Raw genomic sequence first — 72,089 nt, 5'->3', positions numbered from 1 at the left:
ATCGTGAATAAGAAAAAACCTATAGTATACAATAAAGAAATTACGGCATATTACATCCACTGGGCATCAAAGTTCGCCACTATGATAAAGCACAAGCAGACAACAGATTACATACACTAGGCATCCAAGATCGCCACCAGTGCAAATAAACACGCCAACAAAATAATATACAAAACCGACAGCACTTCAATAGAGTCCAAGAAAGGTTAGCCCTGCGGGGAGCTGCAGCGCAAGCAGCTGAGCAAGATGATGAGACTACGCTTGTCCAACACTTATATCTTCCTTACTCTGAAAGATAAACAAGCAGGCAGATCACAGGTTTTGCACATAAAAGTATCAGTGCTGACAATTCATCACATTTCTTACTGACGAATAAAGTGACACAGTTTAAATTTGCACTAACACAATATGGTATTGTTCATGTCAAGACATGGCAGGAAATGACATTGTGAAGGAGTTGGCAGCTTCACGACACCACTGGATTACAGATCAAGAACTCATAAGTATCAATGGTTAGTGTGTTGTCAATTTATACCATTTCAGATTGGCAAATAAAGAGATGGTTTAAATAATAGTAGAATGATATGACATTTTCATAGTTAAGACATTGCAGAATATGACATTGTGCTATAGTGGGTAGGTTCACCACACCACTGGATTACAGATGAATAACAGAAGCATACATGCAGTGCAAAAGAAGATCACTTGCTCTGTATGGTTTAATTTACATGGTATGAAGAAGGAAATTGGTTGTACAACTGAAAACTTAAATTGAGAAAGGACGAACTTTTGTTTATGAACTACATATAATAAACTTTAAACAAGCAATTTGATGCAAACACCAAAAATAAACAGCTGTTGCAGTCATGCCTAACCAAATATATACAACAAAGTTTGAAGGCTTGAGATGGACAAACTTACATTATTGGTGAAGACAGGCTCTATAAAGGCCTTGTCCATGCTGATGGGGGGGGGCAATTCAAGAAGTTTACCACAGAATCTTCTTCAAAAGCATTGCCTTTATTCTACATTTTGTTAAGAGTAAATATAGATGTGATAATATACGAAAAAATGGAGAATATTTAAGATAAGATGAAGAGTGATGCTACATAACCAAGTACCTATAAATGTAAGTGCAGCGATGCAGGAAAAAGGTACAGGCAAGAGCAATGCACAGGTAAACTTCTTCAGTACCGACCTTATGGTAAGAGTAAATATATATCTGATGTGTAGAAAATGGAGGGCAAAGGAAAATAAGCTGCAGAGTGATGGTACATGAACAACTACCTGTCATTATAAGTACACTGATAAAGGACAGCATGTACTTACAAGAACAATGCAGAGCTAAAAAAACATTGGCATTGGATATATTCTACACTAATGTAACCATTCATGCAGATCAGATAATTTGGAGCGAACAATTGATAAGCAAGCTATCATGCATACTGCTGTCACATAATGAACCAGGTATGTATGCAAGTACAGTGATACAGGACAACATGTACTAACAAGAGCAAAGCAGCGGGCAGCATATTTGCGATATCCTGTCGTTCTTGTCAAACCGAAATTCTTCTTCGAGCAGATTTCCTGCAAAAAATATCCGTAAGGCACATGCGAAAAAGTAGAAGTTCAAATTGTCATGTGATTTCATAGACAGTACCTCATCCTGGGAACGAGACCAGTGCATAACAAGGTTTTTCCATTCAATGTCTTCTAAATTTAGCATAGGAGACTTCACCGGAAATTCGTTTATAGACTTACCATCAAAGTGTGATTTCCTCAGGTAACACCGATACTGCGGCAATGCTTCCTTGAAAAGCACAAGCAAGCTTTGCTCGTCATGACTATCCAGATTGACCCTCGCCTAGTTACAACAATGTAATGTAAATCATTGATGTGTTCAATCAGCAGAAAACAGGAAAATAATAGCCATGAATAATAGCACTTACACGTAAGCTGGACAGGAAGGTGTGAAAATGGTGTTTGTCTTCACAATAATCTTCCCATGATGGGAATATATGCACATAGTCCCTAACAACATTGAAATCATTGTCTTTTAAACTGGGAATAAATGGAATGGGGTTCCAATCTGCAGGAATTGGCCGTCTCTGCAGTTGGGATAGGTCTTCGGCCGGTGGACTTGCTGTACTTTTTGCTGGAGTGGGTTTTTTCTGTGGTACAACTGGTGCTATGGAAAATGAAATCGGTATACCTTTTGCTGGAGTGCAGGTCCTGTGAGGTGGGGCTAGTGGTGTGGCCAGCGAAGTATGGGTACAGTCTGCTGGAGTCGGTCCTATGTTTTGTGTCACTAGTTGTGCACCAATATAAGTGGGGTGTTGTCTGATTTCTTCGGCACCATCACGTTTTTCAAGGACTTTGCTGGTGCTCCTTCAGGTTCGATAATCACCCTCTTCCTTTTTGATGTTTGATGCACAAGAACAACATTTGAGTGGAAAAACATGGTATGATGACAGATGGAATATGTATTGATAATGGATGGGCATGGCATCTCGACATATATGATGAGTAAACTAAGCAGATGGCGGTGCAACAAAGTAGAAGAAATGCAAGACAACATATGCAAGATACCCGCAATCAATAAAACATTGCCAAATTAGAACAGGCACCTTGATGGGTGAACAGGACAGGCCATCTGCCTTTGACTCCTCGAGGTTAGAATAGTCATTAGGATGATATTCTGAACAAGAATCAACAGGTGGGGAGCGTACGAGTTTCATTGCTTCCAAAGTGGAACTCAATGCCTTGGTGCCAATTTTGTAAGTCATTGCACTGTTCCACAATATTCTTCTGATGCGCGGATTCTGATATTCATTGTAATTGCGTATAATATCTGAGAACCACGAAAACATAACTAGTTGTGAGATTATCTTTGTAATGCAGATGATATTCTAATATAGGGGCACCCTTGTAAACACTTGTGTGCTATCACTGGATTCTTATGAGAGAGCTCATGTGTGATGTAATATGGTGCGTGCATTTATATAATCTGGCACAAGTACACAAAAAATAGGCTCCAAAAGTAAGGATAGCTGGCAGATGATAGGTTCATAATATACTGTATAGAGAGTTTATTGCCAAACCTATGATAACAAGAGCACATAGCAACTAGGCAGGGTTGTTTGGTTCTAGGCCTAACCATGCCACACTTCTCCATACAATGTTGCCACACTTGCCTAAGGTTAGTTCTTCAAAATGAGAGCCACAATTTGGTAAGCATAAGGGAATCTTGCCACACTTTTTGTGTGTATGTGATGTGGGGCCCTATGGTGGCTTGCCTAAAGTGTGGCTTGAACCAAACATCCACCCAAGTTGGTCAAACTTGCCTAACCTTAGGTGTGGCAACCTTAGGCAAATTTAGTCTCAAACCAAACAACCCACGTACATAACAGGGGTACACCATAACCAGGATATATAAATCGGGAAAGTGGAACTGGCTGGAAATTACAGTGTTGTATTGCTGCTAGTAATTGAAAGCCTATCGATCACGTACAGGCCAGCTCTATCAACTGTTGACTGCAGATGTCCCTGCTCCCCTTCCTGACAAGGAACATACTGTGCTTCCCATACAGAACACCGCATGGGCCGCCGGCCGAACCACCGGCCCCACCGCCTGTGTTCCTCCGCCACCCCCGCCCCCGCCCCCACCCGCGTCGAGTTTTCTTCGTTCGACGAGGCCCCACCACCGCCCCCCACAACCACCGTCCCCACCCGAGCCCCATCGATCGCACCGGCGAACTCCGACGAGCTCTGAAAAATCAACTGACCCAATTTTGAAATTTAGTCTACTGTGATTTAACTAGTGTGGAATATAAAAGGGGAAAACCATAAGCATTGCGAGTATGGTGTTGAGCCTGCCATGGCGGATCTGAAGGTGCAAACCGGACAAAGGCAACTTCGCAACCAAGACAAGAAATCAGAGTAAAGCAGTGGCGATCAATTTTCTTGCTACGATAAATAAGTTGAGCAGATACGAAAGAGTACCGCCTCTGGTGCGGCGTCGTGTATGCATCTACTGAGAATTTGATGGTGCTGCGATAGCAATGGCTGTCGGCAGCGTGGAAGCAGATGTAGGAGGGTAGACAGTGGCGGCGGGGCACGGTGGACGAGACGGTCGTAGGAGCGGCGCCGACATGGTGGACGATGGCGGGAATGAACCGAGAGGACGTGATGCAAGGATCCCGGTCCGAAGCCGTGGATGAGAGAGGTGGACGGCGGCGTCGGGGTATCAGCTCCGGCATGGTGGAGGAGGACGGCGGTGGATGGGGTGGCGGACGGCGGCGGATGGAGGAGGGTGGGGTGGAGAGGGTGTTTTGGCGCCCACGGAGTACGAATGGGGAAAAGGGAGGTAGAGAGGAAGGGGAACCATGTATTCAGGGCGCGCTTGTCTCAAATGCAAGGAAATTTACAAACTTAGCCCCCGTTTCAAATTTCTACTACATCACAGCAACACTAGTCGGTTGGGGATAGGACGGTAATCTCGCATACACCGAATATTTGTCGACGAGAGTTTGTTTTTGGCGCCCACCGTGTATGAATATGAATTGGGGAGGGAGTCGATTTCGGCCAAGGACACACTATGTTTTGGTGCCCACCGTGTATGAATCCGGGTGAGAGGCGGTTACGTCATGTTTGGGTGAAATTACAAACCTACCCCTATTGAAACCTATAGAAATCCAGCATATAGGCTTTGCGTGGCAGGGATAGGCAATAGTGATTTCCATCTCGCAGATTTTGGTTTCGGGCGGTTACTGCGACTTTCCCGCTTCGTTCAAATTTTGCAGAGTGCATGTTTACCGTGCCAAATCAATTCGAATCCCGTTTGTATTCTATTTTTTTGGGCGGGATCCATTTTCAATTGGAATTACATTCTATATACATCATTTTTTTATATACTTTCAAAAGCACAACAAAGGATTCTGCTCCTTTATATGTATAATATGATTTACAAATACAACGATCTCGAAATCTTAAGGTTGAATTCAAAAAACTTTAACCAAATTATGTTCTACTAAAATGTATGGATCAGTAATATCTACATATTAAATAACATAGATGTGCGTGAATTCATATGAGTATGCATGTTTGATAGATCAATTTTGGTTCGAGTTACATGTATCATCATCTCGAATTCAAATATTTGAATCCATTTTTTGTTCACTCCTTTCATGCCCATCTCTCTCGCATGCATGCTCCTTCAGGTAGCTATCACTCTCTTTTCTCCAGCTCACCAGCACGCTCACCTCATGTTGCTCCTATCCTCGCAAACATGGTCTCTCAACGTCTCCCTTGAGAAGTGTCACACTCTCCCTATCATTATAAATTACACGGTTTTCATTATCTCTCACGTCTCTACTGTTCTCTGGTATCACTCGATACCTAAGCTTTCTTTTTCACCGCCAAACACATAATCTCCACTCATCTTTCTCTTTGTCTTTCTCTCTATGGGATTCTCTCACACACCCTATATGTCTCTACATATGACTCATACCACTAAAATTACTCTCTCTATCTCTCCTGTAGACACAACATTTGTTATAGGCTCCTTTTCGTCTCCATCCCAGACTGACATTATTCATTTGTTTACCGATCAGACAACCCCGACTACCGCCTCCTCTCTCTCTCTCACAGACACACACACACAACTCCTACCACTAAAATGTGAATGGAAAACGAGATTTTGTTATACCCAAACAAAAAAGTACTGGAGGGGGTGATTGCTCTGACATGGACGTGACCTCTCAGAGCGCAGGCATTGAACCGGCGCGCCGGCCAAGAGGGCCGCACTCGCTGCAGGCCCGGTTGAGCACGCCTCCTCGCCGCGTGCAACCAGCTTAAGACTGCCCCGCCTGCCTTCATTGAATCGGTGCATGTGCCGGCAACACGTCCTTCCGTGAGCCAGCAGGCATTTTAGAACACAAAAAATGACTAAAATATAATTAATTTACGCATGGTCTTTGACTTGTTGTGCTCGCACTGGTAGCAGGAACTAGTAGAGGATTTTCTTTATTTATAACTCTCCTCACATTTTTTTGGCTTTGAAGTGAATCATGGTTGTGGACATTATGTATGAATGTGCAGATATCTATGAACATGAGTTTGATGTGGAAGTTGAACTTGGAATGTCGGGCTTGTGCGTGAACTATACTGTGTCCAATGCTTCGTCTATTATTGTTTGGAAAGTAATTGCTGTTATTACATGACCCGAAAAAAACATTTTTTGCCACATCAATAGATGCACGGACATCACAACAGCCATGCTGACTGGATAAACATTTGAACCTAGCTATTATGAAGGAAATTTTGTATTGACAACAGTTTTAGATAGCAGGAGACGCCTAGCCTGCTCTGCCTCTGCTAGCTTATTTCTGGCTTCTTCCATCTCTTCTTTGGCTTGGGTGAAGAGAGCATCTGATTGCTCTTTTTGCTTCTTCAGGAACTCAGCTACATTCTCAAGGGCTGTTGCATGCTTTCTTTCAGCCTTTACTATTGCCACGAGGACACGAACAGCTGACGACTCCACCTGGCTTGTGTGTAATCCAGCATCATCTGGGAATTTGGACCTTGTGTCTAATCCAGCATCATTAGGGAACTGGCACCTTGTGTGTAATCCAGCCTCATTTTGGAAACATGATCTCGAGGTTGACCGTACTTCCCTCCTCGTAGGAACTGCATCCTGACATGAAGTTACTTCTTTTTTAGATCAATACTTAGAGCAACCTAGATCCATTTAGTAGAAGCCAGATAAAAAGAACTCGAAGAAGTGAATTCAAAAGGAAATAAATAAATAAAAATAGACTACAAGGTGAGAACACCCACTTCCTACATCAAGCTAAAAACGAAAGCATTAGGACGATTAAGACTCTTCTTATTACACATCGAAGAACACCGCGCTTAAGAGAAACAGAAACTACAACATATACACATCGAAGAACATGAGGCTACACGAAAGTAATTGAAAGGGTGTTACTTACCAAAGCTCGTTTTACAGGTTCGGTGCAGCTCCTCTTTAACTTGCCACGCTCCTTGAAGATGTCCCGAATATCCCGTGTTTGGTCTTCATTGCTCCTCTACATGTTCGCACTCGTGGTTTTAAAATCTCAACATGTCAAGAAAAATATACTACTAGTAATACTCGCGCATCTTGTGGGCAACATTAAAGCACTCGTCTGCCATGTTAGAGCATCTCCAACAAGATAAACTACTCATACAAATGCATCTTGATGCGTGCAACGCATGGGCATTTTGCTAGTTCTAAAAACCTTTCCATCATTTGCGGCACTACTGGTTGCAGATGAAAAACCTACCCAAGCACAGTGCGATATAGAGCGACACAAAATTACAAGCTGATATTCTGTTGGACAATGGAGGCTATAACCAATTACTTTTACGGGAACAATAGCACCCAGGAAATTTGAAGGGTAGGTATGAACAAAATTGGAACTGCACATGTACTGCTAAGTGATTCAATACACACATTACCAATCGAGGAGGAGAACGATGGTCGCGGCGGCCTCTGTGAGTCATGGTCGGCAACGGGAGTCAGTTCATTGTCCACGATGGTGGTACTTCTGCGCTTGGCGTCGGATTCCGGGAAGCAGATCCGAGACCGTGGAAGACGATGCCAGGGAAGAGGCTCTATGTACGAGGACGACGGTGGACCGGCTCCAGTGCGACGTACAAGGTCATCAATGAGGCAGATGCGTTGCGGTGGACGAGTGCGCCGATGTAAAGGGGAGGAGCACGAAGGCTGTGGTGCCGTGGAGAAGTCTATTTTGCGGTGGGGATAGAAATTGGAGAGTATTCAGGTGTACTACTCTGGGTGCCGGGGTGGGGTTGGCTGGGTAGGGTGAACCTGAAGTTACGAAAACAGCCCCCTACCAAGCATCATCTTTAGGCATGTTCCGAAGGCTATGATGGTAACTTCCCACTAGTCGAATCAGGGTCACGGGAGATTTTCTCGCCGACCTCAAAATTTTGTGACACTGTACTCCCCGTGTGGCATGTTGAGTGATTCGGCTAAGCAACTAGCAAGTAGTAGTAGTAAACTATGCATATTAGGTTTGACCGAAGTCAAACTTCCTAAAGTTTGACCAACTTTATAGAAAAATATAAACATTTACCATAACAAATATGTATGATGTGAAAGTACATTCAATAATGAATCTAATGTGTTTATTTGTTATTGTATATGTTAATATATTTTGTTATAAGCTTTTCTGAGAGTTTACAAAACTTGACTTTGACCAATGCTAATACGTGGACTTAAATAAAAACGGAGGGAGTACACATTTGTTTTCTTAGTTTGTAGTGAACTAATCATTTGTTGAAATTGTGAAATAAATATATTAGGCTATTGACTTCAAATGTAATGGTCTATACAATTCAATAGTTACAATCATTGTGGAATCCCAAGATGTATACAAGGTCTATAGTACTTCACAACATGCTCAAACTCACATAATCCTAGTCAAATGAGAATCTAAATGCATTTCATAGTTATTACTTTGTAGGATGCAACAAGAACAACCATAACTCTACATCAGCCATTATAGAAGCAACATTTTGACATATCCCAATGTGTGAATGAAATGTGCAGAGAGAGCTTTTGAAGATGGAGAAGATAGGGCGGGAAAGATTGTATGTATGTGGACGAGAGAGTACGACACAAACCTAACGAGATAGAGAGAGAGATAGAGAGAGAAAGAGAGAGGAAGAAGTTAGGTCTGTGTGAAAGATGCATACGTGTAATATACACGAGAAGCGTGTGCATCTGGATTCTGTATACGTGGAAGGAGAAGAGACAACATGTTTGATGAGAGAGCAGGAAAAACATGGACGAGAGAGGAAGGATCTCGTGGGTTGAGGGATTGACAATTTTGTGCGGGGGAGAGAGGGATTGGTAATTTTGTGCAAGAGAGAGAGAGGGTGGGGGGAGGAGCCAGTCAGCCGTCGTCACATCACCCTGCTTCCAAATGACCCCACATTCTCTAGCGCGGTGTGGTTGCCGTCTTCGATCTGCTCATTGCCCTCTTTGAAGATTGAGGTGTTGTGCGGGTTGGGGTGCAAAGAAGCACAAGCGAGAGTGGTCGCCGTATAACCTTGGATGGGGATGAATTTTGTGCTCGGGGGAGTGTGTGTGTGTGTGTGTGTTGTGCTGCGTGTGTGTGTGTGTGTCATATATTGAGAGCAAACAAACCTAAGGAGAGAAATGGGTATTCACGAAGAGATTGTGCGGGCCTTGAGGTGGGCAGGGGCCGGGTGAGGGTGTCAAAATGTGCGCGTTGATGCATGTGTTGCATGCGACCGTGCGAGGGACGGACGAATCGAGAGAGATGGTTGTTGTGTTACGGATGCTCCTCTCTCTGTCTCTCTCTCTCCCTCTCTCTCTCTCACACACACACACAAGTAAACTAGAAGATTGTTCTCTCATGTATACACAATGTAGCGGCATCTGTCTATGTCTCACTCATGCACAATCATTTGCACATTCACACCTCTCTATGTCTGTATCACACACACCGTCTCCACATTTCCCTTCTGCCACAACACACATATGGACACATACACACATTCTCTCTCAGTCACACACACAAAATCAGTATTAAAAAAACTAGGGCGCACCTAAAACGTCCAAATCCAAATAAACACGAACTGGAGCTAAATTCAAATATATGGAAATATTGCAGCGTCAAGAACTTCCACAGGAAAAAAAAGTTGAGTAATATTCGAGGATTGTTTTCACACACACAAAAGGTTTGGTGGATGTCCTTCGAGCGCGACACGGTGACGCATCGTTCGATCGACCGCGCGGCCGCGGTTCAGGCACTTGCACAGGATTCCGTATCGTGGCCGTGGTACTAAGGCTGGTCATAATGGGCAAGAACATAAGCTAGTAACTAATAAAAGCGCTGCCTAAGTCTAATGTTTACGTGTACTAGTACGGTTTTCTTTTAAGTTTGACCAACCTTATATATAAAACTAAAGTAAGCTCCCACACGTGCACTCATCAATATGCCGCTGCTGCCGTTGCGCATGCCGGCGCCCGCCTGCTCCAGCCAACAATTTCTCGCCCATCACCGCCGTGTCACCGCCATCCCTGTGCCATGAAGCCGAAGGCTCGCCCGCTCACGTCGTCAGCAGTCCCTCCTCGCAATGCCGCTGCGCTGCCAAGCACGCGAGCAGCTGGTGGAGCCGCGTCTATGCACTCAGCGTACAAAGAGGAGGACGAGCGCGTGCTCCAGCACACCGGCGAGGAGGAACTAGCATGTCATTGTCGTCTCCGCCCGCGCGGAGGAGGCACGCATGGTGGCTGTCGCGGCGGAAGCCGGTCGCGCACGCGTCGAGCCCACATACCGGGTGCAGACACGGAACCTACCTTCGAGACCTTGAATGCCATGTGGATCCTGCAATCTGAAGGAGCAATTTGGGTCAGTCGACTCATGTGAGCCGTTTGATGCAACATGGATGTCTAGAAGGGCTTCTTCCACCTCTTCTGTCGTCTTCTTCCTTCGCTCCGTCGAACTTCTTTCACAAACCGACTGACCCAAATTATACTACTAGTACGAACGTATTAAGTACAGTAGGAACACGATGATACGAGCAGTAGTACCAACTGCAAGAAGAATAGTAGTAAGACATAGTACTAGTACTACTGTACGTACTAAAGAGTTCAAATAACGAGAAAGAACATAAACATAGTTCTGCTGGGGCCTCAGCACAACACACCCTTGAAAATAAACTAACAAGCAACTAGTCCGCTTGACACTGCAGTAGAACCAGCATGGGCGACGGCACTGCCACCTACTTGGAGTCCGAGTCCACGTCCTCTACTTCGTCCTCGTCCCTCTTCCTCTTCATCTTCGTCGACGCTTCTTTGCTTGAACCGGACACTGGGCTCTGCTTCTTCATCCAACCCTTGTAGATATTTAAACAAAGGTAGGCATCCATTGTTGCGTACAGGATGTGATCTTCATCTAATGTCTTCGACTCCCATGCATGATGAAACTCGTGATGAGGTTTCTTCAGTTTAGCGTACGAAGGATCAATCACGGCTACTGCCAGGGTCAGCATTGAAGGTTGAGAGGAGGACACCAGGCTTGCCTTCTGGAGATCGAAGGGCTGGCCTACAACGAGACCTATCCGACACAGGACGTCACTGTCGTTCTTAAAGCCTACACTAACGAATTTCACTCTTTTGTCCTTGAGGAAGTTCTTAAAATCCTGGCACTCAACGTCGGCATGGCATATGTGGTAGACCAAGCAAACGTTATGTACGCAAACCTGGATCACAGCGGGCTTCTTCCTCTCTTCGTCCTTTAGATCCTTCTCTCATCCCAGGAATGTGGTGTACTCAACATCTAGCCCAGCGACCCACTCATCCGTTGAACTGTTGAACATGCGTAGGAAGCGAGCAAGCCATGCTTTCACCGTCTTAGATCCACGTGTGTAGATGACGATGAACTGATCGCTGGTGATGGCTCTAACCTGGTACTCAGCAACGACCATGGAGATTTCGGAGGCCATGGATTTTGGAGGAGGGTTAGGAGAAGTTGAACTGTTGTACCCCGCAAAAAAAATTGGGAGCGAACTAATGTGAAAGGACGGGACAACTGGGAGCGAACTATTGTTAGGTAGAAGACGGGGACGAGTAGGGTGTGCGAACAGCGTGGGGTTGCTGGCTTGCCCGGTGGATAAACGGCTGCAAGCCCCCAAAGAGTTCTCGAGAACTATGCGGGACCCACTAGATGTCATGTCTACTAGACCCATATCGTAGGCCTGACGGTATAGCTTCTGCCTGTTCGCACACCATGCCGGCGCGTGGATGTAACTTCACTTAATTCCATCAAACGTCGCGCCTCCCACGACCTTCGCCTCCCTCGCGCGGGCGCGCCCTTTGAGACTTCGACCGGCTATAAATGAGCAATTTTTTTGCCTTTTTTTAGACAAGCAATTTTTTTGCCTACTCCGCATGCATGATACTCCCTCTGGTCCTTTTTTACTCCCGTCAACCGTTTGCAAAGTGTTTGACCAAATTTATACTTTTTTGAACACCACCTTATATTAATTAACCAGCTACACCAGTACACTCATTCGATACAATATTCACCACACAGGGCGGTACGTTATTTACAAGAATACCATCTAATCTATTGTCAAAGCTATACTTAGCGATTAAGTGTGCCACCTTATTAGCCAAATGACTAATCTTTGACAATTGAAGATTGTTGATCAACTTCGAGATGCTCAACGCTTTCATCTTCAGGTCACGCATAATAGACTTGTCAACGCTTTGACAGGCATCAATGAAATCCCATGACCAAATTTATACTAAAAATATCAATATCTACAATACTCCCAAAACACTTAGGCGCGATGCATTAACTTCTACCTCGTTTCTTGTTTCTTGACATATCAACCAATAGGAGATGTGGGTGTGCATGCTTTTAATGACTTGAGACTACCAAAAACGACATGCAGTGGTTAGTTCATTGCATGCAATGCTATTAATTAGCAAATAAACATTAAGATCTCTCGTTTTCCCCTCCTCCTTGGTCACAGTGCACAATCTAAGATGACTTGCTCACCTAGACGGAGGGAGTACTGATTATAATGAGTACTCCCTCTTTGAGCACGGTTCGTAGTCATTCCACGCTCAGGCATTGAAGTTTGTAACTATTTTAGATTAGAATATAGTACTCCTCAGGTGCTAGTAGTAGAGCAGAGTCCTACGCTACTACTCTACTCAAGCAAGTTAGGGCATAGCATTGTAGGGAGTACCAGTATTGTGATCACTCAAGCAAGTTGTCAGGCATCGACATGACCCTACACTGCTGGTATGTGTCTCGTAAGTCAAGCAGCGTGCTGTAGTCATCATCACCTGTCCACTTCCCGCAACACATATTCGCTTCCCCATCTTTGTCCGCACATAATCTCGTCCAATCTTCCATCCCCGCTAAGGCGCCTCCCACCCTCGTCTGAAACCCAAGCACTAACAATGGCAGAACTGAGCAGCGTCCGCCGAAAGAGTAGCTGGAATTCGCTCCCCACAGAGGTAATCAAGCTCATTGTTTCGTGTGTGGACAATCTCAGTACCATGCCGCTCACCGCGTGCTCGTCGGGGCTGTACCGTTTACTCAAAGCCCTTAGGCCGGAGCTTTTTAAGCCAGCTCCTTGCTTGCTAATGCCGCCTGATCTTCAGAAACGGCATGTCATGCAGCATAACGATCGTAGGGGGGCGAGCATCAACCCCCTTGACTGCGATCCGATCCCCGTCAGCCTCAACTACATTAACGGTATGTACTGGGTCGACATGAACACGTCTTGGATGGTGCTCGTCGACGGTCGTGGCAGCTGGATGCTCGTGGAGGTCTACACCCGGCGATTGATCCCCCTTCCTTCGATTAACACTACACTGCTTTGGCACCGCGGCCCAGAATACTCGGCATCTTACAGTAACCAACATGATACCAAGTTTGATTTGCTCAAGGTTGTAATCTGCCAAGTGCCCACAAGATCTGTGAATTATAAAGAATTCAGGCTAATTGCGTTCTTCAACCGCGGTCTCGCCTATCTGACAGGTCACTACGGTAAGTGGATAAATCTGCACGTCCATCGCAGGATCATACATCCTCCATGGTTCTCTAATGCCATTGAACACAAGGGCTTCATTTATGCTGTCGACTCCTTCTATGGCTGGACGTATTGCTGACCTACTCCAGTCATAGCTACAAATGGCTGTTACATCAGTATGTTACTTTCCTATGATATCATGATGGCTTGCTTATATTACTGTCAACATTTGCTGAAAAAATATTCATGCTCATAACATGCTATTCTTAAGATTGACCAAACCAAGAGCCCTTTTTTATTTGACTCCAACTTGATATGATGTTGTAGGCCGCCTGGTGTCCCTACCCTTCCTAATCCCAGAACCTTTCAAAGAAAAGTGGCATGGCAGTTGCAGGTGGTTCCTGGCTTGATCAGATGATGGTGAAAGATTGATGATCATTCGCATGTACCGGACGCGTTGTTTCGCGGAATACAATCACAGTCACTGCAAGGTCTTTGAGCAGGATCCCAGCTTCTCTGGGCCTTCAGGAATTTTTGACTGGAGGCTGGTAAGTAGCCTTGGTACACGCTCTCTGTTTTTCGGGCTGAATTATCCGATTAACCAGGAGATAACCGACGGCAAGGATCATGAGGCAGTGCGGTTTCGTTCATCAGGCAAAACTGTGTGTACACAACGTACCATGCGTCTCTGCATGCACCATACCCTGATATGTGCCGCCACGCTCTGCAGCCCGAAGTAGGAGAGAGGGTCGCAAGTATCAGACTTCGACCTGCTGGCTGGAGTTTCCCCCGTCAGGCACCCATCTGGTTCAAGCCGTCAGCCAATCTCCACAGCTTAATAAGTAGTAACGTCTAAATGAGCCAGTTAGTTAGATGTGTACACTTGGTGTAGTAGGATCTTTATTTAGTTTGATGCATACACTTGTTCTTTTTTGGTAGCCCTTTTGTAATGATGACTGATGTTTGGTTTGGAAGAGAGAGTTGTGTCTTCACTCTTCTGGCCTGCTTACTGCTTCTGTTGCACCCCCAGCCCTGGTTGTTGCTGCTGCTGTTTTCAATGTACAATCAGTAGTATATTTCGTCTGTTGGTTAAATAAATGTGTTGTTAGAACGACAAACACAATGTTTTGGAAGTCGTTGCACGGTTCGATCCTTTAGTGCCCCGTACCGCATGTAGCGCATACTATTTATCATACGAAACACATTTTTTTTAAACTCGGAACACATTTTCCACTTGTTGATAACATGCAGTCCACTGATGAAGGCCCAATAGAGAAGCCCATAATTAACTGGAAGGGAGGCTCTCACATGAATCCGGCCCAGGTACATGCTCATGGTCCCAACATAAATAAGTAAATAAATAAATAAAGCTAAATGCGCATGCACCAGTTCTTTGGGAAAATAGGTAGCCCAGTATTTCTTTTGGAAGAATACCCAAGCTAGGCCAATTTGTTTTCTCCGAATTACTGGGCTGCAAATCTTTCAAGACGAGGAGGGATGCATTCCGGCCTGGCTTAAGAGTATGGTCAATGTCCGTTAAAAGTAATATCAAAAGGGGTTGAAAATTCCAAAAAAATAGCAAATGGGATATAAGTTTCTTTTTTAGTTTTTGTTCTTCACTGATATCTTATACGTATTTCATTGGATTTAACATGACATAGCACTAATTTATTTTTAAATTTGTTTTAGTATGGCTATTAATTTTTGGATTAAGTATATTTCGTTCCCCAGCAAAAATTTGTGAATTTTCAAAATTTCCCACATATTTAGTTAATTTTTTGACCCTGGTACTGACCAGAAAATGGCCTGCAATTCTAAAAATGGAAAACGGGCTGCAATAAATTCCATATGAATTACAAAATGAATAAAAATTATAAAAATAATAGCAAATGGGCTGTACACGTCACAGATTTCGAGGCTGACTTATTTACGCAAGGCTTTGTCAGTGAACACACGATTCTAGCAGCAGTTAGTGTTGGATGTCCATCCAACGGCCGACGTGCTTCTTAAATCTCTGATCTTCCTGCTCTAGCCGCCTAAACTAGCGCTGGTGGGACTGCCTGCTCCCTCCTCTTGTGGCCCGCTGTGATGCCGCGCAGGCTTCCCCGGCCCACCCTACTCCCTCCGCTGGCCTGGCCGCACGCAATCAACTGCCTCCTTATTACACGAAAAAATGGTTCCTCCCACTAACATCTGGGGCGCACCGGTTGGGAGGCTGACCTGTGGGCCTACTAAGTTGACGCGTACGCAGGGCTTGTCAACTTAGTCAACAAACGATTCTAGCAGCAGTAACCGTTGGATTTGAATCGAACGATCCTGCTGCTTCTTCAATCGCTGCTCTTCTTGCACTAGCCGCCCAAACCAGCGCCGGGGAGACCGCCTGCTCCTGCCTCCAGTGGCCGGCTGTGCTGCCGATGAGGCCTCATCGCCCCTACTACTCCCACTGCTAGCCAGGCCCTGCGGCGACGGCAGCCTCACACCACAGCCGAACCAGTGAACCCTCGTACTCCTCTCCGCGTGGGCATCCACTGCCGCGTCTTCCCCGGCTCCGCGTCGTCCCCTTCGTAGGCCTCGCCGTCGTCCACCGCCTTGGTGCTCTCGGCGTGGCGTGGTCAACGTGGTCATCGGAAGAGTACTGTATGTGGAGAGGCTGACAGCTGGGTCCATGGCCACAACCCAGTTTTTTTGTGATTTGCCAAGTAAGTCACTTTGTCAGGCCTGTTGGGCTGCAAATCTTTCAAGACGAGGAGAGCTTTCATTTGGCTGGCCAAGAAAATGACCCATCAGTAATGAGAAATGGGTTGTACATTTTTAAAACACATCAAACCAGCAATTAGTTTCAAATATCTTTTTTTCATTTCGAGATTTGAAATTACATTAATTTTTATGCGTGGAGAATTTGTTGGATTTTATATTGATATACATCTATTTTTAAAATTAGTTTGAATGTGAGTCAAAATTTCGGGATTAAAAATAGTTCGGACCGCACCGAAATATGCAAAATTTCGTATAATTTTTTAATTGTGGCACAATATGGGTTGTAGTCCTAACAAAAAGAATATGGGCTCCAAAAAACCTTAATAATTAGCAAATGGGCTGTAAATTATTAGAAATAATGGCAGATGGGTTGTATGCTGTTTTCCACAGATTTGAGGCTTTCCTAAAAAAACATTGACGCACAAGCAGTGACTGTTGGATGGCCATCCAACGGCCGTCGTGCTTCTTCAATCTCTGCTCTTCCTGCTCCAGCCGCTCAAACAGGCGCCGACGGGACTTCCTGCTCCCTCCTCCCCACGGCCGGCTCTGCTGCCGCGCAGGCCTCACCGCCCCACCGTAATCCCATCGCTGGCCTAGCCATCCCTCTACTCACCCACACCTGTTGTTATTCTCCGGCTATGGCAGACGAACCAGTAAACCCTCATGCAGTCGTACTCCCCTCCGCGTGGGAAACAACTGCCGAGTCTTCCCTGCCTCTGTATCATTCCCTTCCTAGGCCTCGCCGTCGTCCACCGCCATGGTGCTCTCGGTGCGGCCTGGTCAACGTGGTCAACGACTGACGTGCATCTGAAGTGGACTTTACGTGGAGAGGCCGACAGCTGGGTCCACGGCCGCATGCAAGGTAATGCCTCCTTATTACGCACAAAACAATTATTCCTCAACCTGACATCAGGGACCCACCGAAAGGGCCTCTGTATTTTGCGAAAAAACGTTACCGCCGCTGACAGCTCGGACCCACTAGCTATATCTTCACACGCAAGGAAGTGCCTCCTTATTACGCACAAAAAAATGAATACTCCCCCTGTTAGCTGGGACCCACTATAGTGGCAGGCTGACTTGTGGGCCTACTAAGTTGACGGGGACAGAGGGCTTTGTCAACTTAGTCAATATGCACGATTCTAGCTCCAGTGACCATACGATGTCGATCCAGCGGCCGTAGTGCTTCTTCAACCTCTGGTCTTCCTACTCCAGCTGCCCAAACCAGCGCCGGTCGTGCCTCGTGCTCCTGCCTCCCGTGGCCGGCTGCGATGCGGCGCAGGCCTCACCGGCCCCTACTACTCCCATCGCTGGCTAGGCCATCCCTCTACTCACCCACACCCCCTGTTATTCTGCGGCGATGGCAGACTCACACCGCAGCAAATCAGTGAACCCTCGTACTTCTCTACGCATGGGCATCCACTGCCGCGTCTTCCCCGGCTCCGCGTCGTCCCCTTCCTAGGCCTCGCTGTCATCCACCGCCCTGGTGCTCTCGGCGCAGCGTGGTCAACGTGGTCAAGGAACGGCTTCCATCGGACATGGACTGTACATGGAGAGGCTGACAGCTGGGTCCACGGCCGCAGCAAGGAAGTGCCTCCTTATTACATGCAAAATAATTATTCCTCCACCTGATAGCGGGACCCACCGGACGGGCCACCGTATTTCGCCCCCCTGACTGCTGGGACCCACCAGCTACATCTTCGCACGCAAGGAAGTGCCTGACAGTCAGGACCCACCTGGTCGAAGCGTACGTAGCGTTGTCATTCTGGTCGCGAACGTGTACGTACATATATACTGGTCGATGTAGAGGCGCGCACGTATCGTAGTAGAAGCAGCCAGGGTGCAAGAAAGAAAATACGGCCACGTATGTGTGCATACGGGCGGGGTCTTGAATGCATACTCGCGCATACGTACGGCCAGGGCTTGTGTACATGGCTGGGTCAGAACGGAGAAACATCGTCGTCGTCGTGTTCATGGGGAGGCAACGGAATGCGTCGTGTTCATGGGGAGGCAACGAAATGCGTTGTGTTCATCGGGAGGGCTTGGACGGAACAGGCGATGGAAACGAGGCCTGGCGTACCGCACAACGGAGGAAACAGCCTTGTGTTCGACTGGCCACGTTCGAAACGGGATCTTGTTCATCAGGAGGGGTCTGGCGTACCGCAAAACGGAGGAAACGGACCTCCTACGATCGAAAAGGGGGTCATGTTCATTGGGAGGGGTGTGGCGTACCGCAAAACAGACGAAACAGACCTCCTACGGTCGAAACGGGGGTCCTGTTCATCGGGAGGGGTGTGGCGTACCGCAAAACGGAGGAAACGGACTTGTGTTGAGCGCTACGGTCGAAACGGGTGTCCTGTTCATCGGGAGGGGTGTGGCGTACCGCAAAACAGGACTCCACGGGATACTGTTCATCTCCACCGTCGATCCCCTCCAGCCTCCACGAGCTACTGTTCATCCACCGTCGACCTCCTCTAGCCTCCACTTCCGACTGTTCATCCATGGGCTCCTGTTCATCCAGCCTCCACCGCGTGCTGCTCCACCGGCTACTGTTCAACCAGCCCTCTCCACGGGCTCCTGTTCAACCACCCCTCCATGGGCTACTGTTCATCCCGCCCTCCACCGTCTACTGTTCATCCTGCCCTCCACGGGTTGGTCCTATTCATCTAGCCCTCCACGGGGTCCTATTCATCCATCCCCAACCGGCTCGATCGATCAGGGTCCTGTTCATCCAGAGGCAACACCACGGGGTCCTGTTCATCCACCCCCATCGGGAACTGTTCATCCAAGCCCCCCCGCAACGCTCACTATTCATCCAGAGGCAGCATCGATCGGCTTCAGTTAGCAGCAGTAGCGAAGGAATCGCTCAATCGGGTTCAGTTAACAGCCATCGATTGATCGCTCAGGTTCAGTAACGTGTAGCCTGCAGTGCAATCGCTCGGGTTCAGTTAGAGCCCAACGCCTCGCTCGGGTTCAGTTAGAGCCAACGCCTTGCACACATGCGTGTATGTGTACAAGAGAAACATGCATCGCTCGCCCCCCAACCTCCCACCGTAACCGGGAACTCCCCGGAATTTTCCTCGCCCTCGCTTCTACCACGGTTTTTTCCGTCATGGACGGCCCAAAGAATGTCATGCAGCTGCGTCTCCGGCCCGCCCAGGAAGAAAAGCCCATTTTCCGTCATGATTTTTTGTCATAGAAGTAGGAGCCCTCCACATCTATGATGATACCGGGTTTTGTCACAATTATCGTCATAGAAGTGTCATATGTATGACAGAAAAAAAATTCGTTCGGCCCAAAATGTCACGGATGTGTATTTTTTTGTAGTGGAACATGCGTGACATATAGGGTGTGTTTGGTTGCGTTCTCATCTCAGCATAGTTGTTCCCTCTTCATGCATGCTCAACTCAACACCCCTCTTCATGCATGCTCTCTTCATGCATGCTTCTAGTGCATTTGTGCTAAACTAGTGTGGACTCATGCACCCTCCATACACTCTACCAAACACCCAAAAGTAGGTCGAGAAGGGAACTCTTGGGCGGCATTTGTCTCTTACTACGTACTACAACTAAATGTTGTACGTGCAATGCACGGTGATGTTATGGTGTACGTGCCTAAGTACTCTACTACTACTATATTAGTTGGAGGCACATATTAACTTTTATATTTGTTTACGTGTATGCCCCGAGACCTTCCAACTAGATGTGTCTTTCTCTCCAGGTCGCACTTTGTATCGTTCATACCACTAAGTACTACTACGTGTGGTCTCCGACCCAGAAGTGGAGACGCTCTACCACGCTGTTTTTTTACGCTGGGCTCTACTGTAACACCCCGGATGTAATTTACCTTATATGTACTCCAAATCTTGTCGTTTCCAGCACTAAGTTATTTTTATTTCCTCGGGTCAGGTTTTTGTCTCCGTGTGTTGTTGTCGTTGTCATGCATCTCATATCATGTCATCATGTGCATTGCATTTGCATACGTGTTCGTCTCATGCATCCGAGCATTTTCCCCGTTGTCCGTTTTGCATTCCGGCGCTCCTATCTCCTCCGGTGGTCCTTTCTACCTTCTTTTTGTGTGTGTGGGTTAAACATTTCCGGATTGGACCGAGACTTGCCAAGCGGCCTTGGTTTACTACCAGTAGATTGCCTGTCAACTTTCGTGCCATTTGGACTTTGTTTGATACTCCAACGTTAACTCTATTTTGGCGCAAAACCCACCAAAACCCTCTCCATCATCTAGAGCGTTCGATCACGATCGCGTGGCTGAAAACCCCACCTCATTTGGACTCTCCTAGCTCCCTCTATGCCTATTTATAGACCATGTCCCGAAATTTTCGGATCTCTTCCCCGAAACCCTAGCTCCCCTTCCTCCTCCGCGCACCGGACGTGTCCGGCCCGAGCCGGACAACGTCCGCCCGCCGTGCCCAGCCAATAGCGCGCCGCCACCTGTCCCGCGGGGGACCGCATCGCCGCCGACCCGCCCGAGCCCGCGGGAGGTCCCCCCGAGCCCATCTCTCCGCGCCCGCGCGCCCCAGTGTCTTCCTCATCGCGCCCCGGCCGCTGTCCTCACTCTGCCGCCTCGTCGCCGGTGCCACCTCACCGGTGCATCCCCGCCGCCCTCCTCGCCGGCCGGAGCCGCACCTCGCCGCCCCCACCGCCGCACTCCTCGCCGCCGACGTCCGTCGTCCCCGCCGCCTTCCTCCCGCGTCGGCGTGTGCCGCGCCAAGTCCGCCGGCCGCTTCAACTCCGGCGAGTTCCCCGGCGAACCTCCTTTCTCGTGCTGCTACAGTGATCTCAGATCCAGATCTGGTTTGGTTGAGTTTCCTCCCGAAACCCTAGATATTTTGTGCTTTTCATCGTGCTATAACTCTGCATCCGTAGCTCCATTTTGGGTGTGTAGCATATCAGAATGTTCGCCTCGGAGAGTACATCATTTCATCTCATTGCATCTTTTTCATTTGAGCTCATCTTGATGCCCGAAATTCTGTTGGAAGAGAGCTATTTGAGATAATTGTCAGATCTGCTGCACCAAATAGCTATTTGTCATTTTTGCCATGATTATTGTGTGCATGATATGCCCCTGAGCTCTACATGAGTTTTCTTACATGCTTTGCCGTCTTTATAGACGTTCTTACCATGTATCTTTGTGACATGTGTGGTGACTAGCACACGCTTGCAAAGTAGTGCATTCGTTAATGCTGATTTCAGGGACTTAGTTTTTCACTAAGTCCTTGATCTTTTTTATCAATATGCCATATGTTCATGTTGTTTCCTAGTGATGCGTGCCTCTTTTGAGGATGATCAGTAAGGATGTTTTGTTAATATTGTGGTGCTCTATCCATCCATGTCTTTGTTTGCAATTTTGGAGCACCCTAGATTGAGTCAATCGAGCTCTACTTTTGCTATTTCGTGAATCCTGGCAGATTGTCTACTTGTTAGCGATTTTGCCGAGGATGTTGTTGTTGATCCGTGCATGCTATGTTATTGTTCTTGCCATGTCTAGCTTCTATGATATGTATTCTTGATGGGTGTATGCTTAGTTTGTCATTCCTTGCTCTGTAGTGAGTGCATCGAGCTCGTAATCATGCCTACTCGTTAACATATTTGCATGCTCCAGTTTTTCACAAAGTCTGAGATCTGATTATGTTTTTGCCATGTTCACATGCCTGCAATTGTATTTTCTGATCACTTTTGGCTCACGGTCACTAAGGGACTTTTGTTAAGTGATTTGAGTAGCTTCATGGCATGCCTTGCTTTGCCATGTTAAGTTCCTGTAGCATATAGTTTTCTTGCTCCAAATGTGCTACCTGATCTGAAATTCCAGACTTGTGTTAATTTCACTAAGTCTGAAACCTGTTATCGTTTGCATTTTTGCCATACTTGTTTGAACCTGTTAATGGATGAATTGGCCGTAGCTCAGTGTTCATCTTTTGTCAAGAATTATGAGTGGATCCCTGCCATGTATTTTGTTGCCATGTTTGAGTGTTGTAGTATAATTATCTTGATGCATTATATGGCTACTTGCTGTTTATCGCAGACCGGTACCATATTTGTTTTGCTTGCCATTTCCAAACTGTGCATCCGATTCTGGTGTTCTTTATATCGATTTCAACCGAAATCACCCCAACTTTCTAGTGGAACTCTTCGATTTCCAAGTTGAGGCCAGGTTCTATCATTCCTTGACAAATCTTGCATATGCGTCACATATCGCATCCCACATAGCATACCATGTTTGCATCATCTTTTGCTTGAGCTTTGCACGTGGTTGATTGTGTTCGTTTTGCTTGTTTGTCTTGTTTGGGTAGAGCTGGGAGACGAGTTCGCTAACGAGGAGCCCGTTGAGTTTTCTTTCGAGGATCCAGTCAACTCTGACAACTTTGCAGGAAAGATGATCATACCCTCGAAATCACTTCTATCTTTGCTTGCTAGATGCTCGCTCTTTTGCTATGCCTATGCTACGATGCCTACCACTTGCTTATCATGCCTCCTAAATTGCCATGTCAAACCTCTAACCCACCATGTCCTAGCAAACCAGTGATTGACTATGTTACCGCTTTGCTCAGCCCCTCTTATAGCGTTGCTAGTTGCAGGTGAAGATTTGGAGATCGTTCCTTGTTGGAACATTGTTTATTGTTGGGATATCACTATATTAACTCGTTATCTTAATGCATCTATATACTTGGTAAAGGGTGGAAGGCTCGGCCTTTTTGCCTAGTGTTTTGTTCCACTCTTGTCGCCCTAGTTTCCGTCATACCGGTGTTATGTTCCCGGATTTTTGCGTTCCTTACGCGGTTGGGTGATAATGGGAACCCCTTGATAGTTCGCCTTGAATAAAACTCCTCCAGCAATGCCCAACCTTGGTTTTACCATTTGCCACCTAGCCTCTTTTCCCTTGGGTTTCCGGAGCCCGAGGGTCATCTTTATTTAACCCCCCCCCCCCGGGCAGTGCTCCTCTGAGTGTTGGTCCAAACTAGAGTCCTGTGCAGCGCCCCTCGGGGAAACTCGAGGTTTGGTTTTAGTTGTATGGAGAGCTCATCTGAGTGTGCCCTGAGAACGAGATATGTGCAGCTCCTATCGGATTTTGTCGGCACATTCGGGCGGTGTTGCTGGATTTGTTTTATCTTTGTCGAAGTTGTCTTGTACAACCGGGATGCCGAGTCTGATCAGAATGTCTCAGGAGAAGGTTTATCCTTCGTTGACCATGAGAGCTTCTGATGGGCTAAGTTGGGACTCCCCTGCAGGGATTTGAACTTTCGAAAGCCATGCCCGCGGTTATGGGCATATGGGAATTTGTTAATGTCCGGTTGTAGATAACTTGAACCTTAACTTAATTAAAATGAATCAACCGCGTGTGTAACCGTGATGGTCTCTTCTCAGCGGAGTCCGGGAAGTGAACACGGTGTTGGAGTAATGTTTGCCATAGGTTGTTCTTTAGTTCTTCGTTCGTGCTTTGCCTTCTCTTCTCGCTCTCTCTTGCGAACAGGTTAGCCACCATATATGCTAGTCACTTGCTGCAGCTCCACATATTACCTTGCCTTACCTATAAGCTTAAATAGTCTTGATCGCGAGGGTGCGAGATTGCTGAGTCCCCGTGGCTCACAGATTACTTCCAAACCAGATGCAGGGCCCGACGACTCCGTTCCAGATGATGCACTTGAGCTCAAGTGGGAGTTCGACGAAGACTCCCGCCATTACTATGTGTCTTTCCCTGATGATCAGTAGTGGTGCCCAGTTGGGGCGATCGGGACCATGTCACATGTTGGGGTTGATCTTTTATTTTGGTACCGTAATTGGACCATGAGTGTATTGGATGATTGTAATGTTATTTATGTATTTGTGTGACGTGGTGAGTGTAAGCCAACTATGTACCTTTCCCCTTATTATCTATTTACATGGGTTGTTGTGAAGATTACCTTACTTGCGACATTGCTTTCAATGCGGTTATGCCTCTAAGTCGTGCTTCGACACATAGGAGATATAGCCGCATCGAGGGCGTTACATCTACCACGCTGTTCATGTCCCACTCCTTTCGCTGACGTGTGGGACATCCAGCACGTGCCGTGTTTGGAACCCTTCATCGTAAGAGTTGAAACGCTAGCATTCATCAGAAATAAAAAATAATTATAAATCGGCAGTGATACTATTTTTTTTGCGAACCAATCAGCAGTGATACTATACCACGCGGTTTCCTTGCTCCTCGATATATGAAACAAATCTTCCGTTCGCCAACATGTGGGACGTCGACCATCCTGGTCCACTTGCCATGCACGCAGAACTCCAAGGGAGAGTCACCCAGGTCGTCGCGCCGCAATAACAATGACTAATGAGCCTTCAAATGACAGGCCCACTTCCCACTTTGAAGTTGCTCGGGCGAAGGAACCATCATGACTTCGTTGAATTCCGCTTCTTGAAGAAAACTACTGTACCAACAGTACTACTAGCTACAGTAGTTACTCCAACAGAGGCCTCCTTTCATTCATAGGATAGGAATATGAAAATCATAGGAAGTGAGATGACATGCATCTCAATTCCTATAGAGAAAAAGATGCCATTTGATGCTTAGTATAGGAATTTTTCCATTTAGTCTAGGATAATGTACTGGTAATTTTCTCTAAAAACTACAGTAGTAACTAGTAGTATTGGTACATGCTCATAATCAGACACAGACACACACACTAACTACTAGTACTACTACTTCTCACATGCTAGCCAGACGCCATCGTTCTCCTTCCCGGCTTTGTCGGCGACACCCCATCGTGCTTGGATCTCCGCCGACCTCTCCGCGGCAGCGCGTGCGTCCTTTTCTTTCTTGCGGCGGCGGGCCTCTATTTTCTTGAGTGTTTTTTTACTTTTCCGCTCCCTCTGTGCGGCTTTGGCCGCCTCTTGCTCTACCGCCCATTCGGCCTTGGCATCTTCAAATTCCTCCCACATAGTTGTGAGGTCGCAAGCGGCGATGAACTCGGCACGGCGGGATGCCATCGCTTCCCTACCATTTTGTGTGCGGTCGTGGGCGGCGAGGAACTCGGCGCAGCGGGATGCCATCGCTGCCTTACGAGTTAGTGTGTGGTGCGGTGGCATGAACGACGCTTGGTGAGAGCTCTGGGGTGGAGTGGACAGACAACCGTATAGTGCATTGGTTTGTCAAGAGCTCAAGGACAGAAGACGAAGCAAATTTGGATTCCCCTTCAATCTTGGTCATTTATTACTGAGTAAAATGCATTGGTGGTCATCGAACTTGTCTTGATAGCTCACTTTGACCATTGTATACGAGATATGGTGATTATACGGTCACTGGCTCAGCGTATAGCTCCATATTTGTCTGTTTGACCAATCAAACAGTCTTCATGCGCCTCATCAGCTCGTGTTCTTTATCTATATACGCGGGCCTACCTATCAATGGAGAAAGAAATACTGTAAAAACAAAAATTATGCGTATGTGGGGAATCAAACCACGGACTCGTCGCTGCAACGCACCCTCATCAGCCAAATGAAAATAAATACTTCGCGTCAGACACTCACGCTCATGCTGTCAAAGCATGCTAATGCATGCACGTCGCCCTCTAAATCAAAGTCCTGCTCATGGCGCAACGCAAACGGCGAGCCCATCACCTGCGCGCCCCGGCGGTGCCTGACATTACTATTTAGACGTTTGATGGAGGCCTACGCGAACGCCGAGCATGTATTCACCTGGCTCAACACCAACGGTCATACTCGGACCGCCTTGCTCATGTATATCATCCATCACAACGACAATCTATAAAACAACCTAAGCTAGAGAGGGTACTATGGTAGTATGGTACGGAGTATGCACTATCGTGAGCGACCGATCTTAGTGCCGCTGCACACCGAAACCCCTTCCATCACTAGCGCGCGCTTCCTGCCTGAAATGGTCACCGTCTCTCTAGAATGTCAATGCCGCATTCACCGGACTTAATTGCAGGTGCAATTGGTGTGTCACTGACATGCGGCCCAGATGCCCGTTGGGCCCACATGTCAGTAACCCAAACGCGTCTGCAGTTAAGTCACTGAAGCAGCGTCCGCATTCATGCCCGACGAACCTACTCCGGCACCAGTTGTACATCCGTCTGCCGTGGCTCATTGTGATTCGCCCGCTATATTAACTTGAGCCCCAGCTCCCAGCCATAGCCAAAGACCCACACTTATTCTCCTCCGGTCCCTTCCTTTTGTCGGCACCACTTAAACCATGGCCTCGTGGCGCTCCGAAGCTCTCTTGGACGTACTGCCGCCGCTCTGGTCCCAAGAAGGCCACCGCTACTCCACTCAGTCGACGCCAAGCTTGCTGGGGTAAACATCAGCGGCCGATTAGCCGCTTGACAGCGACGTGGAGGCAGAAATCTTCACAACCTTGTGCTCCGGAGGAGGAGGTTATTGAGGTGGATGAGGAGGAGGCAAAGGCAATGGCCAGCTTTCTTGGGTTCATGGCCGGACATGGTGGTCGGGGCCGGCGATCGTTTAGATTAGATTTACAGTAGGTTTTAGTGCGGTTTGCGTGAAATATGTAATGAATTTCATCCAGTTTGTAGGAAAAGTTTTCAAAATGTAATGAATTTCATCCGGTTAATTTGAAATTTGCTTTGTTTGCACGAATTCCGTCCGGTTAGTTCATATAGTTGTCAAAAGTTATGCGAGCAGCATTGGATGGAATCCATCAGTGTCCTCGGACAGATGCCGGTGTAAATTTGTGGGCCAGCGCTGGAGATGCCCTAACTATCATGCTATAATCGCTAACAATCCTCCGTTATTTGGCAGGGAACAATTATCCCTCGATCAAAATCAGATCCGTGGTGTTTCGCACTCCTCCCGCGTAAGAGTGTAAACTCTTGCTTACATAAAAATGGAGCAAGTGGACGATACTGTAGCACGTCATATCACTCGAACTAGCCTGCCTAACGAATGGGAAAGCACCGCCCTAGTCATTTTGTTCAGGATTTCTATCGATCAATCGCGCGAAAATGTTACGCTTCGCAAGTTCTAAAGGAAAAGGCGGCACACTTACGACTCGTACGCGTCACAACCCCGACAGTCCGGCTCGCACGCCGCTCACCAGAGGGGACATGCGTTGTCTTGCAATTTCACTGACATGTGGGACCGTAATTGAATAAACCATCGATAGCCGAAATCTAATCGCTCAGCGGGCATCGGCTGAGAAGAGAGAAACGGGGGAGGGAGAAGAGATCACCCGCCCATCGCGCATGGACTCCAAGAAATATATGGTGATAATGTGAGGTGGGCCATGCTGGAGTCCGGATCGCTTCCGGAGCCCGCTCTCACCGCCCTGGCACCTCAAGACGTCGGCTGCCCACCGCGTGCATGCATAGCAAGTAGTACTCCTTATGTGGAGGAGAGAGAGGCATTGAAAAAGTCAAGGAGTGGGCTCTGCAAGAGCCCGTCTCTACACGTGCTCCTAGGTATAAAAAAATAATTCTAAAAAAGGCATAAAAACAATTGTGTCTTAAAGAAGAAAGGTAAAAAACATTTGAGAGGAAATAGATAGAGAGAAAGTGTGAAAAAGCTGTAACCTGGGCATTACATGATGAAGGAGGGAGTGGTGCACATGCCAAGTTCACTGGGCAGCCGTGTTTCACACTGCTCCGTCGTAACAGTGGAGACAATAGCTATCATCAAAAATAAACAATGAATACTCATTGCTCGTCCTCTATATCGGAAATAATACTTTCATTCGCCGACATGTGGGACATCGACCATCCTGGTCCACCTACCATGCACAAAATTATCCTGGTCTACCCAGTCGTATCGCAGGCCCAACCTTTCCCACTGTAAGTTGTTGGGACGAAGGAACCATCCTGACTTTGTTGAATTCCGCTTCTTCAAGAAAACTTACTGTACCTGCAATACCGCTACCACACGCGAAGACTGGACGGCACTGTACCACGTCATATCACTGAAACCCACTAGGCCAAACTAGCCCGCCTAGGTCATCTATTTTGGAACAGAGGGAGTACGTCTCTGCACTGCTATGATTTTGTGTTGCACGTTCTCTGTACTTTTGCTACAATTTTCCTACCCTATGAACCAAATGAGGCCTGAATGTATGTCGACTATTGTCTGATCGATCGCTAAGCCTACAATTTTAGGAGCTAGGGCTATTGGTTGATCGACGAGGGATAAGTATAAGCGTACCACGAGCTCATCAGCCCCAACGTTTCTCTTCGGTGAGTGTTTTGCAAGTACTATAGCTCACACAGTAGCTAGCCTACTAACACCAACAATCATCAAACAAGCCCTACTGATATGATAAACAGTTCAAACTTACATCTAAGCATGCCATATATTACATCAAAAGCTAGTGAGGATACATCTGTTTCCATAATTCAGAGAGGGTTCGCATGATTCATCGCATGATTCACTATCAAACAAAAGTAGCAAGATCTGCCCACACAAGACAGTGCACTAGCCCTAAGATTGTTTGATAACATGCATCGTTCTGGTAATTAAACACAGGGCAATGCAAACTACCCTGAAGGATTAGCGCGACCAACTATTTCTTGTCATCGATCTCTCGGGCAATGACCACAGCACGGACAGCGGCATGGGAATCGATTTCTGGGGCGATGTCCACAGGACTGACCACGACATCAGAATCGATCTCTGGGGCGATGTCCATAGGATGGACAGCAGCATCGGAATCGATCTCCAGGGCGATGCTAACAGGACGGGCCATGACATAGGAATCATCAAGGACGTCCACCGGCACCTACACAACCCTAACATATTAGCAAGCACATTGCAAATAATCAAAAACCATAACTGTGGTAATAAGCCATTATTTTTTACCTTGTGCAGCTCACCGGGGGATCTCATACCTCCGGGGGCCATCTCCTCGTCCTCGATGGGGGCCATCACCTTGCCAGGGGAATACTGCTTCTCAACGGCGACTATCTCCTCAAACACGGTCTTGAGCCTCACATAGGTGGCAATCAGAGTTCCTGGCATAGGCACGGTGGGGCCCTTGCTGTTCTTCCAACTTTCTTTGAGGAGTTCGTCCGCCAACGTCCTCAACTCTTTGGCCAGTGCTTGTTTCTTGGAGTTCTTCGTCTCCATGGGTTGGCCCGCCAACATGGTCAACTCATTGTTCGGTGCTCGCTTCCTGGAGATCGCTGTCTCCAGTGGGTTATCCGCCGGCAACTCTTTGCCTAGTGCTCCAGGATCCATCAGTGAACTGACAAACAAAAAGCAATCGAAAGGAAACCACAATCGCAATGAAAACGGGAAAAGAATAGGATGTGAGAATCGGTCGGTGCTTCGTAAAAAGAAGATTCTTGGAATGAAAGCATAGCAGCATAACTGATTCGCCCACCTTTCCTTCGTCGGTACAGAAGAAAAATGGCAGAAGTGAGTAGCCTGGAGTGAGATTTTCTTCAAGAAAGGGAAGAAAGGGCTTGAACGAGCGTTCCAGTGAAATGATGGTTGCTTCGTCCATTCCAACTTGGAGGCCACCTAACCACTGCTGGTAAAGGTGTGGGTTTTGTGATATGACAGGTCATGACGGGCACACCGGGGTGACAGGTGAGTCTCGACTAGCACCTCGCTGTGATTTGGTGGATGGCACACGGGCCCCGATGCTTTGAAATGTCCCGCATGTGCACCGCGACCAAGGCAGAGAGGAAAACGAGAGAACTACGTAATTAATGCATGAGTTTAATTAGGGTATTTTTGTAAAGTACGAGATACATTCCTCCAACCGCAAAATGCCTTGGTTCATGAGATTTGAGATTTTAGCCCTATAAACCGGAAGGGAGGGAGTACTGCACACGGTGTAGTCTAGTCACTTGTTGAAATCTCTAGAAAGGCAAATACTCCTTTCCGGTTTACAGGGCTATACTACTCCCTCCGTTTAGGTGTGTAAGTCATCTTATGAAAACCAAACAGTCCCAAAACACTTATGTGCGGTGCATTAACTTCTATCTTGTTTCTTGTTTCTTGACATATCAACCAATAAGAGATGAGAGGTGTGCATGCTTTTAATGACTTGCAATGGCTAGTTCATTGCATACAATGCTATTAATTAGCAAATAAACATTGGTGACCCCAGGAGGAAATGGTGCTAAGCGTGTGGACCTATGCAGAATGAGTATCAACCAATGGATAATGGAGTTTAATTGTTAAACTATAGCAATGTTGTCTCATGCAAGAGCCTGGCTAGTACTCCAAGGAACCGCACCACGCGAGCGTTCGGAACTGCCACATTCGGGTTGCGCTTGGCTCTTCGCCTCTTTGAGAAGACAAACAATAATGTTACTCCTACTTCTACAGTATCGAATCCACTGATGCATGTCCGTCCACCTCGTGCGGGAGGAATAGCGTGTAGCGAAAGCTTCTACTTACTGCTCCTGCCTTTGCATCTATGACAGGTGGGCCCAACAGGTGGTTGGCCCTCCTGTCATGCAGCCAATGGTAGGTGCAGTTAAGGCACCGAAGCTCGGTCTGCGAGGGAGAGGGCATTGTAATAATCAAATTTCTCGGTCTTGTACGAGTTGACGCAACACATCAAAGCACTGCACTCGATATAAGTCTTTTTACACATTTCAAATGGGCTACTTCGTATGTAGGAGTAGACATATTTTGCTTCGTATGTAGTCACTTGTTGCAATCTCCAAAAAGACTTATATTTGGAAACGGAGGGAGTACAACGCATGCATGCATGCCGTGACTTTCCTTTTGATACTTGCATGTGTTGATTTGATGCACCTTGCCAAATTTTGAGTATAAATTTAACTAACCAAAATTTCATGCATATCACAAAAAATTATGGGGCTGTTTGGATTGTGACTATGTTTGTCTTATGTTGCCACATTATTTTTCCCACACTTGCCACACTTGCCTAACCTGAGTTGCTCAAATTGTTAGACACACTTTGGCTTGCCTAAGGGAATCTTGCCACAATTTTTGTGTCTATGACATGTGGGGTTCACTGCTAATAAAAAATTCTTGTCTTAGGTGTGGCTAATAAAAAAGACTTATATTTAGGAATGGATGGAGTAGAAACTATAAATAATAATGCATGTTGGGGCAACCCACGTTTCCGCTAATTTTAGCCGTGGGCTTGTTCACAATTTTTACGAGGGGGTGGTTGTTCATTTAATGGAGGGACTTGTAGTACCAGACTTGAACGATACAAAGTGCGACCTGGCACACTGTAACACCACTTGGAACAAGCGGGTAGCTATCCCAAAAAACAATCAACAACTAAAAAAACCGCGACCTGGCATGTAGTAGTACACAATTTTAAATGATTGTTTTGATGGAGTGAAAAAGGAAAACTACCCCACTACGTATATATAGTCTGGAGCCTCCGCGCTTGCTTGCTAGGGTTGCTCTATTCACACACTCTCATCCTCTCCAGATCTAAACAAGATAGGGGTAGTAACACTGTATTTCTCCCTTCAAAAAACACTGGCTTTCTATCCTCACCGCTGGTTACAGATCCGGACATATCCCCTCCGCCAGTGAAGGGGAGGAGGGGCAGCGTTTAGGCCGTCGTCGACAGCGAGGGAGGAGACCCACTGCCGGCCGCACCATTATCTTTGGCCGAGCGCCGGTGCGGGAGGTCCTCCCGCCGCCCACCTATCCACATCCCGACGACCTTCAGGTATATCTTCGTTCGAAACCGCCTTAGCTCTACTTCCCCAGGTCGCTACATCGCTGCATGTGCATCATTTTCTACCTCTCAGCCCCTCTCAATCGGATGGTCCAATTTAAAATATATTTTTCTTCTATTGTTAGAGGTAAATCTACTTCATGCAGTCGAATCTTGTACTCCCTCCGTCCAAAAATACTTGTCATTGAAATGGATGTATCTAGACGTATTTTAGTTGTAGACGCATCCATTTTGATGACAAGTAATTCCGGATGGAGGGAGTACTTGGTTCAAACAAGAAATAAAGTGGGGGTGGGGGAATTTAGTATGTACATCGGACTTGGTACAAACAGGAAGGAAAGGGGGTGAAAGTAGTACAAACTGGTCATCCAACCGGTCTCTTGGTCGAAAAGGGAAATATAGGGGTAACGCTGTACACAGTGGTATGACCAGGACTAGATTTGCTATCCACACATAGGAGTAGGTGGCTAGAGTGAACAAAAATGGGACCAACCCAGATATGTTTCTTGGATGTTTGTTTCTCGGGGCAACAAACTATGAATCACCACTTTATGCCCCTGTTTACGTACATGGTGCTGGACTGCTGGTGCACCCACTGTCCCATGCCCTTATACCAAATATTTAGGCTCCGTTCGGAATAAAGGGGTAGAAAACATAGGTCTTGATGAAAATAGAGGAATAGGAAAGGAATGTAGGCATAAAACTATGGAACAGCGAACCGGAGGAAACTCTCAAGAGAATGTGTTCGGATGGACTACGAAATGTACAGATTTGTTTTTTTAGAGTAGCATGCTTGGCAGTATGAGATGCTATTTGTTTATTCAGCTGCACAGTGACTACTCTTGTCCTCACCTCACATACCACACATAGGTTGATTTTTTTATTCCGGCAACACAGCACAGCAACCTGTCTAACGCATGGCAGCGAGCGCCTGCCTCAGGCTTCCACCCAAAAAATGAGCAGCGCGTGGATGTTTCTAATCCTATGGAATCAGTACTACCAGACCAGCTTTCCTATGAAACACTATTCACTTTTCCCATGTTCCGAATGGTTGGAAGGGAAAGAATACCGTAGGAATTGTGTTCCTACGAAAATCCTGCACCAAACCTGTGAACTGAACGCAGCCTTAGCTGTTCTTAATCTAATGTCCCTGGTAAAAATGAAGCCATGCCATTGTTACAAGCCATGAAAAGTTTAGCCAATTTTTTTGCCTGTAATTGTTTGAGACTCTGACTGTTTCCTCTGTGCCTTTTTGTGCAAACAGGGATATCCAATTCACCTGGTTGCTGTTGTGACCTTTTGGTGCACTGCACAAAACTCTTCTGAAAAGAAGTGACTTTTGTGCTGTTTAACTGGAATGTCAGAATGGAACAGTTGGTTCATTTTGGTGGAACTACACAAAGGGAGATCTGTGTTCCAATCCTCATCATCCGTATTTGCGCCATAACCTTCCTTTAGCTAAGAATGATATTTAATGCATGTGTTCATCTCTATTTTCCGACTACCATGAGAAAATAATGTTGTTTTTTACTAGTACACTTGTACTCCCTCACGGACAAAACCAATTCTGAATTAGAAGGCCAATCATGTACTTGGTTTCACCAATTGGTGAGGAGAAAGAGAAACAGAGCATGAAGAGGAAGAAGAAGAAGAAGAATAAACAGTGCCAAGGTGATCTTGCTGAAGCCAGAGGCCTCAGTCGAGGCCATTCAAGGGCTCCGGCAATGACTACCTTACATGTGAGATGATCCTCCAGCGAGCCCTTCCACCTCTGCTGTCTCACTTAATTAATTAGGAGTACTTAAGTACCACTAATTTATTACTGCCTAATTTTCCTGTTGGAGGTAAACAAATCTTTAATAGGACCCTATGCTGAATCATGTACGTGTGTATGTTTGTCTATGGAGGTGAATCATGTGGTGGAGCAGGGAGGGAATATTATTAGTGTCATGACATAATAGTGCTATTGTTTTGCATGTAAATTTATTGCCATTGGTTCAATGAGGCAATGTTTTGCGTATTGTCCATCATGAATTTGATGCTACTGTTTGAGTAATATGCTAATGTCTTCCTATCCTTTCTCACTAAGATAATGAAGGTTTCACCTTGTTCCTACTTGTGCAAACAGGCATCATGTTGTGCCAATCATACATTTTAGTGGAACTACACAAGACAATACAATGAACTATATCCCAGCCAGTGCTTTAACTCTGCTGGAAGTTCTTGATAATCTTTCGATATAATCTCTGCACTGGTAAACAAGAGTGATTTCAACCATACATTTGAAGTGCACAAAAATATATACTATTGTGTGATTACAGTGAGTGCTTTATCATCTCTTATGGGATTACATGAATAAGCTTTTTTTCTCAGGTTGGTACGGGCCTGAGGCCTTCATCCATATTAGTTTGCTGTCATCTCTATTTGTATCGTGCTACTGTCATGAGAAACTCCTTTATCTTTGCACGTTAAAGTTTTGCAACCTATGACAAATGGCAATGCTTTGAGTGTTGAGTTGAGCTAATTGGCACTGATTAAATAAACTAATACCTCTCTTTAAGCAAGACTACTATGTTGCTAACTTTACCCATTAAGATAATGAAGGTGCTTCTATTTCGTAGTGTATGTTTCATCAACTAGTCCTACTATTACAGTAATCTCACTCTCTCAATATATGTGCCAACAGGGATGCCCGATTTTGGTTGAACTGCACAAAAAACTTTGGGTGATTCATTGCCTCGACAGCTTCCATCCTTTCCTGTCAGTCGCTAATCTCCGCTTGCTTTCTTCCTTTGTTGTCAGTCACTTGGCTTATCTTGGCTTCCAGTCAAAGGAAATAGTAATTGATATGCTACCTCACACAGGTTGGTACTGGTCTTTATCCTGATTATTGTGCCTGTCATATGTATTGGTAATTTGGTATTGTGCTACTGTTTGCCGATTTCATAAAGGAGTAATTTGGAGCCTGAACTCGCAGGAAAATCATTACATCGGGTGATTTCAGTAGAACTGCACAAAATGATCAGATGGACAGGTACTTATGCTGCTGCTATGTACTCCAAAGTTCACTCAGACAAGCATCGATGTTGACAAGAAGTGCCTATATTCATTCGAGTATCAACCGGCGTCAACCAATTGTCAAACTCCAAGTATTAGGAGAGTGAACGCCAAAAATATTGCTTGGTGCATAGCCCAGAAAAACGTAGTCCAGTCTTTGGTCCCAACTTGTGCCTTTTGGTTATTGGCACATATCGTAGCGAACTATATGGCATGGAGTCTAAAGATTCCAGACAAGTTGGTTGACGCGTATATTCATCTGGCAGTTAATCAGTCTGCACGCCAAGGATGCTCCATTTTAGTTGAACCACACACAAAAATTGGGTGGTTCATTTTCTCAAACGCCTCCTTTCTCGTCTGCAATGTAGAATTTTGGCGAGATACAGGACCAAGATGAGCCAGTAAACTAGTTGGATGAAAGTAGTGGCCAAGTTGCTCAAACCTCCCTCGGCACGAGGCCACTATTTGAGGATAAACCTACAAGCAAAGTTCAGATTGTCTGTGCTGCCTCTTATGTACTCGAATGTTTACTCGTACAAGAACTAATTTTAGCAAGAAGTACCTCCGATTGAACACCATTTACCAGTCTGTACCTAGGTAATTAAAGTTCGTCCATGGATCATATTGGATGTGATCTCAATCATTTAGATGCATAAACATACTGAACATGTGTATATTTGAATCTTTTTGTGAATTATGTATGAATACTGTCGTGTGATCTATCAATCATTTGGATGCATAGATATGCTGAGCTTGTGTATATATGAATCTTTTGAGTTGTTGATAGTGAATGTTGGCTATGAATATGAACGTGTCCTGTGAACCTAAGTTTGATATGAATGTTTACCTTTTTTGTTGTATTTGTGTGTGAACTTGTTAGTATACCTACTGTGGGGTATAAAACGCAGGACTCTTATAAAAGTAATGTTGTGTCCAATTTATGTTTTCCCTTCTAACCACGTTATATATACTAGCAAAAGGGCCCGTGCGTTGCAACGGGGAAAAATATGGCACACACTTACGTTCTATTCTTCTTTACCAGGTCTGTCATTACATGTGCTCCGGTGTAATAACATCATAAATTACCAAACTGCCTTAGGAGTTTTTGTCTCAGGCACCACAGTGAGAATGATTGACAATATGAGCATCACCAGCCTGAAGAAAGTTGTTGCTGTTATGATCGGCATGGCCAAGAGGATATATGACGCGCACTGACATCCAAGGATAACATTTCTCATGGTTTCGGTTTTTTTTCTGAACCAGTGCTATATTTGATTATTTGGCACAAAAAAGTTGTAATTCTTTCACTCCAATTACGGCCAACATGGCTCGTCATTCTTCCAAAAGATGTCCCTTATGATATTTTTTCAGAAAAAAGGAGTGCATTATCTCCTTGCTGTCGTCTAACTGAAGGAAACTGAATGTGAAAATTTAAGTGTATATAGACTGACCCACTCGGAGTGCATACAAAAATATTTTTATCCAAGTCATCAGTGCCAACACTTTACCTCCAATGTCCATCTTAAGCAAGAATGAAACTACCAAGCAAAATGAGATAACAGCATGTACCCGACCCCGGGCAGCAGGTGGTCAGGGATCATCGGCAGAGAAACACAAAGTCGGCTGACGACCGCCGAGCATGGCTAGGCCCATCTCGCTCTCGTGGCTGCCGTGGTGGCTCCCGGGCCTCTCCATGGCTCCTCCACTCTGAGTCCACAGCCCAACCTAGGCATTCCGCCTCCATCCTCCTCCGCCATCTATCCCGCGTGGTGCGTGTGGAACAGGCTGCATCATAGGCATCTGCGCGCTGCGCCTCCGCTTCCTCACCCCGGACTGCTGTTTTGTTGTACAATTTCCCTTCGTTCTCATTCTGTGTTTGTTGATTCAAGAGGCTCGTTGTTGATATGCAATTTTCCTAGGTATATAAACTGGTATACTTTCATGTAAGCAATCGAGGTAGGATTACTCCGAGTACATGTGTGAACATCAGGTAAGGTATAGATACAGAAGCGTGCATGCAGGCCGAAACATGCGTGCAGGCCCAATAAGAGAATGTGGACGTGGACCAATTGGATGGACAAAGTTTTTAGTACTGCCTCGCAGCAATTGGACAGACTATCGATCAAAACTAACGGAAAAAAACTTAAAGCGTAAATTCACAGAAAGAAGTGTATTGTGACGGTGAACCCAAAGAGTCAATCCGTGCTTTATTATTAGGGAAATATTTATATTATTACTATTATCGTACATTTTATAGAGACTTATATATACATTATAAAAACATCCCATGTGTTATTAACTTATAAAAGTTAATGTTTAACGGAAGTTGGCAAGGAAAATCCTGGTGATTGCGTACAAAAGCTTGCGAAGATTTTAAGGACCAATTTAATAATAACACGCTCATTTTTATTTTGATCAATAACTCGCTAATTTCTTGATTACATATATATATAATGTGTCTCTCCAGTTTATTCTGTGATATTAATTGCTCCTTCTAACATAACATTATATATATAACGAGCCCACCTAATACATGTATTTCAAGGAAGTGCAAATGGGCTGGGATTTCTTAGAAAATATAAATGGGCCTGATTGACGCGATATTATTTGTTCACCCAGCCCAGCAAATGGACTGTACATTCTAGAAAACATGGGTTAAATATATGCCACATTTTTGCAGACTGACATGTGGGCCAATAGGTCGAAGCCTACGCAGGGCATTGTCAACTTGGTCAAAAAATGATTGTGTCATCCACAGCCATTGGATTTATATCCAACGGCCGGCATGCACCTTCAATCTCTCGTCTTCTTCCTCCAGCGTCGACGGGACCGCCTGGTCCGGCCTCCGGCGGCTAGCGGCTCTGCTTAGCACACATCGCTGCGAAGCGCTACCCCACCGCCGGCCAGGCTATCCCTCCACCCCTCGACACCTCCTGTTATTCTCCATAGACTACAGCCCCACACCGCAACAGAACCAGTTATAACCCTTCTCCTCCTCTCAACCTGTGACTCCACTGCTTTGTTTTCCCATCTCCGAGTCGTTCCTGTCCGCGGCCTCGCCGTCGTCCACCGCCTCGCTGCGTTCGGTGCGGCGTGGTCAACAAACGAGAGTCATCGAAAGAGGACTGTACATGGAGAGCCTGACGGCTGGGACCCACAAGGTCCATGGTCGCACGCAAGGAAAGTTCCTCCTTATTAAGCTGGAAAAAAATATTTCCTCCACCTGACAGATGGGACCCACCGGCTGTATCTTCGCACGGAAGGAAGTGCCTCCTTGTTTTGCGAAAAAAATTATTCATCCCGTTGGCAGCTGGGACCCGTCAGATTTGGTGACTGACTTGTGGGCCTACTAAGCGGACGTGTACGCACGGCTTTGTCTACTAAATCAACAAATGATTCTAGCAGCTGGATCGTTGGATGTTAATCCAACAGCCATGCTCCTTCTTCAACCTCTGTTCTTGCTCCTGTCTCCCGTGGGCGGCATCGCGGCTATGCTGCCGCGCACCCGAACCAGTGAAGTTTCCCACTCCTCTCCATCTGCGACTCCACTGCCCGTCTTCCCCATCTCCGGGTCATTCCAGTCTGGGTGCGCTCGGCATGGTGTGGTCAACGTGGTCAACAACCGAGAGTCATCGGAAGATGAGTGTACGTGAGAGGCTGACAGTGGGGACGCACCACGCCCATGGACGCATGCATGCAACGAAACGCGGCGAGGTCAACATGGTCAAGGAACGACTTCCATCGGAAGTATACTGTATGTGGAGAGTCTCAGCTGGGTCCACTGCCGCAGCAAGTAAGTGCCTCCTTATTACGCGGAAAATAATGATTCCTCCAACTGACAGCAGGAACCCACTGGACGGGCCACCGTATTTTTCGAAAAAACCGTTTGCCCCTTGACGGCTAGGACCCACCTAACGGGCCACCGTATTTCGCGAAAAAACGTTCCCCCGCTATCAGCTCGGACCCATCGGAAGTGCTCCTTATTACGAACAAAAAAATGCATACTCCCCCGGCTAGCTGGGAACCACCTTGGTGGGAGGCTGACTTGTGGGCCTACTAAGTTGACGGGGACGAAGGGCTTTGTCAACTTAGTCAATATGAACGATTCTAGCTCCAGTGACCATATGATGTCCATCTAACGGCTGTAGTGCTTCTTCAACTTTTGGTCTTCTTGCTCCAGCCACCCAAAGCACCGCCGGTCGTGCCGCATGCTCCTGCCTCCCGTAGCCGGCTGTGCTGCCGCGGAGGCCTCACCGCCCCCTACTATTCCCACCGCTGGCCAGGCCCTGCGGTGACGGTAGCCTCACACCGCAGCCGAACCAGTGAACCCTCGTACTCCTCTCCGCGCGGGCCTCCATTGCCGCGTCTTCCCCAGCTCCGCGTCGTCCCCTTCCTAGGCCTCGCCGTCGTCCACCGCCGTGGTGCTCTCCGTGCGGCGTGGCCAACGTGGTCAAGGAATGACTTCCATCGGAAGAGTACTATATGTGGAGAGGCTGACAGTTGGGTCCATGGCCACAACCCATTTTTTGTGATTTGCCAGGTAAGTCGCTTTGTCAGGCCCGTTGGGCTGCAAATCTTTCAAGACGACGAGAGCTTTCATTCGGCTGGCCGAGAAAATGGCCCATCAATAATGAGAAATGGGCTGTACATTTTTAAAACACATCAAACCGATAATTAGTTTCAAATATCTTTTTTTTCATTTCGAGATTTTAAATTACATTAATTTTTATGCATGGAGAATTTGTTGGATTTTATGTTGATATACATTTATTTTTTAAATCAATTTGAATGTGAGTTGAAATTTCGGGATTAAAAATAGTTCGGACCGCACCGAAATATGCAAAATTTCGTATAATTTTTTAACCGTGGTCACGATATGTGCTGTAATGCTAACAAAAGGAATATGGGCTCCAAAAAAACCTTAAGAATTAGCTAATGGGCTGTAAATTATTAGAAATAATGGCAGATGGGTTGTATGTTGTTTTCCACACATTTGAGGCTTTCCTAAAAAAAGGTTGACGCACAAGCAGTGACTCTTGGATGTCCATCAAACGGCCGTCGTCCTTCTTCAATCTCTGCTCTTCCTGCTCCAGCCGCTCAAACAAGCACCGGCGGGATTGCCTGCTCCCTCCTCCCCGCGGCCGGCTGTGCTGCCGCGCAAGTCTCACCGCCGTACTGCCATCGCTGGCCTAGCCATCCCTCTACTCACCCACACCTGCTGTTATTCTCCGGCGATGGTAGAAGAACCAGTAAACCCTCGTACAGTCGTACTCCCCTCCGCGTGGGAAACAACTGCCGAGTCTTCCCTGCCTCCGTGTCGTTCCCTTCCTAGTCCTCGACGTTGTCCACCGCCCTGGTGCTCTCGGCTCGGCCTGGTCAACGTGGTCAACGACCGACATGCATCTGAAGTGGACTGTACGTGGAGAGGCCGACAGCCGGGTCCACGGCCGCACGCAAGGAAATGCCTCCATATTACGCGCAAAATAATGATTCCTCCACCTGACATCAGGGACCCACTAAAAGGGCCTCTATATTTCACGAAAAACGTTACCGCCGCTGACAGGTCGGACCCACCAGCTATATCTTCGCACGCAAGGAAGTGCCTCCTTATTACGCACAAAAAATGATTACTCCCCCTGTTAGCTGGGACCCAGTATAGTGGCAGGCTGACTTGTGGGCCTACTAAGTTGACGGGGATGGAGGGCTTTGTCAACTTAGTCAATATGCATGATTCTAGCTCCAGTGACCGTACGATGTCCATCCAACGGCCGTAGTGCTTCTTCAACCTCTGGTCTTGTTGCTCTAGCCGCCCAAACCAGCGCCGGTCGTGCCTCGTGCTCCTGCCTCCCGTGGCCGGTTGCGATGCGACGGAGGCCTCACCAACCCCTACTACTCCCACCGCTTACCAGACCATCCCTCTACTCACCTACACCCCCTGTTATTCTACGGCGACGACAGCCTCGCACCGCAGCGAACCAGTGAACTCTCGTCCCCTTCCTAGGCCTCGCTGTCGTCCACCGCCCTGGTGCTCTCGGTGCGGCGTGGTCAACATGGTCAAGGAACGGTTTCCATCGGACGTGGACTGTACGTGGAGAGGCTGACAGCTGGGTCCACGGCCACAGCAAGGAAGTGCCTCCTTATTACGTGCAAAATAATTATTCCTCCACCTGATAGCGGGGACCCACCGGACGGGCCACCGTATTTTGCGAAAAAAACGTTTGCCCCTGACTGCTAGGACCCACCAGCTACATCTTCGCACGCAAGGAAGTGCGTCTGGGCAAAAAAACGATTCGCCCCCTGACTGCTGGGACCCACCAGTTACATCTTCGCAGCCAAGGAAGTGCCTGACAGTCGGGACCCACCTGGTCGAAGCGTACGTAGCGTTGTCATTCTGGTCGTGAACGTGTACGAACATATATACTGGTGGATGTAGAGGCGTGCACGTGTCGTAGTAGAGGCGCGTACATGTCGTAGTAGAGGCGCGCATGTAGCATGTACATGTACGTACAGCGGCCAGGGTGCAAGAAAGAAAATACGGCCACGTATGTGTACATATAGGCAGGGTCTCGAATGCCGACTCACGCATACGTACGGCTAGGGATCGTGTACATGGCTGGGTCGGAACGGAGAAACAGCGTCGTCGTTGTGTTCATGGGGAGGCAACGGAATGCGTTGTGTTCATGGGGAGGCAATGGAATGCATCGTGTTCATCGGGAGGCAAAGGAACGCGTGGGAGCCAGCCGGCTGGGTCGGAACGGAATGCGTGGTCGTGTTCATCGGGAGGGCTTGGACGGAACAGGCAATGGAAACGAGGCCTGGCGTACCGCAAAACGGAGGAAACGGACCTCCTACGTTCGGAACGGGGTCCTGTTGATCGGGAGGGGTGTGGCGTACCGCAAAACGGAGGAAACGGACCTCCTACGGTCAAAACAGGGTCCTGTTGATCGGGAGGGGTGTGGCGTACCGCAAAACGGATGAAACGGTCCTCCTATGATCGAAACGGGGGTCCTGTTGATCGGGAGGGGTGTGGCGTACCGCAAAACGGATGAAACGGACCTCCTACAATCGAAATGGGGGTCCTGTTCATCGGGAGGGGTGTGGCGTACCGCAAAACGGGACTCCACGGGATACTGTTCATCTCCACCGTCGACCTCCTCCAGCCTCCACGGGCTACCGTCGACCTCCTCCAGCCTCCACGGCCTCCTATTTATCTAGCATCCACCGCGCGCTACTCCACCGGCTACTGTTCAACCACCCCTCCACCGTCTACTGTTCATCCAGCCCTCCACACCATGGGGTCCTGTTCAACCACCCCTCCACGGGCACCCCTCCACCGTCTACTGTTCATCCAGCCCTCCACACCACGGGGTCCTATTCAACCACCCCTCCACGGGCACCCCTCCACCATCTACTGTGCATCCAGCCCTCCACCACACCACGGGGTCCTGTTCATCTAGAGGCAAGGCCACCGCTCACTGTTTATCCAAACCCCCCCACGCAACGCTCACTGTTCATCCTAGAGGCAGCATCGATCGGCTTCAGTTAGCAGTAGTAGCGAAGGAATCGCTTGATCCGGTTCAGTTAACAGCCATCGATCGATCGCTCTGGTTCAGTAATGCGTAGCCTGCAGTGCAATCGCTCGGGTTCAGTTAGAGCCCAACGCCTCGCTCGGGTTCAATTAGAGCCAACGCCTAGCACACACGCACGTACGTGTACGAGAGAAACGCGCATAGCTCGGCCCCCGACCTCCTACCGTAACCGGGAACTCCCCAAAATTTTCTTCGCCCTCGCTTCTACCACGGTTTTTTCTATCATGGACGGCCCAAAGAATGTCATGCAGTTGCGTCTCCAGCCTGCCCAGGACGAAAAGCCCATTTTCTGTCATGATTTTTTGTCATAGAAGTAGGAGCCCACCACATTTATGATGATACCCGGTTTTTTCACAATTATCGTCATAGAAGTGTCATATGTATGACAGAAAAAATTTCGTTCGGCCCAAAATGTCATGGCTGTGTCTTTTTTTGTAGTGTGGGAAGTATGAATGAGCCGCTGCAGATGCGATGTGGTTGACGAGAGTACCAGCGAAGCAGATCCGGCGCCGTGGACAAGGCCGGCACTGAATGGGCTATGGTACAGTGGTGGATGAGCAGTCTACTTGTTTCTAGTGGAGGTGGGAGGGGTAGATGCGGCCGCAGAAGCAGATCCGGTGAGGTGGATGCCGCCGGCAGTGAATGGGCTCTAGTACGCCAGTGTATGAGCAGTCTAGGGTTTCAAGAGGGGAGGGGTAGAAAGGCCGATGAAGTACGTACGGCATGATGTAAGATGCTCTAGTGTTGTGGAGTTAGTCGTTTTTGCGGGGGGGAAGAGGAAATGGGGGTGCCGTGTGGTGGGGGGAACCGGTACCAAAGCAGCCCCGACCTATTATGTAGATGAGGGCGGTATTGTTACAGTTGTTCTCCGTGCACCAAGGACAAAAGGGGAATTTTGCATGCTAAAGACTAGGTGGCGGAAATTTTAGGAGGCAGGAGATTTTGCCGCCTACGGGATCGTTAGTATCCAGTTTCAACTAATTTTGGACCGTGCTAGCGGGAAGGTCATGCAAGACTGTGTACACGGGGCACGCGTCAGCAGTTAATAACTGGTGTGAAGTCCACCCCAGAAAAAAAGACAATAACTCGTGATGATGCGCCGATAACTTGGACGTTCACACAGGCGCGGCCAATCGTACGGGTGTAGAGGCGCGCTCACAAAAAAAGGCATCAAACACTCAGCCTATGTATTTCTCGTGTAAATAGATAATTTAGTGTCATTGGTTATTTACTTTAAACATAATGCATTGACGTGTTAGTGTAGAGGCACACAAAAAGAAATGGATATTGTAGTCCCATAAAAGAAATGGATATTGTAGTCCGCTACTTAAAAGTGTTACCTCATATGATTGCATAGCCTCTGTTTCATAAATTGTGTACCCGTTGAATTCATATATGAATATTACATATATTACTTCATAATAGAACCTTAAATCATCCAAGACTAATGAATTTGAATGCAAGAGTAACAATGGTGCATGTACATGATAGCTACATTGGTTGTTTGAAGAAACATCACTGTAACTTTGGCATGCACAATTGAAAAGGTTTATTTAGATAGAAAAAATGTGATATGTGAGTGTCCAATCTTTATAGCGTTGAATCGATATTGTACTTTTGGCCACGATATGAAGTAGATATTGATTTATGTTCAAGCAATGCATGTCCATGATCGCTAGATAGTGATACGTGAATGAATTGTGCAATCTCTCTCACACGCATACATATCTCATTTCCCCATGGGTATCGGAATCACACATGCGCACTTCGTGTATTTACCTCCCTCCGTCAAGGTTAGAATTCGTCTTTCTACCCCGTCATACAAGTCTCTCACACAGAAACACACACGCTCTCTCTGTCGAACATGCCCACCCCTTTAATTCCGCCCACCCACAGCCACTAATGTCTCAAAGGATAATTATGTCTCTCGCACATATGCCTAAGGTTAACTCGAGTTCCAGAACCATATGAATACATACAATGGGATTCCAGCAGAGCACCTTTTGTTTTGAGATCTCGCTCTCACACACACACACACAAACACACACACACACACACACACACACGTAGACATTGTTTATCACTTCATTTTTCCGGCACTTGCATGCACACCGTTTTTTATCTCCGTGATGCTTTAAGTATGCCTCGCACACATCCTATCTACCTATCCCTTAATATAGATATGGGTCACACAAACTCCTTCACCCTACTAGCAAGATGCCCATGCGTTGCACGGAACATCAAGATGCATTTGTATGATTAGTTTATATTGTGGGAGAAAAAGATGAACGAGGGAATGCCTTATTTGCATAAGTGGAGAGGGGTGTGGGTATCTTCTTGCAAAATTGCCATAGTTTCCATCCTATTTGTGAGATATAAATCGGATGGCCTATATTGCAGGATGGCAGGAACACCATCATCACCAACTCTGTTTTTTATAAGAGTAGAGATATGTAAGTGTCACTGCCCCCCACCCACCAACACACACACACACTTCCCGAGACCGAAGGAGTAGGGTGACACCTCAATCTTGATACTAATCTATCGACTGGCTTCTCTCTCAAACACACACAAACACACACACACACACACACGTAGACATTGTTTATCACTTCATTTTCTGGCACTTGCACGCACACCGTTTTTTATCTCCGTGATGCTTTAAGTATGCCTCGCTCACATCCTATCTACCTATCCCTTAATATAGATATGGGTCACACAAACTCCTTCACCCTACTAGCAAGATGCCCATGCGTTGCACGGAACATCAAGATGCATTTGTATGATTAGTTTATCTTGTGGGAGAAAAAGATGAATGAGGGAATGCCTTATTTGCATATGTGCAGAGGGGTGTGGGTATCTTTTTGCAAAATTGCCATAGTTTCCTTCCTATCTGTGAGATATAAATCGGATGGCCTATATTGCAGGACGGCAGGAACACCATCATCACCAACTCTGTTTTTTATAAGAGTAGAGATATGTAAGTGTCACTGCCCCCCCCCCACCCACCCACACACACACACATACTTCCCGACACCGAAGGAGTAGGGTGACACCTCAATCTTGATACTAATCTATCGACTGGCTTCTCTCTCAAACACACACATACAAACACACACTAGCCGACACCGAAGGAGTAGTGTGGCACCTCGATCTTGATACTAATCTATCTACTCCTCTTTCAAACACACGCAGAGACACACACACACACACACACTCGCTAGTTGTGCCTCTATGCCTACCGCGCACACTCTCGATATGTCTTTCTCTCCCTCCCCTTCCCCACCCCACCAACCCAACAATGACAGTAGAAGGGTGACAACTCGATCTGATCTTAATCTGTCAATCGATTTCTCTTTCAAACATTGTGTCTCTGTGCCTCGCTCAAACACGTGAGATATGTCGTTTTCTCTGTAGCCCCTCGATATGTAGACTTCTTGTGCACGCACAGCTGTAGTGACGATGACGCTGAACCCAATGTGCCTTGTTTTCACCGGCCTCATGTGATAGTTTTCACCCTGTTTTCTGTTAATTAACAAGACAACCTTTTCTTTGTTACTACTAGTGAATCTGAAATCATTCGGGGCAGACATATAATATATCACTTCAACCCAATTATCATAGTAACTATTTTAAAACAAACTAGCTAGATGCCCGTGCGTTGCATGGAACATCAAGATGCATTTGTATGAGTAGTTTATCTTGTGAGAGACTAGCAAGATGCCCATGCGTTGCACGGAACATCAAGATGCATTTATATGAGTAGTTTATCTTGTGAGAGTAAAGTATGAACGAGGGAAGGCCTTATTTGCAAATGTGGAGAGGGGTGTGGGTATCTTTTTGCAAAATTTCCATAGTTTCCTTCCTATCCGTCAGATATAAATCGGACGACCTATATTGCAGGATGGCAGGCACACCATCATCACCAACTATGTTTTTATAAGAGTGTAGATGTTACTCACACTGTGGGTAGTCTTAGTGTGTGCTTCTCATCGTTCTGCGAGTTGACGGGACACATCAAAGTTAATATGTATTAGTATTTAGTACTCTCTCCAAAAAGGGTCGACCATGTCCATGGCTACCATCCCGTGCTCGGTCATTGAGTACGAGCACTATTCACGTGCCATCGAGGAGGAAAAATATTGCATAGCACTAGGTGCCATCTTAGTGCATGACTCACTTACGCACTGCTTATCTCCATTTTCTTGCATGACACGTGCACCTTGATGCTAGATGTCCCACATGTTGGCAAAAGGATGAACAAAGTGCGGTGGGCTGGCGTTTTCGCCGTCTATTGAGGTCGGTTAACTCATCACGTGTAACCGACTCTTGGGTGGGATATTTTTTTTGGTGGGTTTGGGGCAACTTGCTCCAATTTAACCCTCATGTTTGGATACTTTAGGGCTATTTGAGCCCCAACTAGCTCAAACTAACTCTAACCCATGGATCCAAACAGGGCCAAAGTTAGTCTCGGAAAACGCATTAAGCCCTATATACATGGACAGACGGAGTACATGATACTAGCAAACGCTCACCATTAGTAGTAGTTCATTGGTTGGTTTCGATTTTTTGATTCAGTTGCTGTGCTGCTACCGTCCAATATTCGCGTGTGGTTGTTTCTAGAATAAAAAAAGGAGGTACCACTACTTATGTTACTCCCACTATGCCTAGCCTAAGGTTAGTAGGTGACCTTGCGCTTGGCTCTTCGCCTCTTCTCGAAGTCAAACAATAATGATGGTACTACAGTAGTACTTCTAGCAATCTGACACCAAATGAATTGTTGCATGTTCACCGCTTGTAAGCAAAAGTTTATCCTCAAGATGCGAGCCATCGCGCATGCATTGGCGAGGGAGAACGTGTAGTAAGAAAGCTTCTCGTCGTTCTGCAAGTTGACGGGACACATCAAAGTTATTTAGTACGCACTCTCTGCAAAAAAAAGGGCTAACCATGTCATGGCTACCCCCCATCTCGTGCTCCCACATTGAGTACGTGCACTATTCATGTGCTATAGAGGAGAAAAAAATATTGCGTAGTAGGTGCTATCGAAGTGCACGACTCACTTACACACTACTTATCTGATTATCTCCATTTTCTTGCTTGACACGTGCACCTTGATGCTAGATGTTCGCGTGTTGGCAAAAGGATGAACAAAGCTCACGTAAAAAATGAGTTGAAGAACATAGAATCCCGACGACCGAGAAGGAGCAAGGAACATTGGGCGTTTTCCCCTATTTTTTGCCTCCTGCCCACCTATAAACAAATAGAAGAACATGAACTCTTCACTAAACACTAGATACGATATAGCAGGATGCTAAGTTGAAGATGTTTTATAGGTTATATTGATAACCATGCAAGAAGCCACACATGTACAGGACGCATGCAGCCACACGTGTACACACGCCAATGCACTAACTCATGCCGATCCAACTCATGCACATACGTGCACAGCATGGAGCACACAACACACGTACACAAAACCTGCATGCACACACACTCGGCCATAGAATGCACATGAATAATGCATGCACACACACTCGGCTGCATGGAGGCGTGCGCCATCTGCGGTGACGTCCGGTTCGTCGTGCTATGGTGAAGCTCGCACACAATGGCGCCTACGCATCTCTTGCGGCACCTCTTTGTCGTCGTTGCTCAATGACTAGTCAGAGACGAAGACGACCGCACCAATGGAAAAGCACGCACGTTGCATGCACACAAGCACATACGGAGTGCCCACGACGTGGTGCGTCCCAGTCGCCTCTACTCCTTCTGCGCACATTGTCTATCAAGGCGACTGCATGCCTAATGATGATGTGTGTGAGATCTTCTAGGACTCAGATGATGATGAGGAAAAATATAGGGAGTGGGCTATCATGCAAGAGCCTAGTTATATGCGGATTCCTAGACAAATAGAATAAATGTGAAGAAAGAGAAAGAGAGAAGGTTGAAAAAGGTACTAAGTGATGTTATAGCCAACCTTGTGGCCCACACTACTATATGAGTGACTACTAGCAATGTGCTCGTTCGTTGCAACAGATCCAAAATAGAATAATACATGTTCACAAACTTGAAAGAAAAACACTATAGTTTGGTGTATATATCACTAAAAATATACTCGTAATAGGTTTCACTCAAAATATATTCCTTGTGGTTGTTTTGATGAGGTGGGGGCGGATGTGGTTGGTTTCAAGATACTAAGGGGTTTCTGCAAATTGGAGCAGAGAAGTGGGGTCTTGTTGCAAAAATGCCGCGACTTACATCATAGTCGTTAGATGCAGATCTGATGGTCAGAAATGACGGATGGCAGACACACCATCATCACCAACTGAGTCTTTTATAGGATTAATTATAGGAGTAGAGATAAATGATGGCTATACATGACATGGCAGTTTCTTATAGCCATCAGCTGGCTATACTATTAACCATGCTCTTGGGCTGGTCATAGTGCAGAGTAACTTAGATTAGTGTCATGCATATGACACTAGTCTAAGTTACTACATCCATAATGCAAAGTAACACAGTAGTAGTGTCATACTACAGTACTAGGGAAAAGCTTAGCAGCAACGCGGGTTTTGGGTGTATCAGTAGCGCGGGTGCCCGCGCTACTGATACGGCGCCACAGCTAACTTTTAGCAGTAGCGCGTGTTGACACACACTACTACTATACATGGTTAGTTGTAGCGTGCGTTGCAGACAGAGCTACTGCTAATTATCTGTAGTGGGTCTTATACCCCGCGCTACTGCTATTACTTTCGAAAACAAAAAAAATCTCGATCCCGTGCGTGTTGTCAATGGCAGTAGTGGTTCGATCTAACGACGGTTGGTGTCGTCGGAGGCATGAACGGACAACGGAAGACCAGATCTGGCGGTGGCTATTGGAGAGGGCCCGTATCTATGGCAAAGCCAGGCCGCGGTGTGGGGCTCCTCTTCCCGACCATGCCAGATAGCTCCGGGTCATCCATGGCGACGACCTACATGGGCATGGACATGGGAGGGTGAGTCAAACCAGAGGGAGAGAGAGAAAAGGAAAATCGAGGGAGAGAGGAAGGTGATGGAGGGAGCAGTGGAGCTAGTCGTCAGTGGTGAGGTGCTTCGGTGTGGTGGCGCGGGGTGGCGGCCTCCTAAACGTCGGTGGAAGACCGGCGAGCTCCTAGACGCCGGTGGCGCGAGGCGGCGGCCTCTTTCGACTCCATGGAGGAGGAGGGGCGCATGGGCAAGAGGTCCATGTGAGAGTGTATGGAAAGTGAGAGGAGAGAGTGGCAGAAGAGAGGAGGGATTTGGGGGAGGAGATGGGGATTCGGCCCAGGATATGTCGACTTCACCTACCTCATACTTAGTAGTAGCGAGGGGTATAAAACCGTCCTATTACTATCAACTTAGTAGTAGCGCGGGTTTATACCCCTTGCTACTACTATGGCATGTCTCGGGGGGCACGATAGAGACCGCTTAGTAGTAGCGAGGGTTAAAAACCCGCGCTACTACTATCAACTTAGTAGTAGAGAGGGGTAAAAACCCATGCTACTAGTAAGTAGCAGTAGCGAGGGGTATAAACCCTCGCTACTAGTAAGTGTCTGCCTATAAGCTTTTCCTAGTAGTGCTAGTTGGCTTCATTTATTACCTTGTAGACGCATCCACTCTTGGAAAGCGTTGTGTTACAGTAACATTTTTCTCTCGAATACACATGAGTGTGCGTATCATTCATTAAAGAAGAGAGGGGAAAGAGCCCCAAATCCACGGTTACAAGCTTATTTACATGCGGAATTAATCCGGCACCACCCTAGTTTCTACTCCCTCTGTCCCATAATATAAGAGCATTGTTGACACTACACTAGTGTAAAAAACGATCTTATATTATGGGACAGAGGGAGTACAATGCACTACTCGCTTGTGCCCCACACTACATATTATGTTACTCTAAACACATCTCTCCTCATTAAATACATGCCACATAAGCAAACTTTTCTTGGACTGTGCAATCTTACTACCTAGGAGTATGTTACTCCCACTATGAACTGATGCACGTCCACCGCAGCAAAAGTTTCTCCTCATGCTGTGAGCCACCACGCATGCGTTGGCGAGGGAGAAGGCGTAGTAAACAAGCTTCTCGTTATCCTGCGAGTTGCCGTGTGTTGGAAAAAGGATGATCAAAGCTCACGTCAATAAAAAAGAGTGGAAGAGCATAGATTCCCGGCGACCGAGAAGGAGCAAGGAACCCCGTGGTGGAGCGTTTACACTCATAATGTTTTATATTATTCAGCGATATAAAATCAACCAATTATCTCCACAGTGGATTGGAAGAGTACGAAACACGGTAGCCCAGTGTAGTTACATCATACTAAATGGCTAACCCACGCTATCACCATTTTTCTTGTCCTCTGTGCAACACCTAGCTCTAGTAATCCAGCATCCGTATCGCTTCTCGCTCCTCGTCTCTCTCAAAGTGCGGCGGGCTGGCGTTTTTGCCGTGTATTGAGGTCGGTTAATTTTTGAGAGACTAGCAAGATGCCCATGCGTTGCACGGAACATCAATATGCATTTATATGTGTAGTTTATCTTGTGAGAGAAAAGGATGAACGAGGGAAGGCCTTATTTGCAAATGTGGAGAGGGGTGTGGGTATCTTTTTGCAAAATTGCCATAATTTCCCTCCTATCCGTTGGATATAAATCGGACGGCCTATATTGCAGGATGGCAGGCACACCATCATCACCAACTCTATTTTTTATCTCTAACTCCTATAAAAGACTCAGTTGGTGAGGATGGTGTGTCTGTCATCCGTCATTTCTGACCATCAGATCTGCATCTAACGACTATGATGTAAGTCTTGGCATTTCTGCAACAAGAGCCCACTTCTCTGCTCCAATTTGTAGAAACCCCTTAGTATCTTGAAACCAACCACATCCCTCCCCCACCTCATCAAAACAGCCACAAGGAATATATTTTGAGTGAAACCTAATACAAGTATATTTTTAGTGATATATACTCCAAACTAGAGTGTTTTTCTTTCAAGTTTGCGAACATGTATTATTCTATTTTGGATCTGTTACAACGCGCGGGCACATTGCTAGTAAGAGTATAGAAAATGATGAACGAGGGAAGGTGTCGGTCTCAAAACCAGCGGATCTCGGGTAGGGGGTCCCGAACTGTGCGTCTAGGCCGGATAGTAACAGGAGGCAGGGAACACGATGTTTTACCCAGGTTCGGGCCCTCTTGATGGAGGTAAAACCCTACGTCCTGCTTGATTAATATTGATGATATGGGTAGTACAAGAGTAGATCTACCACAAGATCAAGGAGGCTAAACCCTAGAAGCTAGCCTATGGTATGATTGTATGTTGTATGTATTGTATATCTATCGGCTAGCCTAGCCTCGGTTTATATAATGCACCGAAGGCCTAGGATAACAAGAGTCCTAGCCAAATACGCCGGTGGGGAGAAGTCCTTGTCTTGATCGCCAAGTCTTGTGGAATCTTCCTTGTATGCGGCAGCCGTCCAAACTGGCCCATGAGTATACGGCCATGGGGGTCCTCGGCCCAATCTAATAGATCGGGAGACGACGTGGTGAGTACCCCCTAGTCCAGGACACCGTCAGTAGCCCCCTGAACCGGTCTTCAAGTTAGGGACACTCCTCGATTCTTCCGAACTGTTCTTCATCTTCGGTTGTCGGTCTTGAAAACTGGTTCAACAAATCTTCTTTATCTTCGATCTTGAGGATCGCCGAAATGCATTCGACGAGTTTACACGTCGGGTATCGAGGAGCCCCTTTAAGTTTCTGGCCCTTATCAATGCCTTGTTTATTTTTATGCCACACCTCAGGTTTGAAGTTGTTCCCGGGAGGCAGGGTCCTCTTGCGTACGAGCTCCAACGCCAGACTGCATTCGAGGTATCTTTTGCAGCCGAGCACCAACGCCGGACCGCTTCCTAGCTCTAGCGCCGGAATGTATCCGAGCTCCAACGCCGGACTGTGTCCAGGATCCAATGCCGGACTATATTCGAGGTGTCATATCACCTTGGTTCAAAAAAGTTGAAGGAGTTTAGCCGAGCTTAATGCCGGAAATGCCCTCTATGGAGCCAGCCACTAGCGCCCGAGCTTTATGCCGGACTGCTTCCGAGGTGGTGCACCACCCCGACTATGGGCCGATTTTTTGTCAATATTTTTTATTATTGCAATTTATTCTCTGCCGAGATATATAGCCAGTAGCCCTGAAGGTGTGTATCGGTCTAAAACCTGAGATGCACCTGAAGGATGACGTAAGACCGCTGACCCCAGTAGCCGCTGAGACTCAGGTTGATTTGCAAAATCGGCCTGAGGATCAAGTCCAAGCTCGGCAGAATACTTCGGGACACTAAAAGCGGCATGCTCAGTCCTCGAGACTCGGGTTGGGTGCGGCCGACCAACCTGAGGATCAAAATCTCCTCGGAAACTATATTGCACATAAAATTTTCTACATTGGACAAGCAATGCAGTAGCCCCCGAGACACTGGTCGGGTGGTAACACCAGATCAGGGGATCAATGTGCCCCTTTAATATTTTTAAATAATAAGCCTGAAGCCCAGTAGCCCCAGAGCCTTAATGCAGGCACGGGTGGCCGAATTAAGGATCAATATCCATAGTAAAATCACAAATTATGTGTAATGACTCTATGTATCCAAGTACTTTACGTCATTAATGCTCGGAACCGCATTGTACAAAACTTTGTTGACCGACCATCGGCTTCCACCTCCTCGACCAGTAGCCGAGGAGTGCTTGTCCTACTTTATAAAGCCTTTATGAGGCAAAGATTTACAACAAACAAGGCAATCTGGCCATACGGTTTTATAAACAAAGGTACGCAGAGAGATATGTTATATTACTGTTTAACAGAAGAAATGTATTCCAAAGAAAATAGTCCTGCTATCGGTTCCTTTCTTTGGGTTGTCATGCTAAGCATGATCGTGAAACCTCAGCTCGAATGTAAGAGCAAAATATCGAGGATTTAGTTTGGGAGGCCAGTTAATAGCCCCCGGTAGTGTTCGGCGACAGTCGAGGTCAAGCCATAAACACTTCGGCCAATGTTATGAATGGCCCGTCATAGTCATCGGATCGCTGACCAGTTTATGCTTATTGTGATAGTCAGTTTTTGGCTTTCTCCACTAAGGTGCTTAACCATGTGAGCTGGAAGCACAATCGCAGTGGTCCTCCCTTTGCACGCCTAGCCGAACAAAACGAAACATAGGAAGCAAGTGCAGGAGCCGGGCAACCCAACTATTGACCGAAGACACAATTCGAAACCGATGCATATATAGCAATATCTGAGAATGTTTTTGCCGAATCCCTAAAGGTGTCCGGCGTTGCACTGCGAGACTAATGCTGGAAAAGCACAAATAGTTTAAAAGTGCCAAAAAGCTTGGAAAACCAAGAAACGTCAGTAAAAACATGACGTCCGAACAAGATCAAGTGTTCGGTGCCAATCCGAAAATTGGTCTTAGAAAAAAGAAGTGCTTCTGTCGTGCTTTAACATGATACATCCTATCTCAAGACTTCGAGCGGGTCAGCCTACGGCTTCAACCTCCTATCCCGAGGGCGGAGTACTTCTCATTAGGCCAGTTTAGCAAACTAAACTCCCCGGCTAGTGACCGCACACTCGCGTCGAAAAAAGGAGTGATAAATAATAATAATAAAACTTTGCAACGACTAAGAAGAAGAACACTTATTATAAAACGGCTCAAATAAACTTAAGAGCCCCCACGTGACTTGAGTAAAAGAATGATTCCATGTACCGAAGTACTTATATCATATCTATGTTCAACCAAACTTTAAACGCGTCTTAACCGACCGTCGGCTTCTCCCTCTTCGGTCAAGGACCGAAAAGTGTTATGTACTCCATCTGTCGAGAACATCGACGGTGTTTCCAATAACCAGGCAATCAGGCCATAAGGCTATAACAGACAAAGCGCGCTCAGGAAACTTATGCTATATTACTTCAAAGTGTAAGAAGCATCTTCGAAGAAAATAGTACCCCCACCGATACCTTTCTTCGGTGCTCATTGTTATTATGAGACTTGTGCAATAGATTCTTTGTACTCATGAGTTCCGTTGTGTGCCGACCTTCATTGAAAACAATAAGAGGACTAGCTTTCAGCTTCACCCAGTCTGAGGTCCGGCTCGGGTGACCCGATCATGACAATCGCAAAGGTGCTCCCTTTACTCCCTAGCCGAACAATTGGGAACGTAGGGGTAAACACAGGAGCGAGGCAACCCAGCTTGCAAATCGCTTAAGTCAACATGGTGCATATTGTGGCGTAATACACGAACAAGGAACGAAGCCGTACAAGTATAATCATATGCAAGAGAAAAAGCTTCATAAAGGAAGCCGCCAAGTAAACGGGGTATTTGGATTTATGCGTCACAAACAAAGTTTGGACAAGGAAAAAAATTTACAAGCAAATTTTTTCCAAAAAAGTATAATGCTTGGTCGAGCCGAACACAAGTTCAAAATTAAAGCTTTGAGCATGAAAGCGACTTAGCTGGTTAATATGTTCGGTATTGATGACGCGGTCCGAGCTTGATGCGGGGCAAGGCTCCATCCCCCAAGCTGGTCCCGAGGTGGCGGAGCGGAGAGCTCGACACGCCGAAGAGGTGACATAGCACGGTCAATGCAGACCGGCAGAGTGACGCCGAAGTCCTCGGATCATTTTCCTGTGCACAAAAAATAGTGCAAACCGGAGATAATAGTAATAATGATAATTAAAAAAATGTTTCATAATAAATAATTTATGCATAGTGAGTAATAAAAGAAATATGGCCTGGCGCCGAAGTCAATGTCGATGCAGGGCGTCGGCGTGATGCGGTAAGGGCGTGGCAAAGCCTGAATTCACAGGTCGGTCCGAGTTCCGGATGCGGCATTCGCCGGACTATGTACGGAGACTGACCGGACCACCATGCGACCGTCGTTAATGCGGCCACCATTTGATAGACCTGTGTACATATGATGGAAAAACCAGAGTAATAATTCCTTGGGAAAAATTGAACCCAAACAAGCAAAAAATTATAGGATTAATAGCACCTGGTTTATTTGTTGTAGCAATCCGAAGGAAGGTGATTTCCAAAATTGGGACTCAATCCGCACACCCGTTACCGGAGTAGGTTGATGAAGAGATGATGAAGCCCCCGGTCCAGCCGAGATGTCGAAGTAGGTCGGCGTGATGGACACCGGCTTGGAGGAGCAATAGTGCGGCCCTGCCGATGCAGGTCGTGACGTGGCCAATGCCGGCTTGATGAAGTGACCGTGCGGCGATGCCGGTGTGCCCGCTTCGTGTAACCCGTGGGGCGGCGATGTTGGTGATGATTTATTCTTTGCGATGCTGAACTGTTGTTCAGCTTGCCGAGGTGATGATCCAAAGAGGTTGAGCTCGGCTCAACAAAGTGACGTCGTGTCTAGCGCAGGTCGGCAGTCGTGGAGTAATATTGCCGGACTGGTTTGACACCAGCATGATGTTGAAGATCATGTTCAAAAGATCTTACAGTTAGTGGGATGTGTTCGGGAACGAAACACGATACCCCATACAAAACTCCCTTCAAAAGGGATGTCCGAAATCCCGTTCATAGAAAAGATGAAATCGGGTCGGGTTCATTTTCGCGCAGAAAACAGATCCGAAAAGTGATGCACTAGTCAGAAGGTTCCCAAAGTATGGACGGTTGGATCGAGCTGAAAGTTTGAGAGGTGGTAGATATAGGAATTCCGCAGCCGATCAACGGTTGGATCTTCCAAAGGACGTCCGAGCTAGAAGCTGGACACCACGCCCTAAACACATCCAAATTCCCGTCCAGATTTGACAGGGCTCGGGTATATCGTGGATTGCCAGAGATTCCTCCATCGGAACTCGACGAAATTTTCCAGGGTTGTTGTAGACTCGATTCCGCACAATTCCACTGAAGTGATCGTTAAAGTGATTCTCGAGCAGGCGGTGGCGGCGGATACGTGTTCGCTGTTTGGAAAAATAGTAAGGTCACTTGAGGGCAATGTTGACGTTGAGCCCCTGAGCTCCATAGATGATTCCTCCGTGATCTTGATAGAGATCGGAGTTGATGTTTGATGAAGGCCCTCGTCCGAACATGGTGATCCGAACACGGGGCGCAATTCTTGGTCGAACCAAGGTGACCAGTCGAGCTGGTGACGAAGATGCCGAAGTCGCAGTTGATCTGCAGGCGAGCCATCGATCCTTTTGTCGATCACACAGCGGAACTCTCAATGAAAGCACCAATGTCGGTGTCAAAACCGGCGGATCTCGGGTAGGGGGTCCCGAACTGTGCGTCTAGACCGGATGGTAACAGGAGGCAGGGAACACGATGTTTTACCCAGGTCCGGGCCCTCTTGATAGAGGTAAAACCCTACGTCCTTCTTGATTAATATCGATGATATGGGTAGTACAAGAGTAGATCTACCACGAGATCAAGGAGGCTAAACCCTAGAAGCTAGCCTATGGTATGATTGTATGTTGTATGTATTGTATATCTATCGACTAGCCTGGCCTCGGTTTATATAATGCACCGGAGGCCTAGGATAACAAGAGTCCTAGCCGAATACGCCGGTGGGGAGAAGTCATTGTCTTGATCGCCAAGTCTTGTGGAATCTTCCTTGTATGTGGCAGCCGCCGAACTGGCCCATGAGTATACAGCCACGGGGGTCCTCATCCCAATCTAATAGATTGGGAGATGACTTGGTGAGTACCCCCTAGTCCAGGACACCGTCAGAAGGCCTTATTTGCAAACGTGGAGAGGGGTGTGGGTATCTTTTTGCAAAATTGCGATAGTTTCCTTCCTATCCGTTAGATATAAATCCGACGGCCTATATTGCAGGATGGTACGCACACCATCATTACCAACTCTGTTTTCTACTCCCTCCATTCCTAAATATTTATCTTTTTAGAGATTTCAAAAAGTGACTACATAAGGTGCAAAATGAGTGATCTACACTCTAAAATATGTCTACATACACATCCGTATGTGGTACTCCATTTGAAATCAGAAAAAGACAAATATTTAGGAACGGATGGAGTATAAGAGTAGACATGGAGATATATCTCCAGCATGGTAGTCTTTAACTTTAGATTTTTATATTATATATTACTTATTTAATATATACTTCTTTCGCTACTGAACTGACAGTGGAACCCATAGAGTACTTAGAATACAAGATTAAGGATGGACTTGTTTCTTTTTAACTTTCTTTACGAAGTTGTAGCCACCCTGCAAGTCACATGTACACTGTATATGCAATTAACTTTTTATAGAGGGAGAATCATACATGCAATTAACTCAAATGGATTGGGTGTGACTTTGTTATTTACAGCATAAGAGCATCTCCAACTGCAGTCGGAAAATTTCCTCCCGCCTCCTTCCGCGGAGGACGACATCAAACGCCAACGACATAAATTTTCACAACTCTAACCAACCAGATGAAATTCGTGCAAACATGGACTATTTTCATATAAGCATGCAGGATTTCATATAAAAAAGCCGGATCTTCATATAAACATGATGGATTCATTACATTTACATGAACTAAGCGCTGCTAATCCGGCTCTCTTGGTAAAATTAATAACCCTCCATCCGGAAATACTTGTCCTAGAAATGGATGTATCTAGACTTATTTTAGTTATAGACACATCCAATTTAGCCATTCTTAGAACAAATATTTCCTGCCAGCTGGAGAGGGAGTACCTAATCTAAATGGCCTCCCACAGATCCCATTGTCTTCCTCATGTCTGGCAGACACTTGCGGGGTCGACGAAGATTCTCGGAAGAGACAAAGCAGCAAAGAAACCACCTGAATGCACAGTCGTCGCCTCGGCGGTGGCCTTCATGGGACCCAAGTGGCGAAGGCCTCTCATGTTCTACTTCTCCTCGATGATGGCGGTGGACACGAAGAAGCTGGCCACCGACTCGTCACTCTCCACACACCCGGCTTCTGTCTCTGCCTGCATGGCATTGCCGCAGGCACGGAAGGTGCGGCCGCACACACGGGAGGCACGCCCACAGACACGGGAGGCGTGGCCACCACAGACACTGGGGGTGTGGTACGACGCGGCAGCGACGACGCCCGTATCGGCGTGCTCGCCGCCGTGCTGGCGTGGAGCAACTCGCCAGTCCTCATCGAGCTGAACTGGAGCGGTGAGTTGCTGAACCACGCGCCGGATTGGGGCGGCAATTGGCTCCATCGGGCCAAGCAAGGTTGATGAAGCACCGAGTGGCCTCGCCCATATCCGGAGGGCTCGGCGGGCCACCCAGCCGGGTAGTATGCCTGAGAATGGCTCCTCGGAAGCCATCGGAAGAGTGGAGAAAATGGTGAAGGAGGATATGGGGGAGTGGCGGAGGGGTGCGGTTCTTGCCCGTTGTCTGGCCTCGTTTAAATAGAGGGCGGACGGTAGGAGCTTCGACGGCGTCTGGCCTAGTTTAAACTGAGGGCGGGCGGGAGGAGCTCGGCCGATGTTGCGTTTAATTCCAGCCCGCTCATGAACGGACGTGTGGCCGGAGTAGGTTTCTCGGTTAGCATGCGGGTTTAACGGAGGGGTTTGATGGAGGCGAGGAGGCGTGTTCAGCCGGGCGTGCAGTGGGTGCAGTACTATTTGATTTGACAGTAGGTAGCGCAGTTCCTGATACGGCTTTAATGCAGACGAGGGAGGGGTAGTGGTTCCCAAAATGTTAAACGGCCAATGATGCATCCTCCTTCAATTAGCATCGTGCATGCATGAGGGAAGTAATGGGAGCAGGACCGGGAAAAGAGGCTGCACGATGTGAATGGAATGAGTTTGCACTCATATAAAGGCGCCCCTCCATTCCAATGCATCTACCAGATCGTACGCACCTAAGCATTTGCCTCCTGTAACCACCACTGCGATCGCATCATCGTGGCCTTAATCCTTATTGTGCTATTGCATTCTCGTTCCAGTCAATACCGACATGTGTGATCCCTTTGGTTAATTAAATGCATCACTGTAACTAGTACTCCATCCGTCAATTTATAACTTGTGCTTACCTCTTCCATCAACTTTGTGCAACGCACGGGCATCTTGCTAGAAACACTAGAACATGTCGGACCGCATGTGACCAAACCGACGATGCGCCAACCTAGCTACTACGTGTCCTGCTTATCTGGCGAAAATAGCCCCGCCCCCGCCCTAGCGTTTCCAATCGTTATTTCTATCTATCAATCGTGCCAAGGAGCAAAACCAAATGTTACAATTTATACATTTTTCTCTGCTCCTACTCCTATAAAAGGCTTAGTTGGTGATGGTGGTGTGTCTGCCATCCGTCATTTCTAACCACTAGATCTGCATCTAACGGCTGTGAGGTAAGTTGTGGCATTTTTGCAACAATAGCCCACTTCTCTGCTCCAATTTGCAGAAAACCCCTTATTATCTTGAAAGCAACCACATCCCACCCTCACCGCATCAAAACAGCCCGAGAAATATATTTTGAGTGAAAAGTAATATATTAGGAGTATATCAAAACAAGAGTGATTTCTTTCAAGTTTGTGAACAAGTACTACTATTCTACTACTTTGGATCCGTCACAACGCATAGGCACGTTGCCAGTAAAAGGGAAAGGCATGCCGCGTTCGCGTCACACCCCCACACGTCCGGGAATCGGGAGTACTCCACGGCCCGTCCGGCACGCCACATAGCTAGGGAAGGCGTGTTGCCTAGCATTTTCACTTCATGTGGGACCGCCGTTGAGCAAACCGACCATTGGCAAACCACACCCCGCCCGCTGCCGGTAGGAAAATAGAAACGAGGGGAAGATCTAGCTGTAGCACGGAAGCCAAGAAAGTTGGTGTCTGATGGGGCTCGTTGATAGAGTGTTATTTATTCATAACTAGCAAGATGCCCATGCGTTGCACGGAAAATCAAGATGCATTTGTATGAGTAGTTTATGTTGTGGGAGAAAAGGATGAACAAGAGAAGGCCTTATTTGCAAATGTGGGGAGGGGTGTGGGCATCTTTTTGCAAAATTGCCATAGTTTCCTTCCTATCCGTCAGATATAAATCAGACGGCCTATATTGCAGGATGGCAGGCACACCATCATCACCAACTCTGTTTTTATAAGAGTATAGATACAGATATAGATATAGAGAGTAGAGATTTGGTTACCAAATCTCATGCGTGCAATGCACGTGTAGCTTACTAGTTGGTTACCAAATCTCATCCGGGTTTGGCACGAGCTCGTACTGCGGGAGCACCATAAGGCCTGCCGCAGGAGTTCCATTTCCCTCTCGGGGCCCACGGGACCGAGCTTCAGTGGCTTAGTGCATCGGCCTATGAGTCAATGACATGCGGACCTTAAATGCGGCTGGCCCACATGTCATTCTCATGGTGGTGGCGTGGTTCGCGACTCACTCGTTTGAGATGAACCGGACGATGGTGGTGTGGTCGTGGCGAGGGTGCCACAGCTGGGTGTCGAGGCGTTACGAGGCGTAGATGGCCACACCAGCGGGTACTACCTGTAGTACAGAAGTACTCCGGCTGAGGATTGATGCCCGGGATGAAATATGTCACAGCCGCTGGATGAAAATTCGATGGTGCGGGAGTACAGATCGGAGCAGGCAAACCGTGTTCAATCGGGTGTGGCCGTGGTAGAAAGTTGATGGTCGCCGTAGTTCAGCTGGCCCGCATGTCATGCACACAAAGGCAAAGGGGCGGTGGGGCCGAGAGGGATGAGGCGCACGTCGGGGGACGTCGTGTCGTGGATTGGAACGGCGTCGTGCGAATCGCGTGTGGGTGTGGCAGTGGTAGAAACAAGAAACGTGATGGTTGCCGTGGTTCAACTTCCATGGACAAGCTGTCATGTCTATTGACACATGCATTGCATACCGCTCACTGCAAGGAGCAGTAGTAGAGAAAACTTGTTCCAAAGATACCATTTTTCCGATAAAATTCTTGAGATATAATTAGTTTTTACACATGGGATTACTCCTGCAAGGGTCATTCACAATAGGTGTTCTGTAAAAAATGCATCTTGATGCTCCCTGCAATGCACGGGCATCTTGCTAGTTATCAAAGAAGGCCACACGGGCATCTTGCCGCAGGGTGTGCTACCGACCCAAACTCAAATTTTTTTCAAACAATTAGGTGCATCGGATGCCGTGCCACGCTACAAAATGGTAAAAAAAATAGCTCCAAATTTTTTAAAACATGTTATCTTCAAACCATCAAAACAGCCCGAGGAATATATTTTGAGTGAAGCATGATTTACTTTTACTGATATATGTATATCAAAACTAGAGTGTTTATATTTCAAGCCCATGAACAAGTATTATTCTACTACTTTGGATCCATTGCAACGCACGGTCCAACACATTGGTAGTAGTAGTCTCTATCTCTATCTCTACTCTACTCTTATAAAAAACAGAGTTGTTGATGATGGTGTGCCTGCCATCCTGCAGTATAGGCCGTCCGATTTATATCTGACTAATAGGAAGGAAACTATGGCAATTTTGCAAAAAAAAATACCCACACCCCTCTTATACTAGTAAGATGCCCGTGCGTTGCATGGAACATCAAGATCTTGTGGGAGAAAAGGATGAACGAAGGAAGGCCTTATCTGCAAATGTGGAGAGGAGTGCGGGTCATTGTCATAGTTTCCTTCCTATCCGTTAGATATAGATCAGACGGCCCATATTGCAGGACGACAGGCACACCATCATCACCAACTCTGCTTTTCTATAGGCCGTCTGATTTATATTTGATGGATAGGAATAAAACTGTGGCAATTTTGCAAAAAGAGACCTACACCCCTCTCCACATTTGCAAATAAGGCCTTCCCTCGTTCATCCTTTTCTCTCACAAGATAAACTACTCATACAAATGCATCTTGATGTTTTGTGCAACTCACGAGGATGTTTCCCTAGGGTTCTCTCCAGCACGGCGTGGCCATAGTTGCAAGTTGACGCCCCTTGAGATGCCGACGTTGAGGGGCACTTGGATTTTGTCCGATGAGCAGGTAAGATGAGTTCGATCACGTAGTAAATGCATTCTAAAGACTACTTCTGTGTCCATTTCCTAATTCTCCCCCTGCCCACTGTTTCACAGGTTAGGCTCGATGCGAGTGGAGATTGGCTTGCATATGTACGGGAGGGTACCAACATCAATTTGCACAACATTTACAACGGTGACACCGTTCCCGTAGAACCTTTGTCCAACATTGGGATCAGCCATGCAACGGGCCACTGCCTAAATTGGTACGATGGAACCACGGAAGAAGATAGCACGAACCTTGCACATGGCGGTCAAACGTGGACGATGTTGTCTGTGGCTGATTTGTTGTCGTACGAGTACGAAGACGATGTGCTCCTTTCTAACCACATCTTCGCGGTCACAAACCAGGGGACTTGTTTCATATGGGACACATCCAACGGTATACTCCCTCTCTCCCAGTTTATTTGTTTTTCATTTTTCATTTTATAAGTTTCAAATTAAAATTTAGAGCACCACATCACATGTTGAGATTCCAATGTCCATTAAATCGTTGCGTGCATGTATAGTAAAGAAACAAATCTCAAGTTTGCCACAAGTTCGTGCAGCGGTAGCACCACAAAGCCTGGCGCAGGAGTTACATTTACCTCTCGTGGCCCTCGGGTCTGAGCTTCAGCGCCTTACGACACCTGCCTTTGAGTCAATAACATGTGGACCCAATAGGTGGCTGGTCCACATGTAATGCTCCCGAAGGCAAAGGGGCAGTGGGGCCGAGAGGGGTGAGCCGCAGGTCGGGGAACGCGTGCTGTCATGGGTTCGAGCGGCGTTGTGGGAATCATGTGTGGCTATGGTAGAAACTTGATGCTCGCCGCATTTCAGTCGGCCCACATGTCATGCACACAACGGCAGAGGGGTGGTGCGGCCGAGAGGGGTGAGGCGCATGTCGGGGGACGTGGTGCCGTGGATTGGAGCGGCGCCGTGGGAATCGCGAGTGTCAATGGATGAAACATGATGGTCGCCGTAGTTGAACTTCCATGGACAAGCTGTCATGTCTACGGACACATGCATTGCATACCGATCACTAGAAGGGGTAGTAGAGAAAGCTACATGGATAAATAGTTCCTTATAGTCAAGAGGACCCATGCTACTACTTGTTCCAAAGACATGCACACCATCGAAATAGTCCATCTATATCAATATACATAGAGAGGGAATACTTTTTTACAAGAGAGGAAATAGTTCATCCATCCATAATGCCCTGTTGCTGGTGCAACATCTTCTTCTTGTTGTTGTTGTTCTCATTTTCTGTGGGAGACGGCTTCGCAACAAGCTCTCTGGACCTTGCAGCTATCTCAAAACTCACACGGGCATCGAGGGCAGCATATTTTATCCGCTCGTATGTCAAGGGATAATTCTCCCATCCAGATGACCTTAATGCCAGCGTCTCGTCACCCTTCTGAAGATTTGTTCCGAGCACAAAATTTTCTACGTGGAATAGGGATGGTGTCGGTTTATCACAATCTTCTACAGGAATTTTTATTTTGGTTTGTTGGTCAGCGATGCTTTTCAAATCAAGGTTGTACGGCTCCAACTTCTGTTTTTCCCTGTCGGCGTTCTGGGAACGGGGGGGCAGACCTGCCTGCCTGCGGCCCATGGCGTGGCTGAGCCAGCAGGCCGTACGACCCATCTTCATCTACAAAGCATCCAAGACCCTCACGAGGGTCCAAGCCTCGCGAGGCGGACGACGCAAGACCTCCTCCAGAGCGGCCTAGTCAGGCAGGCTCGCGAGGGGCAGAGATATCAAGGCGAGGCAAACCTCATGAGACTCTCGTGACGTAAGCCATGACGATCGACACCAGGCGGACGCCAGGCGGGCGCTAGGCGGGCGCCAGCGCGCGCAGCGTCCTTGTTTCCCATTTGATGCAAAGGAGGCAAGCGCAGCCACGGAGTACCGAGGCCTCAGGCAAAGGTTTCCATTTCGGTGCAACAAGACCAAGACCATGGACTACAAGACGGAGGTCATCGTGGAGCCCGAGATGGCGTCACCACCAGAACCTTTCATAGGCAAAGACCGCTTTTGTCAGGATAGCTTGTACTAGCTGCCCCCCTTCAAATTAGCCCGCCATTGTTGGCTCCCTTCCCGCTCAATATTTGGGAAGAGGACCAGGGCCTCTATAAATAGGACTAGCCACCACCATAATAGGGGATCGGGGGGATTGTATCTCATCTCATCTTAGATTGAGGGAATCTACACACCACAAGTTCATACGCACAAGAACACCTCAACCTCAGGAGGTTGTTCTTCCCCTTGTATTGTTCATCATCATCCCAAGAGGCAATCCACCACCATCACACTGGAGTAGGGTATTGCACCACAACGGTGGCCCGAACTAGTATAAACCACCTGTCTTTCTATGTTGTGAGTTCGTTGAGTTCGTCCGCAAGATCTTAGCAAGCTAGACCGTAGATCGGTAGGCGGGAAAGACTTCGCGTGCACCCCAGTGTTCGAACCTTAAGGGTTAGCCGGAACCCCACATCCGACATTTGGCACGCCAGGTAGGGTTGCGCCGTAGCTTCCCTTCCATCAGTTCGTCGCTCCATCGTCTCCATGGCGGATGCTCGCCGTGCTCGACCTGAGCGTCGGGCTGCCCTCACCACCCGCATCGCTCAGACGGCTCCCGTCGGCGGGCCGCCTCGTCGTTCTCCGTCTCCCGCCGCCAGCGCTGCCACTGGCCCGGTGGGGAACAAGAAGCAGGCGTCCTTGCTGCATCCTTCAGTGCGGCAGGACGGCCGCACCGCTACTCCATCACTCACCCCTGCTGGTTCTTCGTCTCACGTGCACCGTGCTCCCATGAAGGCGCGGGCCGCGCTCATCACAGCGAACGAGCTCCTGCGTTATAGCCCGGCGACGACCTCTATGAGGAGTGGCTCGACCGCATCGCCAAGCTCGTCCGTGCCGCAGAGGGCTCTCCGACGCCGCCCACTCTCTGCCTCCCCCTCAACCAGCCGCGGGCGACGGGGCTCATGGCATGCCTCCACCGCCTCGACCCCAAGACGGTGCCTTGGCGCCAAGGCGCACGCCTCCGCGGCGTGATCCATCGCGCCCGATGCCCGCGCGTGAAGAAAGAAGCTGCCAAGAAATCCCGCGGCCACGAGAAGCTACACCGGCGCTTACCGCGCTACCTCGTCAAGACCGCGTGCCGCCTGCAGTGGTGCAGCGTGGACCTCGCCAAGACCAAGCTCCGCCTCAGAAGCGGGCCCTGGCGACCACGGCTGGCTGCCATGCCTTCACCCCTGAACTGTGTAGCGTCGCCTGGTCTGGCAAGTTCAATCCAGATCTACCCCCTCGATACGATGGCACTGCCGCCCCCGCGGAGTTCCTGCAGCTCTATGAGTTGAGCATCGAAGCGGCCAATGGCGACGAAAAAGTCATGGCGAACTGGTTTCCCATGGGTCTCAAGGATGGGGCCCGCTCCTGGCTCCTGAACCTACAGCACGGCTCGATCTCCTCCTGGGACGAGATGCGCGGCCGCTTCATCGCCAACATCCAGGGCACTCGCGACCGCCCACCGGCCGCGGGCAATTTACACCGCATCAAGCAACAGCCAGGAGAGACCCTCTAGAAGTACATCCAGCACTTCAACAACACCTGCCTCGTGAGGATCGCCCCTAGGGCAACGCCGGTCTTCCCCCGTTGTCGTCACCAAGAAGGAACGACGACCACCACCAGGACGAGGGGGCTGGGGGCTTCCAGGAGCCGCGTGCGATCGCTTGCATCTTGGGCGATGCTCAGGCCCCAGCCTCTCAGCGCATCTTCCAACAGTTCACTCACGAGGTGAACGCGGCGCTCCCCAAGCTCGAGGCCATGCACCCGCTCAGGTGGTCCCAATGCGCCATCACCTTCGACTCGGCAGACCAGCTCAAGTGCGCAGCCACCGCTGGTGCACTCCCTATGTTGTGCTCCCCAATCATCATCAATGTGCAAGTCACCAAGACTCTCATTGACGGTGGCGCAGGGCTCAATGTCCTATCCGTCGACACATTCGACAACCTCCAAGTGCCCTATGAGCAGCTCCAGCCAACCAAGCCTTTCTCAGGAGTCACTGACAGTTCCACCACACCAATAGGGCAAGTCTGCCTGCCTGTCACCTTCGGGAAGCGCAAGAACTACCGCACCGAGCTCATCGACTTCGACGTCGGGCACATCCGCCTGCCGTACAATGCCATCCTCGGGTATCCAGCCCTGGCCAAGTTCATGGCAGTCACTCACCACGGCTACAACGTTCTCAAGATGCCAGGAAGCGGGGGAATCATCACGGTCCCATGTGAAGAAAGGGATGCGGTGTGCTCCCTTGAGTGCGCCTTCCAAGCCGCAGCAATCGACAACCCTGACAGCAGAAGTGAAGGCCCTCCGGAGACCATCCCCAAGAAGAAGCTACCGCGCCGCACGGGACCCCAAGAAGATGACGTCGCGTCAGGAGCCTCGTCAGGATCAGCGCCCGCTCCAGGGGCACCTCCCTCCACTACATAGGAAAGCGCGCCCGGCGCCCTCCTCAAGCAGGACTCGGGGGCTATCTTCTGGAGGGCCTCGGACCTTGTCAACCTCACGAGGGAGGCGCTTGGGCACCACATGGAGGTGTGCTTCGCGGCACCCGACCCTCAGGAGAGCATAGGGCAAGGAGTGCCCACCGCTCAGGAGTTCATCACCGAGACCACCCAAGAGCTACAAGACACAAGAGCCATGCGCGGCGACAGCCGCTCACGGAGTGCGGCTCACCATCCAGGCGAGGGTGCTGAGCTGCGTGTCTGCGTCGACGTCCCAGGGCTCAACAGGGCCGCATCTCAGGAACGCTTCTGGCCATCACGTGTGGGCCGCTATGAGGGTCCACCACACAGCTACGTTCGCATGCCCTTCGGCTTGCCGAGCGTGGCGACGGCCTATCAGCGCAACGTGCGGCAAGCCCTGGCGGCTCAGGAGGCCAGGTTCCACGCCGTTCTGGAGGAGATGGGGACGGTCTTCAGGGAACCTCCTGAGCCCCCAGAGCCTCCCGAGGCTCAGGGTCGCGGTGGCTCATGAGGAGCCATTCCTTCAACGCGTGGCTTTAGCTGCACCAACTCTACTTCATCTATAGAACCAGGTCACATCTTCCAAGTTCATTTAAGCTAGGAGTGCCCCTCGGGCTGCATTATTCCCAGGCCACACGGGTCCGTCCCTGTGGCATGTATCCTTTTTTCTTAAGTCTTTAGCTTACCTTGCTGCGGGCGCCCCTCAGGCTGCATCATCCCCATGCCGCTCGGGCCGGACCCGGTGGCATGTATCTTCCTGCATTTACCTAAGTCGATCTGCTCTTCATGCTTAACCTGCTGACGGCTATCGCCTGCTCGGCTGCCGCCCGCTGCGGGTTTGTTTATCCCGTGCAACCCGCTTGCACGTTAAAAGGGGGGCTCCTTAGCATCGCGACTCAGGAGATCTTACTGGCTCTCCAGCCCTCACCTCCAGGCCTTGACCACGGCATCGCGACCTGGCATACCAGCGGCGGCTGAGCTCGCTCGAGGGCCGGGACCTGAGGACGTAGAGTGCTTGCATCTAACCGCCTTGCAGGGACATACAGTCACCAAGACTCAAGACCAGGTGCAACCCGCCTTGAGGTAGGGCCTCGTGAGTCCCGCGCTGGCTCACGAGTGCCCAGATACACCTCGCAGCCCTTCCGTGAAAGCCACGTGTCAGGGCGGGGTTGTACACGCCCCGGGGGCTCCTCCCAGAGGGGGGGCCCATCCCACACCCAAGTGGAAGCTCCATGCTCCGCGCTGGCTGTCCACACTGCCGAGGAGTGGCTATGCCCATGCACAAGCGGAAGCACTATGCTCTGCGTTGGTGATAAACAACTGAGGGCGACCCCATGGTCGTACCAACCTCAGGGAGCCCAGAGCTCAGCGCCCAGCCTCACCACGACGCCTCCCCTCAGGAGAGTCGCGCGAGGGGGCTGGGCACGGGGGCTGTGCTCGGGTCATGCCCAAGCACACGCCACCCAACCAGGTCCCCCGGACCTAGGTGTCGCGCGCCCCTCCCGAGGCCTCGGCGAGGGCAGGTATGGAAATTGTTTGAACGTCAAGGGGGACTCCTGATCATCGTGACTCAGGAGCCTAACTGGCCACGTAGCCCCTCACTCCTTGGTCTGTCCTAGTCTCCGGTCGGCCCAATGGCGGTTGAGGTATGCGCGGGGCCGGGCTCTGCCGACGTAGAACATTAATCTATCCTCACGAACTCTCCCTATATGTTGTTCGCACGTCAAGGGGGACTCCTGAGCATCGTGACTCAGGAGCCTAACTGGTCACGTAGCCCCTCACTCCTTGGACCGTCCTGGTCTCCGGTCGGCCCAATGGCGGTTGAGGTATGCGCGGGGCCGGGCTCTGCCGCCGCAGAATAAAGCAAATAGGAAGGAAAATGCAAAATCTCGAAGCAAATATTATAAGCATATTGTTCTCACAGTACCAAATGAAAAGTCTAAACGCCTCCACGAGGCCTGATGTATGTTGCAGGAATGAAATGAGAAGAATAGCCGTAGGTCACCCCTGGATGTCGTCATCGCCTGCGGAAGGTGCCCCCCGTGGGAGACGATGCTCTCACCTTCACCACCAGCCGCAGGATCCGCAACATCGCTAGAGAGAGGATCAGAGACAAAGCCGCGAAACTTCCCCAGCAAAGCCTCCACTTGACCTTGAACAGCTGCGGCGGCGGCGGCGGCTTCGCAGAGGTCTTCAGCCACAGGCTCCAGCAGCTCGTCAAGGCGGGCGTTGGGGTCGTGGAGGTGCAGATGGCTGAGGACGCGAGTCAGTGCGGCTGAAGACAGAACGTGAGCTTCTGCCTCCGCCATGGGACCGAGGCCCTCAACAACCTCCTCAAGCGCCTTCACCATGAGAGGAAGCAGCTGGGCGGGGCGGTCCTCCTCAGTGTCCAGCGGCTTCTCCAGGCCATGCTCGTAGAGCGTCCTCAGCGCCTTGTGATATCTCTTCTCGAGATCAGCGAAGGCCACACGGTCTTCGGCCAGGACTCGCGCCTTGGCATCAAGATCGGCCTCCCTCGCCCCCATCTTCTGCTCCAACTCTTCCAACCGGTTGCACTCGGCAGCCTGCTTCTTCCCCAGCTTCCCCAGCTCAGCATAACGGTTCTTGACGGCTTCCTCCCGGGCCTTCATCTCGTTCTCCTCTGCTTGGCGGCGGCGTACCTCTTTGGCGTGCTTGTCGCCCAGGCTCTGCAACTCGCCCTCCAGCACTTGGCATCGGTCACGGGCGGCCTTGGCATCTTTCAGTGCCGCCTCACAATCGACTGCAGCACCGACGGCCCCTTGCTTCTCCCTCTCGGAAGATGCAACAGCCTGACCCAGTGTCGCACAAACCGCTAGGTCAGAATGAAGCTAGCCGAAGGCCAAGTCCAGACGCCCGGCCGCCAGGCGCGGGTCAGCGCTTAGGAGATCCGCCTGCAGTTGGGTCATCTCTAAAAGGGCACGCTCCAAGACAGCAGCAGGAGCAGAAGAACCCGGGAGTGGAGGCGCAGCAGTGGGAGGAAGCGACACCGTCACCAGGGCTTGGGAGACCACGGGCCCCGAAGCAGCTGGGACCTCGTCAGCCGCGCCAAGCGCCGGCACTTCCGGAGCCAGCGGGGCTATGGGGGCTGATTCCACGCGGCGATGTTCCTCTTGGCCCCGCAACGGCAACCAGGCTGGGGAAACACGGGCGATGTTGCATCCTTGCTCTGCAGAGGGAGGCACAGCCGCCGTACCCTCCTTCCTCTTCTTCGCCAAAGATGTCGGCCTGATGAACTAAAGGCGAGTGTCAGGAAATAACAAGTACCAGCAGGGATGAAGCGAAGTTCGAGACACCTACCGGTCCACCGTGAAGTACTCCACCTTTCGATTGTGAAGCTTGAGGCCTGACAGCATCAGAGCCTGAGGTGCAGGCGTTCGGGGTTTCGGCGGCGCCATGCGGTGCGGAGGTAGAACCAGATCCAGCCCCAGGTGGTGTTGGGGTGGAGGCGGCACCACGGTACACCAGCGACGACCTACCCTTCGTCAGGAAGAGGGGTTGCTCCTTCCCTCCTTGGTAGGCGTCGGCCTCGGCATCATCAGGAAGGGCGCGGAGAATCAAGGCCTTGCTCAGAGGGAAGGTCTCCCCCACCTCTTCCGGGGTCTCCTCCGAGTCCACCTCCTCTTCCCCTTCTCCGCGGGACTCGCTAGAAGACACCTCCACCGGTTTCTGTGCCGTAGGATCTCCCGAAAGCACCGGCGGCACTAGCCCACGCACATCAAAAGTCGCCCTGGAGGCGACGAATTCCTCCCGGTCCCTGCGTTGAAACAGGGGAATGAAGGCGCTAGGCGGGTACTCCTGGTTGTCTCCAACTATGAGGCGCAGGACAGCATCCAGTTCGTCGTCAGGCAGGTCCCCAGGCCTCAGGCGGGCCTTGTTTTCCTCTCCTTCAAGCTCCCAGAAGGGGGGCGCGCGCGCCTAGAGTGGGGCAACCCGCGGCGTCAAGAACTCTCTCAGGAGCATCGCTCCCGTTATTTTGGCCGCCCTTGCATTGTCGGGCTTCAGTTCAGTCATCATCTTCCCCAACACTGACGATGCCCGCTCGTCGACAAGCTCCGCCCTGGGCCACTCCTTGCCTTGCCAGGGCGCCTCCGTCGGCAACACCAGGCGTGGATGGGTGAGCTTGGCGTCCACCATGACCCATTTGGATCGAATGTTGTCAGCCCTCTTCCCGGTGCTCGAGATCGAGTTGGCCTTGCCGGACGCAATGAAGTTGGCGCATCCAGAGATGTGACCCTCGCTGACGCGGAGGAAGAAGAAATGGCGCAGGAGCACCACGGACGGCATCACGCCCAGGTACACCTCACAGCAGTAGGCAAAGATGGACAGGAGGAGGACAGAGTTGGGATGGAGATGCAACGCTTACAGCCCATAGTGGTCGAGGACTTCATAAAAGAAATCAGAGAAGGGAGGAACCAACCCGACGGCAACGCTGCTCGAAAAGAAGGGAAAGAAGGTGCTCCCCTCAGGCTCCGGCTCATCGGAGGCAAGCCGGAGCTCCATCTTCCCCCACTCATTTCCCTCTCCCGCCGTCAGCAGGCGCACGGAGGCAAGGCTCTTCTCCGTGATAATGGGCGCCTCAAGAGCGGGCTCGTACCAAGCCGGAGCCGAGGAAGTCTTGACCTTGCGCGGCGCCATGGGCGGCAGATGCAGAGCAAGGCCGGTGCAGATCTATAGGTAGCGGCGGCAAAGAGTGAGAAAGGGGATCTGGAGCGAGGCAAGGAAGAAGCAATGAAGGCAAGTGCCACCCGCGCCAGCCTTTTGTCAGGTCAAGCAGTTGCCGAGGCAGTGTGGGGAAGCGGAGACGCCCACGTCCAATCAACCACCATGCGTCAACCGAGGCCGCAGGCTTTTGGGGCCCGCGGTGCTCCGAACTTGACCCTTGGCTTTGCCATGAAGCCAAGCCCGAGCGCACCTTGGGCCCG

This window comes from Triticum dicoccoides, chromosome 2A (genome assembly GCF_002162155.2).
Source record: "Triticum dicoccoides isolate Atlit2015 ecotype Zavitan chromosome 2A, WEW_v2.0, whole genome shotgun sequence".
In the NCBI taxonomy this organism is placed as follows: Eukaryota; Viridiplantae; Streptophyta; class Magnoliopsida; order Poales; family Poaceae; genus Triticum; species Triticum dicoccoides.
The sequence above is the reverse complement of the archived record's forward strand: the minus strand, read 5'-3'. Positions refer to the sequence as shown.